General features: G+C 39.1%; 2 protein-coding genes across 2 annotated transcripts; one reads left to right on the forward strand and one right to left on the reverse strand.

Moving 5' to 3' along the window:
* Positions 1-23,071: 23,071 nt before the first annotated feature.
* Positions 23,072-49,819, forward strand: LOC126234446 (transmembrane protein 256 homolog). The gene is made up of 4 exons (XM_049943140.1): positions 23,072-23,242; positions 23,324-23,495; positions 23,686-23,804; positions 49,504-49,819. Exons 1-4 carry the CDS (start codon positions 23,162-23,164, stop codon positions 49,645-49,647), a joined length of 516 nt encoding a protein of 171 aa, XP_049799097.1. The 5' UTR covers positions 23,072-23,161; the 3' UTR covers positions 49,648-49,819.
* Positions 49,820-54,444: 4,625 nt separating this feature from the next.
* LOC126235107 (follicle cell protein 3C-1) lies at positions 54,445-57,904 on the reverse strand. Its single transcript, XM_049943842.1, has 3 exons — positions 57,650-57,904; positions 54,836-54,907; positions 54,445-54,558 (listed from the first exon to the last, which is right to left on the reverse strand). Exons 1-3 carry the CDS (start codon positions 57,902-57,904, stop codon positions 54,445-54,447), a joined length of 441 nt encoding a protein of 146 aa, XP_049799799.1.
* Positions 57,905-72,089: the final 14,185 nt, after the last annotated feature.

Below are 72,089 nucleotides of genomic sequence, written 5' to 3' on the forward strand. Positions count from 1 at the left end.
TTACTTTTTTAAAAGAGTATCACTAAATAACTCCTCCTGCTAAATGTGCACAAATACCTTTCATTATTAACTTCAAGATTTAGAGTTAAAAACTAATTATCCACCTCACATACAGATTTACAACGAATACTTTTAGTGTCTAAATCGTGAGCATCATTGATACGAGTATTTGCCTATATAGCAGATTCAGGCATTTCATTTGCAACATCATTTTTGTTTCTACCTATCTCTGTCAACTTCATGAATAGTATATACTCCCTTTCCTACTCATCTAGCAAATAATCCTTAAATCCAAAAAAGGCATCCACATTTTCGTTTTCATTGCCACTAATTCCTTTCCTCATCAACAACATCACAAACATTAGTTGCATCTTCATCTGCCATATGTTTCTCACTCTGCACATATTCTGCTACTTCTTACAACGATACTGAGTACTACACATTAAAGTTTGAATAGCTTGGCTCGAGCCCCATGTGTTATGGCACGAAAATATATATATTTGTTACGCTCAGCTGAATTGAGTGGCCCAGAAATTAGGCTGGTATCAACGTTTAGCTACGTTTTCCGTCATAGGGTGCAAGCTCACACCTGTCATAAACTCAATTTCTTTTTAAACTGAAACAAAATATAACAAAACAATGCAGGCAGGTATTGTGGTGAAACTTAAAATATTGAGTCACTCACGTTGATTTATAATTTAAACAAGTAGTTTATTTTCCTTCAGTATATTCACTAAACATTTAAAATGTGGTCTGAGGGGGTCTTACACAAGGGCGGCTGTTAATGACTGATGCTACAACACTTCACTGTAAAATTCATATGTCACGATGATGGCACTTGACAGTCTGTTCACAATTCACAAAATACACTATTGTCTGCTGTCCTAAACCACTATATTGTGCTCCACTTGAACGTTTTCAAATGTCACTAAATACATACTTGTCGCTGAACGTGGCTACCAACCCACTACTACCCCCAGATATGTGGCACGTCCGACTCTTCAAAAGCAACTCCTCCCCCCAGACAGGCAGCACATCTGGTTCTTAGCCTCGCTTAAACTCAACTCTCCTTTTATCAAAGATGGCCGCCCTATCCACCCTCGAAACGACTGCCTAACTCAAAACAATGTTTGACAAAAATTACAAGTATTCTTAAACTAAAAACAAAAACGTTTGTGATATATTGCAAAATACATAAATTTTCCAGGCAGTAACAATCTAAAATCCAATTTTTTTGTATCTGGCACCGTTTTTTCACAAATAATGTTCTTGTGGTGGGTACCGCTATTCCCTGATTTTTGATAATAAACATAAATAAACAAATAAAAATACATTCTTAATCACTCATATACCTCATTAAACCTTAGAATACTGCCGCTAGTTTCGTTTCTTTAAATTTATTTATTACCAAAAACATAGTTTCCCTCAGACGAATCCCATGTTCCTAATTCTCATTAAAAATGGTACATATTCAGCTATGATTGCTCTATGCAGTTCTACTAGCTGCATCCATAAAGACTTTGTTCATATTGATCAGCCAAAGCATTGCCGAGATATTAGCTTTTGAGCTTACAATTTTTAAGATGACCTTAACCTTTAAACTATTATACATTTTTTGGTGTTTCTACATAATTTAGTTTTACATATTTATCTGTCCATGAGTGCCAACTCGCACCTTCGTGTCGCTCTTAGGTCTGTTTTTATCAATTTTTGTCTCGAATATAAATTCCTCCAAGCGTGCAAACACAGCCAAATGCGCCCTTTCCTAGCTCCACTTTGGTTTTTCCAAGGCCACGTAGACGCTAGCCACAAGCCACAGCCACGTAGCAACCGCCAGCCACATGCTCTGTGGCAGGAAACTGCCGCTCTAATCTCCCGCCATAGCTTGCATGCTCACATTCTTCACATTCACAAAAGATCTCATAGATTTTTAAGCTGTCATCAGCAGTCTCATTCAGATATTTTCCCACTCAATACTGTAAAAGTTTTCTACATTGCTCTCCTGCAACTGATAATTCACATTTTTAGCTTCCATTGTGTTTTGTTCTTTAACTCTGTATGGCCAGAAATCACCCCAGCACTCTTGTTCTACTATTACATTATTAGCTTGGTTCTATTGTGTAATTATCCCATGGTTGCAGCAATCATTTGGCACAGTAAATATATTACACTTATTGATTGTGTACTCAAATCATTAACCTATGCTCTCATGCTGAAGACTTCCAACAGAGCGACCTTCAGTTTAACTGTTCACTGATTTCAGCACCCTCAGGGGAAATGTTGAAGTGGATATTGATTACAATTGCTGGTTTTGCTACTTCATTTGTATTCCCTATTGTAGTGTCTTTCTCTGTGATGAAAATCACTTGGTGGCTCCCTTTCTGAACTTCTGTGATTAGCATCATCATCCTTCCTGTGAGCATTATTATTTCTCCAATTTCCATTACCCCTTGTCAATTATTTGAACCAAAACCCTTTGTATTATTCGTTTCAAACTCTCTGTTCAACTTATCTACGTATTTAAGTAACTGTCAAACTGATTTGTTATGCCCATACATTAATCCCCTTTGTATATTCTTAGGTAACCTCTATCTTAAAAAATCAAATTGTCTCAGTTCATAGAAAGTTTGGTTTCAATGAACAAGTTTCTCGAACTTATTCTTACTCAACTCTTTCATCCTCCATTGTGTCCTCTGTAACTTGGCCCATTGAGAAATGCGATTCGAATTCCAGCTTGATCTAACTCTAATAAAATCAAGAAAACTCTTTTCATACTAATCATAAGATAAATATTGTGTACAAATTCGATTTGCCCCAGATAGAGATTCACCATCCAAACATCTTTTGTGAAATTAATTTTAAGGTTATCAGTTATCAGTCTTTAAACATGGAAACAGAAAAGAGTGTAACAGCTACAGAGGTATCTCTTTAACCAGCGTTGTGGGTAAAATCTTCTCAGATATTGTTGAAAGGAAAGTGCGAGTATTAGTTAAGGACTAACTGGATGAAAATCAGTGTGGGTTTAGGCCTCTTAGAGGTTTTCAGGACCACACCTTAAGCTTACGGCAAATAATGGAGAAGTGTTACGACTGGAACAGGCAATTGTATCTATGTTTATAGATCTAGAAAAGGCAAATGACCGGCTTCCTAGGAGGAAGTTATTGTCTGTTCTACGTGATTATTCAATAGGAGGCAAACTTTTGCAAGAAATTAAAGGTCTTTACATAGATAGTCACGCAGCAGTTAGAGGTGACAGTAAATTGAGTTCATGGTTCAGAGTAGTTTCAGGGGTAGGACAAGGCTGCAACCTGTCTCCACTCTTGTTCATATTATTTACGGATCATATGTTGAAAACAATAGACTGGCTGGGTGACATTAAGATGTGTGAACACAAAGTAAGCAGTCTTGCACATGCAGATGACTTAGTTGTGATGGCAGATTCGATTAAAAGTTTGCAAAGTAATATTTCAGAGCTAGATCAGAAATGTAAGGACTATGGTATGAAGATTAGCATCTCCAAAACGAAAGTAATGTCAGTGGGAAAGAGATATAAACGGATTGAGTGCCAAATATGAAGAACAAAGTTAGAACAGGTGGACGGTTTCAAGTATTTAGGATGCATATTCTCACAGGATGGCAACATAGTGAAAGAACTGGAAGCGAGGTGTAGCAAAGCTATTGCAGTGAACGCTCAGCTATGATCTACTCTCTTCTGCAAGAAGGAAGTCAGTACCAAGACTAAATTATCTGTGCACCGTTTAATCTTTCGACCAACTTTGTTGTATGGGAGCGAAAGCTGTGGGGATTCAGATTACCTTATCAATAAGGCTGAGGTTACGGATATGAAAGTAGCTAGGATGATTACAGGTACTGGTAGATAGGAACAATGGCAGGAGGAAATCGATGCAAAACTGGAGACGAACTCTATAGATGTAGGAGTCAGGGCGAACAGGCTTTGATGGTGGGGTCATGTTAGATGCATGGGAGAATCAAGGTTACCCAAGAGACTCATGGGTTCAGCAGTAGAGGGTACGAAGAGTCTGGGTAGACCAAGGAGAAGGTACCTCGATTCAGTTAAGAATGATTTTGAAGTAATAGGCTTAACATCAGAAGAGGCACCAACGTTAGCACTGAATACGGGATCATGGAGGAATCTTATAAGGGGGACTATGCTCCAGACTGAACGCTGACAGGCATAGTCGGTCTTCAATGATGATGATGATGATGATGAGTTAAGTTTGGACTGAAACTGTCTTTACAGTCTTGTAAGAAATCGAAAGATTGCGAGCTAACAGCTCCAGGAAAACTTTATACTGGCATACTAGGTCTATTACAGCTTGTTTTAAAAAACGTTTTTGTTAACCCACCTTCCTGTAAACTACTTAATTGTTTTTGACCATCAAGCAAATTATTCGCTAAACACATTTTTTTATATTCGTTATTTTTCTCTGAAATCATCTTTCCAATGCTACAAAATTTTGTTTCACAAGTATTGTAAACAGATTCGACTTCATTATTGAAATTATCTTCTCCTTCTGTAATTTCACCTCACAGATTTATTTCCAGACGAGTTACTTTCTAATTAACAATCTTAACACTGGGTGTTTGTGACTCTGCCATTTAATTCTGTGATTTTTGGATTCGCAATTTCAACACAGTCTAAGACAAACACTCACAAAACTCTGTAGGGTAAAAACTTCAACCTTTCGACAGCTAGCACTCCAAGCAGCAAGCTTGTAGTAACACAAGAATGGCATGATGCAAACAGAGAATTTATTTTTGATGCTGTTACTTCCATATTTCCTAGTCACTAAGCATGGTAGTGAACATTACAAAATGAGTAGGGAATGTAATTAAAACAATACCCCAACTTCTGTTAATAACAATCTACAATAGTAAGATATTAGCGCAATGTACTATATACAGTTCCAAGTAGTAGAATCGTAATCGTATTGCCGAAAATTGTGTAAAACGAGACATGCCTTGTAACCAGATGTGTTTAAGTTAAAAAAGAAGTGATTGTGATTATATATGCATGCTTGGCATATACTTTTTGATGCCTTGGCCTGTCGTATGTCATTTCACGAGTTTTTAGCAGGTTTCGGACTCGTTTAATACATACAGGACTAGACACGATTTTTACATTCTTAGAGATTGGATGCTACTTCTTATAAATGTCCTTTTCACCTAGTTGTTGCTTCTATTCCCTGTGTGTATCCTTCCTGCTTCCCAGATATTACAGTATCCACCTGTGAGGCTTCCTTCTTACGTGTGTGCATATCTTAAACTACAGCTAGCACGTGTCCATTACGTTTAGCATGGGACACAGCTCATGTTCACTTTTAGCTACCACTGTCTCACAATCAGTTAATTATTTTGTTATAACTTCCTGTCCTTGATAAACAATAATAGCCATTCACTTGCCTCATTCCTTTTTCAAAGCAAAAAATAAATATCAGTGGTGACAATGAACATCCTTATGTTAGACAATTCACGGATTTGTTTTGGCTTCGAACATGCTATTAAAAATCGCTTTGAAGAAAGAGAGTGAGTTAGTTATCTGTCTCCCTGTGTTATCGATTCTATAATCCCTAAATAAGAAAAAACATTTTATTTCATCTCAAATTGCAAAACATCTTTCAATATTTACAGAAATAATATTTGTTTCCTGAGATTTCCTCTGTAACTTGTCACTGTAGCAAAACTCTTTGTTTATACTGACATAATGTAGCTTAATGCAATCCAGAACTTTTCCTTGCTTTCGTGAATTTCTCATGACATGTTAATTTTAACAGTTTTTAACCGCTTATATATTATCATTGTAGTTACTTGCAAGTATGTGTTTCCTTACTCAATACAACAGGTGGCTGCAAAAAATAATGGCATGTGTATTTTTGGTGAAATTGCAGTATGAGACACGGTAGGCCCTATTGAAGAGGTTGTCTATTGTTCATCGCCAACTGGGAAACGTCCAGACGTTTTTGTACAATAGTAACATTATGAAACGGTGGGTAAGATTTTGCAGTTCTCTTTAACAGCCAAATTTCTGAAGACACTATGAGTGAACGGAAATGCTAAATATTTTCTCACATGCTGAAAGGTATAACCAGCCATACCAAAAATAAACATATGTGATTCATAACATTATTGACTTACCTCTCATCATCTATTGGAATCGAAAAAGAGATATTTCCAGATTATTTTTTGATTGGTATTACAATTCATAGCGCCGCAGTAAACGCCGAAATATGACTGCTTTTTTATGTGCTTCTCCCCTCCATACACACATACACAATCGTTTCACAGTATGTTATGTTTATACAGGCCAGTCGCTTGACGGTGCTGCAATAGCGAGATTGCAGTAAATCACTAGGAATTTCATGACTTGTATATTACACTCTGGTTTCAGTTTGTCTATTTAATACATCTATGAGTGCTAGAATTTGGTTTCTTACCTCCATTTTAACAGCAGTCTTATTTCCTAACTAGATTTTCAAAGATTCACGGTTATTGCAAAATTTGTTTCTCTCAGAAATTCTCTTGTTCAAAGTTGCACTGGTATCAAGAATTTGCTTGTTCAGAGATTCATGGTATCAAAATTTTGTTTGCATAAAATGTCATTGTTTTGTGCTAAAAACTTTGTAGTCATTTCTCTAATAAACAGTTGTTTCCTGAATCTTCATAGCTCTGATTCTGAAATCCTAACACTGAATCGTTTTCATCACAAATGTCCTGAACTGAGCCACATCTCTCTTTCCTTAGCGCCTTTTTGAAAGTTTGACTAATAAAGTACATTAGCAAAATTACATCAAACACTAAAGATACTAATGTCACAAGTAAGAACCTCTCTATTACTGTCTTTTCTCTAACAATACAACTAAAAAAGACTGGAATCATATTCGTAACTTCTGTTGCTATGTGTCTTACATGTCTTGTTTATTCTCCAGTCCCATTGTTCACAGATCTTACCTGTTCTTCCATTTCATTTCCATTTTATTGGCTTTTGCATTGGTAGTACATTTTAGTTTTTCTATGTTTAGCTTTCTGAAAAATAAGTCTACTGAACATTTCTTAATACAATCTAATTATACTGCACAATGATCCCAAATGAAATTGGCCCTCCAGTACTGCCTGTGCAGTTCCTTATCTTCAAACAAGATGTTGTCCATTATTTTGTAGTTAGTTTGTATTGAGTCCCACACCAACTCTACACTTCTGCATTCCTATTTTGTCTTGTGTGTTTGTTGTTCGCTTTTTGTTTTCCATGGAGTATGTTGTTGGTCCTAAGTCGTTGTCCTTGTACCAAGAAACATTAAAAGGTCAAAGGATTGTTATTCAGATAACTTCTGATGGTTATTAGAATAAATACAGTTTCTGAACTTTGAAATACACTCCTGGAAATGGAAAAAAGAACACATTGACACCGGTGTGTCAGACCCACCATACTTGCTCCGGACACTGCGAGAGGGCTGTACAAGCAATGATGACACGCATGGCACAGCAGACACACCAGGAACCGCGGTGTTGGCCGTCGAATGGCGCTAGCTGCGCAGCATTTGTGCACCGCCGCCGTCAGTGTCAGCCAGTTTGCCGTGGCATACGGAGCTCCATCGCAGTCTTTAACACTGGTAGCATGCCGCGACAGCGTGGACGTGAACCGTATGTGCAGTTGACGGACTTTGAGCAAGGGCGTATAGTGGGCATGCGGGAGGCCGGGTGGACGTACCGCCGAATTGCTCAACACGTGGGGCGTGAGGTCTCCACAGTACATCGATGTTGTCGCCAGTGGTCGGCGGAAGGTGCACGTGCCCGTCAACCTGGGACCGGACCGCAGCGACGCACGGATGCTCGCCAAGACCGTAGGATCCTACGCAGTGCCGTAGGGGACCCCACCGCCACTTCCCAGCAAATTAGGGACACTGTTGCTCCTGGGGTATCGGCGAGGACCATTCGCAACCGTCTCCATGAAGCTGGGCTATGGTCCCGCACACCGTTAGGCCGTCTTCCGCTCACGCCCCAACATCGTGCAGCCCGCCTCCAGTGGTGTCGCGACAGGCGTGAATGGAGGGACGAATGGAGACGTGTCGTCTTCAGCGATGAGAGTCGCTTCTGCCTTGGTGCCAATGATGGTCGTATGCGTGTTTGGCGCCGTGCAGGTGAGCGCCACAATCAGGACTGCATACGACCGAGGCACACAGGGCCAACACCCGGCCTCATGGTGTGGGGAGCGATCTCCTACACTGGCCGTACACCACTGGTGATCGTAGAGGGGACACTGAATAGTGCACGGTACATCCAAACCGTCATCGAACCCATCGTTCTACCATTCCTAGACCGGCAAGGGAACTTGCTGTTCCAACAGGACAATGCACGTCCGCATGTATCCCGTGCCACCCAACGTGCTCTAGAAGGTGTAAGTCAACTACCCTGGCCAGCAAGATCTCCGGATCTGTCCCCCATTGAGCATGTTTGGGACTGGATGAAGCGTTGTCTCACGCGGTCTGCACGTCCAGCACGAATGCTGGTCCAACTGAGGCGCCAGGTGGAAATGGCATGGCAAGCCGTTCCACAGGACTACATCCAGCATCTCTATGATTGTCTCCATGGGAGAATAGCAGCCTGCATTGCTGCGAAAGGTGGATATACACTGTACTAGTGCCGATATTGTGTATGCTCTGTTGCCTGTGTCTATGTGCCTGTGGTTCTGTCAGTGTGATCATGTGATGTATCTGACCCCAGGAATGTGTCAATAAAGTTTCCCCTTCCTGGGACAATGAATTCACGGTGTTCTTATTTCAATTTCCAGGAGTGTATATCTCGCCTGTTTAGCTTACACACAAAAATACACAATAAAACAAATAGAATTACTAAAAGAAACTGCTGAAAAAGCAGGCTTGCAAATTTCATTTGAAAAGACAGAAATCATTACAAATATCAAAAATCCACCAAAGAAAATAACTACGAAATACGGGAAAATACAGGTATCTAAACATTTTAAATATCTTGGTGAACTAATTCAGCCTGTGGCAAAAGGTCATCCAGCCTGCAGGGCTAGAATACAAAAACTAGAGACAGCAACTCACTACTGCAGACAAATGTATTCAAAAAAATGTATATCCAAAAACATTAAACTCAGACACTACCAGACTGTCATTAGACCGCAGATACTATATGCATCAGAAACACTGGCAAATTTTACATACGCAGAACCGATAGAAAATCGTGAAAGAAGAATTGTGAGGACAATTCTTGGACACAGGAAAATAACAGATGATCAAGGCGAATCTGTATACAGACTAAAAAGCAACAAATAAGTGTATACGAAGTGCAGCAAAATTACAGACGAAATTAGAAAAAGAAGATGCTCCTTTTATGCTCACATCATGAGGATGAAACCGAATAGGCTTACAAAACAAATATTTTCGTACATCGCAAATCTAAAAAATAAAAATCTATGGTTTATCAACACAGAAAGAGATCTAAAAGAAGTGGACATAGATCAGGAAACAATATTTAACAGAAACCTTTTTAGAAAAAAACTGAATTCATTCACGGGTTTCGGTGTGAAAATTAAGAAGACTTGTGGAACTAAATGGTCTGAAGAGAGAAAAGCCGCCTTCAGCACAAGAATGAAAGAAGTGTGGACTGAGAGAAAGAAGACTTCCCAGAAGCGCAAGAAATAACTGTTTTCACGGTCTTTAACGGCCAAATTTGTATAATAATAAAAAATTATATATATATATATATATATATATATATATATATATATATACTTCAGTATTTCCACACTCAGCAGTAGTAATATGTAATACCTCTGCCTTCAGTAGTACTACCAAACGATAGGAAGATCCTTTGAAACACCTCTTGTATGAAGAGTTTCAATTCCACAACAAATTCTGACCAAGTCTCTGTACCTCGCTTTCAGTGTACAAGAACAGCGATCTCGCACAGAGGTCGAAGATTTTATATCACTATCGATAATAATAGCCAGCAGAGTTTCAACAAAATATTTAATAAAATGGGTTTATGTGACTTCGAGTGAAATACTCCAACATTAATTTTAGTGTGCAGCATATAAATATTTTAGTACGGAATTACTCGTTCTTATGATCGTGTATATATCGTAATTACTCTTATCAAACTGAACAGATCAATACCCACTGGCATTGTACGTTTCTTACTGTATTATTTGCTTAACTGAATCACATCGTCAATCACTATTTCCTTGGTTTTGACAGTCAAATATTTTCAAAGGGCTTAGAGGTGATTTGTGAAGCGGTGCTTGGCATATATTTAGTACTACAAAGGATTTGTTACAAAATTCTACTTCTGTCACACATGCTCCTCCAAACAGAATTTCGTAATCTCTGTTTTCTTAAATTTTTGGTAATTCCTGGTGCATGTCAAGGCTCCTTCTTTCTACAAATCTGCTCTTTAGAGCTGAGATGTTAACCTAAATCCAGTAATATGCAACATACCTGTAACAGTACTCACTTGGTACTCATAAAGGCAGATCACATCAACTGGGTTTGATGACTCTAGTTTATCACTCTAAAGAAGTAGTTTTAATTTTACTCTTCAGCCAGTATCTTTTAGTATGAATATTAAAATTCTTAGCGAATGTAGAATGAAAATGTCTATGAACATCAGATATAGAAAAGGAAATACTACAAGGTGAAAGTCACATGAAGTTCTTCGCCCATGTGGTGCAATCTTTGTCATGAGCAACAAGTTTACAAAAGTGTTGTTAAGGATTCGATCACAGCTAAATATTTTTGTCAAATATGACTATAAATATGATTGCTGCTCGTTTCATTTGCAGCAATTTCTGTTGTGCTCTTAGATTCCTACATGTTCACAGCGTCGAAAATCGCAACATATTCCGAATAAGAACAAAGAATTGGTGAGAAGCAAGGCTATAATCACGATTCCATTTGTTTTCCCCCAGTTGTTAACTACATATATATATGATGCTCATTTTACTCGTCACCGTTTAAGCTGTACTCTTAGATTTATGCCTAATCACACCCTCAGAAATTGCTATACATTCGGAAGGAACCGTTAAATATTTGTTACAAGGAGGAATATAAATGTCATTGATGATTGTTTCACTCACATCAATTTCATTTTTCGTTGTTTAATCAGACTGAAGTCACAAAATAGATGGAGCTCATTACAGAGTGTATTAATAACATCAAACTCTGCAGTACATACTTCTGTTGCATGAATAATAAACTCCTAGCATGAATTACAAATGTGAAGATGAAAAAATTCCCCAGTTTCAAACCTACTTTCTCATGTTCCACAACAGCACGTCTGTAACTACACGACCACAGGAGACACACATGAAGTACTTTTTAGATACTGTTCATAGCAAATTTTCTTATGTCTCTTACAGGCGACACTTAGGCTAATTGAAATAAATCGCAGCTAGAGTGAGACATCTTCATTTCACCTTCACATTAAAGCCATATACTGTCATAATATGCAAGTTAAGATGCAGGAACAACTGAAATGGGATGAATCAAATATGGTGTTCCAAAAGTAGCAAGTGAGGAGCATCACACGACCGATTTCAGCCTAGTGCCAGATATTTTTCCTAGTTTTACTCACTTGTGTATCGACCAAAAAACGATAAAAAGAGTTCAGTATACGTTAGCTCCAAAATGTGTATCGTAAGAGCTGAGAGTACTACTTCATCTTCGATACTGTGAAATAAATGTCTTCTGCTCCAAGCTCTTTGTTTTTCATATTTCGAGAGGTAGTAGTATGGACAAAAAAAAGAAGAAAATTCCAATGAAAAAGGGCTCTAAAGTGCATACCTTAAGAGTTACGAGCACTAGTGGATGCTCATCTACTGTACAAGTGCTCACAGTTTTTGAGTCGAGAAAAAATAGAAGAAATTTGTTTCAGTGACGAAAATGAAGTGCTCACAGCTCTTAAGGTGTGCATTTTAGAGACCATGTTTACTAGCCATCTTTTCTTGTTTTGGTCCATACTACCACCTCTAAATCATTGGAATTCTGGTTCATCCTAATTGTGCTATGGGACATGACTTTTGAATCACACTATATATATTTGTTTCAGTGGCGAAAATGAAGTGCTCACAGCTCTTAAGGTGTGCATTTTAGAGACCATGTTTACTAGCCATCTTTTCTTGTTTTGGTCCATACTACCACCTCTAAATCATTGGAATTCTGGTTCATCCTAATTGTGCTATGGGACATGACTTTTGAATCACACTATATATATATATATATATATATATATGTGTGTGTGTGTGTGTGTGTGTGTGTGTGTGTGTGTGTGTGTATATGTATATATATGCTGTTTTCGGTATGAACAGACTCTTACAGTGTATATATCTGTGGGCTGTTTTGTGTGTTTCAAGCAAATTAGAATAAAGCTGAACATAAATTGTTAGTATTTTTTTTATTTTTAATACAATGTCTTAATGAATCATTACTACTGGCTCCAAAAATATATCTGATGAGATGTCTTGCCACACAAGATTATTTTTGTTCGAGAAGAATCCCCCATAACAGAATGTTATGGGGGACAAAAAACAGTATGAATTGAGCAGGAGTGTATCACTGACTCACTGACACAGGACCTAAATTTACTTGATAAATATGTAAAACATGTTAAGTTGGTATACGGATATTGATTATTACTTTTCCACTTTAATTTTTAGTCAAAATGAATTCCAGGAAGTTTATCAGAAGGAGATCCATTGTCATCATCTTTACCACATAAATTAAAAAGAATATTTTTGGTTTTTTGTAATTAAAATCTAGTTGATTGATTTCAAATCATATGTGGGCCACTCTGAGACGATCTCAATTTTAATACCTTAATAGTGATAAGTCTTATCCAGCTGTAACAAAAGTCATGTCTACTTCGTATAATGTGGACTTGTAGAACATGATACTAGGCAAGTCATTTATGTAAGTTATGAATAGTAAACCTCCATACACAGGCCCTTGTAGCACATCCCCATATGAACCCAAAACATTTGATCTGCTTCCTATCAGTGGTGTATTATCTAATTAAAGAGATTTCTGAGCTTCTAAATTCATAGTAGTAAATAATTTTAACAGAATCATTTGACTGACAGCTTTTTTTACTAAGATTCACAAACACAGCATTAGCAGATAATCTAGATTTAAATGAATATATTACAACTGGGAGAATATCCTCATCTGCTTTCACTGTTGACAACCTAAACAGCATCAAGTAAACTCTTCAAATTATATCCGTAGACAAATGTTAACAGATTTGGAGCTGCATGCATTATGTTGGACCTTGCAGAAACTTCTAGTGAGAAACTTCTTGAGAAAATTATGAAATTAAGTTTGGTAATATCTGAGACATCATTATTGTATTGCATCATTTATGCATGCATTTTATTTATGAGAGACTCCAAGTATGATGCTGGGCAGATACTTGCAAGCTGCCACCAAGATTTTTGTTGCAATAGCTGTTCTTAGTACGACTGAGAATATTCCCTATCTCCGGAAAAATTTGTTATTTGCATCTCTTACTGACCCTTACTCACTGCATGCAACGCCCGAAATCGCTGATAGATGCTGTACAAAAGTCACAGTAAGCAGTTTAAGGCTGATATTGCTGTCGAAGTTGAGCAATATATCTTTTTTCGGTTGTTTTTGTGAAACCGAAACTTTGTCAAAGTATATTACAAGTCTGCTGTTCTCAGCTTGCTGTAAGTGCATTTCACTCAAGACTTCATCCTTGCTGTTGCAATCTCTCTGTATTCCCAAATGAAGAAGACAAATGAAGGAGGTCTCTGAGCTAAAATCATTACTTTTCTCATGGAGACCATTTTGTAGTTTTTTAACTGTTGGATATTCTCATATGTCATAATAACGAAATACAGTCCCACACACAAGCTCGTTGTTGAAATCGTTAAATTCTGTAGATTTCCGTTCTCATTTATATCTTTTCCTGGAGAATCGAAAACATCTGCTGATGTTACTGATATACTATAGTGCGCGTCATTTACGACGACGGCCGAGTTTAGGTTCGTTCTGCGCATCTGACATCACAAAACACAGTCAGCCAATGAACAGAGAACAATGTTGCCAGAGCTCGACTGCAGTGCAGAGCACAGACGAGTGGCTTCTGTTTTAGAAACGTTCAGTCATAAATAAAGTAATTGAACAAAAGCAATGTCTTGATAGCAGACTTTCTTATATATAAAGTTTGGAAAAAGCATTCTTTATACCAATTGCTTCATATTCTATTAATTAATTAAACCAAACAAGCAATAAGCCTCCTAATTCAGGCGATAGCAAGAAAAGGTGTTTGTATCATTCACACGAACCGCTTTTTCGCAATAAAAAACAGCGGTAATTGTTTATTTCCCATTGTACTTCGACGAAACGTGAATAATTCATAGTCATACCAACAGTGTTTGTCGGTATTTTGCCTGATGTTTTAATGTCTTCCAGATGTTAATTAGAATGATGAGCTACGTTAGCGTAATGGTTAAGGTGTTGGGCTGCTAAGTGAAAGGTTCTGAGTATGAACCTTGTCTGGTGCTTAATATTTTCTTTATTTAAAAACAATATCGAAGTGTGTTACTTCATGAATTTTATTCGTTTGAATGTAATTTTTTGAAATTTCTAGTTCTTTGTCTCTTCATTATAGTCATAATAAGTTTTCGGTTTTTCTAATTTTGTCCTCCAATATTTCTTTTCACAGCAAATGAAAAGGCACACATGCAATATTCATGTCATCTTTTTTGTTTGTATATCTTCTCTTCTGGAGTCGCTATTCATATTGAGATATATTCTTTGCGACAGTATTAAAAGTATTATTTAGAGCAGAATTTCGGCTTGTACATTGCCGAGCTACTTGATTGTCTGACGCAGTTCTTTGCTTCGCTGCTTTGGCAACATCATCATATTCAATGTTTTCATCAACTGATCTATGTTTTGGCAAGTATTTACTGTCCATTGTGACAAACACAAATTTTTTACGCACTGCGCCTCACTGACAATATATTTTAGTTTCTGTGTTTTATTACGTCCACAATTCATTTTGTGTACTTCGCCAATTTTGTTTTAATCAAAACTTTTTAGAAAAAAGCGAAATGACTTTGGTACGAATAAAACTTTTATTACAGTCGCGAAAGATGGAATATTTCTCAATATTACATACAACACCTATCTGGTACTTAAATTAAATGAGATATTGTTATACAGTAAATTTTATATGAAATTTAGGTATCTTTTCCACATTTCATTCTCAACATTGTGGCAACAAAAATCGACCATACGGGAAGTATACGCTATGGACTTTTACCTCTGCAAACTCTTCAAAATTTCATGCAATAGTTTACTATATTTAATACAGCACAATAATTGCGTTGAACGTCGAAACAAAATTAAGTCATTTATGGGGGGAAGGTCTCAGTCAAGAAGACGTGTAAATATCAAATTTTTGGGCCAAATAGGTTTCGTGAAATCGAATGATAAGTGTGTCAAAGCAGTCGGAAGATCATGTGTCAGCACAGGCGAGCAGTGCAGTGATGACAAAATCACGCACAGCGCGGAATGCGGGGATCATGTCTCTGTAGCAGTGAAAGGGTTAATTATGTCCGTGGTGGTTTTACTTCATAAACTGCGCGCTCCCCCCTAAACGTAAGTTTGCGAACTATACTATACTATGGCGCTGCTTCTATAGGTGCATGCGTCGTTTGCAGCTGGCAACGCAGTAGTCTCCCGCGTTTGGGCGGGCATGCGCGAGCCGCCAAGATAAAAGAATTCAACTATAATACAGCCTACAGTCGACTTCAAAATACCACCTATATTTGCTGTCCGTTTACAAATTTCCACAAAATTCACACTATTCCTGGCTTCTTCAGTATTGGCCGGATCATTACAAAACTTCGGTACATTCTATACAATGTCTTTTCGCCCTTTACACACACCAACCAGAGTAGCACTACATGTTGGTCCTTGCTCCTGCATTTCGCTTCCTACGAAACACATGTCAATGCACCATGCCACAAAAGATTGAAAACACATGTCAACAAACCATATCGCTCAGAAACACTGAACATTCAGTTAATGCTCACCTAATGCACTGTTGACAGTGTACAGGGTTATTACAAATGATTGAAGCGATTTCACAACTCTACAATAACTTTATTATTTGAGATATTTTCACAATGCTTTGCACACACATACAAAAACTCAAAAAGTTCTTTTAGGCATTCACAAATGTTCGATATGTGCCCCTTTAGTGATTCGGCAGACATCAAGCCGATAATCAAGTTCCTCCCACACTCGGCGCAGCATGTCCCCATCAATGAGTTCGAAAGCATCGTTGATGCGAGCTCGCAGTTCTGGCATGTTTCTTAGTAGAGGAGGTTTAAACACTGAATCTTTCACATAACCCCACAGAAATAAATCGCATGGGGTTAAGTCGGGAGAGCGTGGAGGCCATGACATGAATTGCTGATCATGATCTCCACCACGACCGATTCATCGGTTTTCCAATCTCCTGTTTAAGAAATGCCGAACATCATGATGGAAGTGCGGTGGAGCACCATACTGTTGAAAGATGAAGTCGGCGCTGTCGGTCTCCAGTTGTGGCATGAGCCAATTTTCCAGCATGTCCTGATACACGTGTCCTATAATGTTTTTTTCGCAGAAGAAAAAGGGGCCGTAAACTTCAAACCGTGAGATTGCACAAAACACGTTAACTTTTGGTGAATTGCGAATTTGCTGCACGAATGCGTGAGGATTCTCTACCGCCCAGATTCGCACATTGTGTCTGTTCACTTCACCATTAAGAAAAAATGTTGCTTCATAACTGAAAACAAGTTTCGCACTGAACGCATCCTCTTCCATGAGCTGTTGCAACCGCGCCGAAAATTCAAAGCGTTTGACTTTGTCATCGGGTGTCAGGGCTTGTAGCAATTGTAAACGGTAAGGCTTCTGCTTTAGCCTTTTCCGTAAGATTTTCCAAACCGTCGGCTGTGGTACGTTTAGCTCCCTGCTTGCTTTATTCGTCGACTTCCGTGGGCTACGCGTGAAACTTTCCCGCACGCGTTCAACCGTTTCTTCGCTCACTGCAGGCCGACCCGTTGATATCCCCTTACAGAGGCATCCAGAAGCTTTAAACTGCGCATACCATCGCCGAATGGAGATAGCAGTTGGTGGATCTTTGTTGAACTTCGTCCTGAAGTGTCGTTGCACTGTTATGACTGGTGTGAGTGCATTTCAAGCACGACATACGCTTCCTCGGTTCCTGTCGCCATTTTGTCTCACTGCGCTCTCGAGCGCTCTGGCGGCAGAAACCTGAAGTGCGGCAACAGCCGAACAAAACTTTATGAGTTTTTCTACGTATCTGTAGTGTGTCGTGACCATATGTCAATGAATGGAGCTACAGTGAATTTATGAAATCGCTTCAATCATTTGTAATAGTCCTGTACATGTGGCAACAAAGCTGTGAGTTCGGCGAACCACAACACTTACCACCAGCGGATAGTGGGGAGTGGGTGGCATCTTGAGTTCTCTAATTTCGTAATGGCCACTCTACATAAATAATATTTTAGTTTACAACGATGCTATCACATTAGGTATTCATACTTAGCATTCCCCAAATAGAGGTGGCCATGACAGGGAGCATTGGTACCACAGCAGCTGTTACACAAGCCAGAGTCATGAGAAGTGGCATCACTATGAAGATGGCCTTCTAGCGACGGTAAGGGAAATATAAATTGTAAATATTTTGACTTTGATTGGTGTGAGATGCGCGATCTCTGATAAACAGTTTCCCTAGATGTTCAAAGGCCGATGAACTGTCTGTAAAAGCAAGTTTTCTTTCTGATTTGTTATTAATGACACATTATTCAAAGATAGCATGAGATTGTGAAGCCACATGATGTACTGCATACATGTACTATGTTAACAAAAAGTGGTGTGTTGTTCAGCAAAAAGGAAATGTGCGATATTAAGTAAGATCCTTGACAAATACCATGTCACGGAATGTGTAAGCAGTGGCCATTAGACTGGAAATTAGAGCTAAGCATGGTACTCCTATTTCTGAATGAGACAGACACACACAAAGCAATTCTGGGGAAAGGCTGGATAATTTCCAAAACATCTATGATCTATGCAAAGCATTTTGAAGAAGAAGGCATAAAAACAACTGAGAAACTAAAATATTTGCCTAGAAATGAAGAGTAGTGTCAGTGAGCTCAAACAAAGTAACTTGAAAGTGTAATGCCATGGATTTTTCCCAATCTGCCACAGTACATAACTAAATGGACTAAATTTGAGTCTGGAAAAGATCCAAATGAAATAATACTGATGCACCAAGAAGATATTTATAATGAAAACAAAGAGTGACTAGCAGAAAATCTGCTTAAAAGCTTTACAGATGTGCATGAAAATGTAGATCGAATTATAATAAATAACAAATGGTACCATGCTGCATTATGTTTCTCCAGATTATCACTGAAAGAAATTTTAAAAACTTCAAATTAGTCTAAAGATTGACTGTTAAAAACTTGTTGCTACCTTGCATATTTCAGCTGAAGAAAAGACAAATAAACCTATATCCAAGTAATTTCACAATCAGTTCTCTTACATACATACATCTCATCTTAGTTTTTATCGGTAGGTTTGCTGATTAAGAAACTGTGGTGATAAAACAGAATAAAGTATTTAAAGTATGCATGTGGTATCTTTAGCTAGATGACCCCTTCTGAGGTCTTCGGACATCTGGTACAAGTCTTTTTATCTGAAGCCACTTCAAACACTTAATGATGAAATTATGATGATGATAACATATACATCCAGTGATTGAAGGGGCACTGGAGAGAAAGCCCACCATTAAACTGAACAACACTACCATACAGAGAAAAATTACAACAAGAAGCTTCAATATATACCTTGATAAATGATTAACATTCATATTTATTTTTTTTATTTATTTATTTATTGTTCCGTGGGACCACATTTAGGAGAAGTCTCCATGGTCATGGAACGAGTCTTATGATTGAAAAAGCGACAAGATTAATGCACAAATTTGGCATGCAAAACTCAGCTCACTACAGACTACCACTGCAGACACTACAAATGTATCAAACAGCCCTCTTTCAGTCTATTATGTGCTTCGCAGCAAGTGCCTGGGCACGTCAACTGTCACTCATGACCCACAAAATCGCTGTGAAGAATGGACAGAGAGATGTATCGCTAAAATGTCATCTTCATTTGGCACCAGTTTGTGGAATCCTTGTGTGTTGCACTTACAAAATACCCCATTGTCATAACCATTAGACACAGAGCAGCAGCATATTGGCTCAAATGGGGAAGACTGGACGAGGTACATGAGGCAACAGAGGAGCATATTACAGAAAAACGTCAATTAAATCTTTGAAAAGTTGAGACATGACAAAAAGAATGAAAAATATCTTACTGGGGTCGTCAGGTGTTCTTCTTCTCCCTGAACATAAGGAAACATCTGAGGCTCAGACATGTTGAGCTGTGTCAGAGTATAGTACATTTCCTGATGGGCCATGGCCGTTACCCTACAAACCCGCACCACATTGGCGTTAAGCAAAGTAATATATGAGAATATAGGGAATGTGCATCCCCCAAAACATAACACTAAAATGCAGTGCTCTCTTATACATAAGACTGATGACAGAGATTGAAGATATAAGACAAGCTTTAAGAGACCCAGATAAATGGAGTATGCTTAACTGGATTGCTGATGAAATATCAAGAGCACTGCACAAGACATACAAGCAGCAACGACCATATTACAAGATCACAACCAGGCACCACTCCTACACCACAACATGATATGTGGGACAACAGAGATTCAAACAATGACATGGAAACATATGATGACATTAACAGGCTGGTATCGCCAGATACAGAAATATATTTGGCACAGTAGCGGATCACGCAACTGCAACAATGCTACAAGTAAAATATACATGGAATCTAGAAATAATTCAGTAATAAGAAATAAAATAACTAATTTTCCTGTTTTTAGTTGTGTAATATGTAAACTTTATAAGGTGCAAAATGTGAAACTGTGAATTTTATAATATTGTACATAAACATATGTATGAAGTATAGTAAGACTTAACTGCAGAAACGCAAGTTCACAACATAGATAAGAAGTGTCTTTCAGGGAGACAAGACACGAGGCCACCGTTCCATGGCTCCTCTCCCACTTATGGCACAGCCAAAGGGAGGAAGTAATTGTAGCGATAAAGAGTACTCTTAAACCTCATACACAAACCATGTAGAGTTAATCTCATGACAGACATACATATCGAAGTAACCATAGTAGAATAAAATATGCTAATTTCAGGTTGGAAAGGCTCAAAGTGTTTACTGAAGCCCTCCCATTTGAAATAGCGACGTAAAGGATCCTCTTTTATTATTTACATCTTTCCTTTTTCGTATTATTTCTTCTTAAGAATTTAGTAAAAATTTTTCTTAATTAACAATGTAACTATGTAAAAGATAAGAAGAAGAATAACACCATTGAGAGAAACTGTAGAAAAAGACGAATAATCTGTCTCTGGTGCTTGTTAGAATTTTTAGTAGCAAATTATCCACTATAGCTACCACTGCAGTGGGTCACTCTGTAATGTTAATAAATAAATAATAAAACCCAATCTCAAACAGAGGAAAACCTCGACTAGCGTCGGAATCGAGCGCAGGGCTCCTGGATAAAGAGTAGGCAATGCTAACCACAAGATCACGAGCTGATGGCAGAATGAAGTGTAGCATATATCGATTTCAAACAACGCTATGCAAAACACTGTAACAAAACTTTTAAAAACGTTACTTAAGGATAAGCTGTGTTCACATTACGCTATTCTTCCTGAGCTCATGGGGAGCGCTTTGTCTGTCAAACCAGATATGGTACCTTCCTGTGTCTTACTGTTTATAATGACCAAACTGCTTACGAAATTCCTATGAATCTAGTGACTGTTTAATAACGTAGCATATTACATTTGACACATAATACCAAGTTTTCATCGTCTTTTACATTTGTTGGGGTTGAAAAATTGTTTTTAATTTGTTGTGCATGTGGATACATACTTTCTACCCTGTATTTAACAGCTGCCCAACTATTTTATCATGTATCAAAATATATGGCATTTGTTAAAATTCAATGCTTGACTGTATAAATGTGGGTATTACTGCTCTTTTTTTGATGTGCATATGAGTTAATTGTAACATTGCGATTAATTATGAGCAGATGGCACGTCCTCCCATGTACTTGACTTCTCAACAATGTCTCGTTTTCCTATCCAATAAATTTCGACCTCATTCAAATTCCTTTTCTTACTATGTAAATGCGAAAAATCAGTGATTCATTCTTGTGTGTATTAAACACATAAATAGATGCATTAGAGAGTAAAATGGCATTGTTTTGAGTGTGTATCTAGATGTCTATTCTGAAAGTTCGCCGGTTATTTGACAACTCCGCGTCATATTGACGGCTCTGGCTTGTACAGAGTATCAATGATTGTACTGTCACAGCCGACTTCACACAAGCCGGATTCTTCAATGGGTTAACATCGCACAGCTGCCAAATAGATGGCAGATTATCAGAAATTACGTCCTGTTGTCCTGTTGCACGTTAAAAACAAAACTGTATTACTTTACTTTTTAATTTGTAGTACCTGCAATTTTACGATTGTAGCACCCACACAAGAACGAATCACTTTTACGATTTAAATGGAAACGAATGGAATTTTAACAAGTGTCGAAAATTATGAAAAGCAAACGTAATGCAGAAGCCATTGATGTTTTATGAGATTTAGTATGCATATTCATTGGCACAGTTCTACGATTAAGAGTAGGCTATGGTACTAACATCGTAGATCCATGGTGAAAACGCCCGGTCCACACGCAACGATCTGTCTGCGCAGACATCGGTGCAGATGTCTGTACATGCAAAAGATCGCTGCAAATGTGGTGTGTTCACACGACACAAACCCCAATCTACTACTCGCCCGCCATCTGTAGGTGTAGAAAAGAAATATCAGTGGCAAGCGACTACGCTCCCCGTAAACGTCAAACATTTAATTCAGTTATTTTGAAATATAGAAATGGAGGAAGTTCTGTTGTGGTCTGTGTTCGCAACTTGTGTTGCAAAAAACATTCAGACCAACCGCAGGAAACAGAGAAAGCTGGCAAAATGGTGTAGACAGTGGCTGCTAAAGCGAAAGCAGTTTTCTCACGTAAATTTACTGAGAGAGTTGCAGGACGAACCTAACGACTGGCGAAATTATTTGCGGATGGATGTCGAAACTTATAATTATCTCTTAAAGCTTGTAACCCTTCATATTATGAGAAAAAATACTTGTATGAAAAGGGCAATTTCTCCTCATGAACGGCTGGCGGTAACATTGACACTCCAATTTCATCTTCAATTGTACTCCTGCTTGGTGTTGGTGTTTCTTGATCACTAAGAAAGCCAAGCAGATCAAAATACCGTAACGTTGGCTGGTATACTTGATCTACTCCTACACCAGATCTAGATTTCTGAACTTTGGATAACTCAATTAGAGCATTGTATGCTGCAGTCTTTTTGTCTTGGTCACTACGTTCTTTACTTTTAATCTTCCACAAACATGGGTGGTTTCTACATATTTCAATGAATTCACTTACAAATTCTGGAGAACACTGACGAGTATCAGCCAATTTAATGCCCTGTGCACACAAACACTAGACTGAGCAAACAGCTGTTTCGCGCCAGATTTGCGGCGATCTCCTGTCCACACGCTCCAACTTGTTTGCGCAGATGTGGTTTGAACCCACAGATTTGAGAGGTTTCGCTCAAACCTCCAACTTCCAGTTTTGCACACACCTGAGGTTGGTGCAAATCTTCTGTCCACAGGCAACGATCTGTCTGCGCAGATGTGATGTGCGCAGAAATTTGCGCAGACATATCGTAACGTGTGGACGGGCCTTAAGTTAAGGTGGTTAGATTTGTGTACAATATCTTTTGTGTTGTTGTTGTTTTGTTCTTTGCTACGAAATGGGTTTTCTTTGAGTATTTGATCAGTTTCTTTGATGATCGGCGAATTGTGTTTGTAGATGTCACAGTGACATTGTTAAAATGAGTTGTTAATTGAGAGATAAAAACAATGACGTTCTCTGATACAGTGAATTACGTGTTCTTCACCAATCCAGTCGTGAAAACAACAACGGAATATGTGAAATATTTTGTACGTTATCCTTGAAATAATCCGTGCTAATCTTCTAAAGGAAACTTAATGGATGTAATTAAGCGTTCTTTTTTATTTCAGTCGTCCGCAACGATTTCATCACTTTCTGGTAGCCCAAAACCGCCACCTGTTCCTAAACCAAGTATGTGCGACCTACCTATTTGGAAACATACCTATGGTGGTAGTTCTTTCGTGAGGATCGCAGGCTTGTGCGGTGCTGCAGCCGTTGCACTTGGTGCATACGGCGCTCATAGTATGTATTTTGCGTTTGTATTTTATAGTCTCATAACATAAATTTTACAGATCGTCTGATCGTATTGTACAGGAAACTCTCGAATTTTCTGCTTATTATGTACGTAGTTACATAACTAACTAACACTAATTTTACAGACACTAGATATGAAATGAGCTTATAGAGGTGTAACGTTTTTGGTCTGTTTTAGCTATTTATCCCAAGGAACATAATGAGGATCTGAAGAGGATTTTTGAAACGGCAAATCGGTATCATTTTCTGCACACGCTTGCGTTATTCGGTGTACCCCTTAGCCGGTGGCCGAAGACTGTAAGTTTTGGTTTGAATACGTTTTCATTGTTAGCTCTACTTCTTACTATCGAATTTATGAAATTTTCCGTATGATTCGTGTAGCATGAATGTGAAACAGTGTTTGAGGAAGGAGTGAGTTGCATATGTCCCTGATGTTAGTTAGTCAGTATACCTTGAGCGGGCAGTAAAGGAAACAAAAGGAAAAATTTGGAGTGGGAATTAAAGTTCAAGGAGAAGGAATAAAAGTTTTGAGGTTTGCTGCTGATACAAAAGACAGCAGAGGGCTTCAAAGAGCAGTTGAATGGAATGGGCAGTGTCTTCAGAGGGGGACATGAGGTAGCCTATGGAAATGATACATGGACAGTAATTAGACCAGACAAGAAGTACACAGAAGGAGAAGGTTACACGGATAAGTAATGTGACTAAATGAGGACGTAGCCTACTGAATAGATTTAGGACAAAAGAAATTTCTCGTACAAGTTTACTAAAAGAAGGGGTCAGTTGAAAGGACAAATTCTGAGATCTCAAGGGATCGCCAAGTTAGTAGTAGAGAGAAGTGTGATGAGTAAAAATTTTACAGGAATACCACGAGATGAATACAGTAAGCAGATTCAAAAAACTATAGGTTGCAGTAGTTATTCAGAGATGAGGCTCTCAAAGGGTGGAGTAGCATGGAGAGCTGCCTCAAACCGGTCTTCAGATGAATACCACAGTAACATTTTAATATATTTCAGGCATTTTTCTGATAAAAATGTTTGTCTGGCATACATCTTCCTAGAAATAGAACACTGAAAAGGAGCTGAACATAAATACACCTATGCCCTAAGAACTTTTGTGTTATGCTGAGTATTGTGTGTTTGAAACTCTGTTGGAAAGAGGGATGCTACACTTACCCTCATGTGAAAGATGTTTGCTGTTGACATGTCCAACAACTGGTTTGATCCAGCTCTACACATTAGGCCTACTTTATCCTGTGCAAGCCGCCCAAATAAGTAGCATACTGCAATCTTTAACCATTTGAAGCTGCTTTGTGTATTCACTCTCCTGTCTCCATTTACTGTTCCGTCCCCCTCCCTCCCACTCTACTTTCCAAAACTAAGCAGATGATTCCATGATGTCTCGAATGTGCCCTATCAACTGGTCCTTACTTTAATCAAATTATGCCACAAATTTCTTTTCTGCTCAGTTCTATTCAGTACTTTATCAGGTATGCGATCTATCTATCTAGTCATCAGCTTTCTTATGTAGCACCACATTTCAGAAGTTTCCATTTCTTTTTGTCTACACTGCTTGTTGTTGATGTTTCATTTTCGTACACGGCTATGCTGCAGACAAGTGCCTCCAGAAAAGTCTTTGTAGTTCTTAAATTTATAATCAGTGTTAACAAATTTCTCTTGTACAGAAACACTTTTCTTGTCATTAAGTCTACATTTTATACCCTCTCTAATTCTGCCATCATCAGTTATTTTACTGCCCAAATACCAAAACTCATTTACTACTTATAGCATCTAACTGCCTAATCTAATGCTGTGTGCCACTGATTTAATTAATCTACATTCCATTACCCTTACTGCCAATTATGTAATCTTCTCTTCCAAGTCCTTGTGTCACGTTGCAGAATTAAAGTTGTTGTTGTTGTGGTCTTCAGTCCTGAGACTGGTTTGATGCAGCTCTCCATGCTATTCTATTCTGTGCGAGCTTCTTCATCTCCCAGTACCTACTGCAATCTACATCCTTCTGAATCTGCTTAGTGTATTCATCTCTTGGTCTCCCCCTACGATTTTTACCCTCCACGCTGCCCTCCAATACTAAATTGGTGATCCCTTGATGCCTCAGAACATGTCCTACCAACCGATCCCTTCTTCTGGTCAAGTTGTGCCACAAACTCCTCTTCTCCCCAATCCTATTCAGTACCTCCTCATTAGTTATGTGATCTACCCATCTAATCTTCAGCATTCTTCTGTAGCACCACATTTCGAAAGCTTCTATTCTCTTCTTGTCCAAACTATTTACCGTCCATGTTTCACTTCCATACATGGCTACACTCCATACAAATACTTTCAGAAATGACTTCCTGACACTTAAATCTATACTCGATGTTAACAAATTTCTCTTCTTCAGAAACGCTTTCCTTGCCATTGCCAGTCTACATTTTATATCCTCTCTACTTCGACCATCATCAGTTATTTTGCTCCCCAAATAGCAAAACTCCTTTACTACTTTAAGTGTCTCATTTCCTAATCTAATACCCTCAACATCACCCGACTTAATTAGACTACATTCCATTATCCTCGTTTTTCTTTTGTTGATGTTCATCTTATATCCTCCCTTCAAGACACCATCCATTCCGTTCAACTGCTCTTCCAAGTCCTTTGCTGTCTCTGACAGAATTACAATGTCATCGGCGAACCTCAAAGTTTTTATTTCTTCTCCATGGATTTTAATACCTACTCCGAATTTTTCTTTTGTTTCCTTTACTGCTTGCTCAATATACAGATTGAATAACATCGGGGAGAGGCTACAACCCTGTCTTACTCCCTTCCCAACCACTGCTTCCCTTTCATGTCCCTCAACTCTTATAACTGCCATCTGGTTTCTGTACAAATTGTAAATAGCCTTTTGTTCCCTGTATTTTACCCCTGCCACTTTTAGAATTTGAAAGAGAGTATTCCAGTCAACATTGTCAAAAGCTTTCTCTAAGTCTACAAATGCTAGAAATGTAGGTTTGCCTTTCCTTAATCTTTCTTCTAAGATAAGTCGTAAGGTCAGTATTGCCTCACGTGTTCCAGTATTTCTACGGAATCCAAACTGATCTTCCCCGAGGTCGGCTTCTACTAGTTTTTCCATTCGTCTGTAAAGAATTCGTGTTAGTGTTTTGCAGCTGTGGCTTATTAAACTGATTGTTCGGTAATTCTCACATCTGTCAACACCTGCTTTCTTTGGGATTGGAATTATTATATTCTTCTCGAAGTCTGAGGGTATTTCGCCTGTTTCATACATCTTGCTCACCAGATGGTAGAGTTTTGTCAGGACTGGCTCTCCCAAGGCCGTCAGTAGTTCCAATGGAATGTTGTCTACTCCGGGGGCCTTGTTTCGACTCAGGTCTTTCAGTGCTCTTTCAAACTCTTCACGCAGTATCGTATCTCCCATTTCATCTTCATCTACATCCTCTTCCATTTCCATAATATTGTCCTCAAGTACATCGCCCTTGTATAGACCCTCTATATACTCCTTCCACCTTTCTGCCTTCCCTTCTTTGCTTAGAACTGGGTTGCCATCCGAGCTCTTGATATTCATACAAGTGGTTCTCTTCTCTCCAAAGGTCTCTTTAATTTTCCTGTAGGCAGTATCTATCTTACCCCTAGTGAGACAAGCCTCTACATCCTTACATTTGTCCTCTAGCCATTCCTGCTTAGCCATTTTGCACTTCCTGTCGATCTCATTTCTGAGACGTTTGTATTCCTTTTTGCCTGCTTCATTTACTGCATTTTTATATTTTCTCCTTTCATCAATTAAATTCAATATTTCTTCTGTTACCCAAGGATTTCTACTAGCCCTCGTCTTTTTACCTACTTGATCCTCTGCTGCCTTCACTACTTCATCCCTCAAAGCTACCCATTCTTCTTCTACTGTATTTCTTTCCCCCATTCCTGTCAATTGTTCCCTTATGCTCTTCCTGAAACTCTGTACAACCTTTGGTTCTTTCAGTTTATCCAGGTCCCATCTCCTTAAATTCCCACCTTTTTGCAGTTTCTTCAGTGTTAGTGTCAATGTTAAAGTGTCATTGACAAACCTCAGTTTTTATTTCTTCTCCCTGAACTCAATTTCTTCTCCAAATTGTTCTTCAGTTTCTTGTAATGCTTGCTCAGTGTGTAGATTTAATATTGTTGGGATTAGTGGGAACTGTGTCTCACTGTCTTCTTAACATGTGCTTCAATTGCTGTATCTGGCTTCTATACAAGTTGTGTATAACCTTTCACTCCCCGTGCTTTACCTCTGCTACTGTCAGAATTTCAAAGTGTGTATTCCAATCAGTGTTATCACAAGTTTTCTCTCTCTTCAAATGCTATGTTCTGAGATAAGTTATTGGGTCAGTATTGCATCATTAGACCATACATCTGGGCAGATCTTCCCCTTATTGGTTTCTACCACTTCTTTTGTAAATAATTTGTGGCAGTGTTTTATAAGTATATTTTATTACACTGATTGCTTTTTAATATATACACCTGGCAGTACCTGCCTTCTGCGGAATCGGAATTATTAGAGTTTTCTTGAAGTCTGAAGGTATTTTGCCTGTCTTGTACATCTTCATCTACCTTGTCTTCCCTTTTTACAGCATCACCTTCAGGTTCGTTTCCCTTGTATAGTCTACCAATATATTCCTTCCTTGTTATAGTTTGTCCTCTGTGTAGTACTGGTTTCCCATTGGAGCTGTTGATGTTCATATACTTTTTATGTAAAGGCCTCTTTAATTTTCCTATAGGTGGTATCTATCTTTCCCCTAGTTACACAGGTTTCTGTAGCCAAGGTGGCTTGTGTTCTCTTGCCATTTCTGCTTTGCCGTTTTGCACTTTTCGGTCTCATGTTTTGGACATTTGTACTGTTTTCTGTCTGTTTCATTTGATGCATTTTTATAGTTTCTTCTTTCATCAGTTAAATTCACTGTCACCTGTGATACACAAGGGTTTCTAACCGACCTTATTTTTTTATTTAGTGGATCCTCTACTTCCTTTACTGCCTCCTGCCTCAAAGCTGTCCATTCAATTTCTAACTGTATTCCTCTTCTCTGTAACAGTACATTTATCTTGGCTGATTTAATTTGTAGGATAGAAGGCCATTCCATGTCAAGTGGCGTAAGGGTCCCTAGTTCACATTCTCTAATCGTTAATGAATTTTTTTCAGGATATTTGTTTGGGTCTTACATGAAACCATGCCAAGTTGCAGATAGACAGGGTGTTCAGTGAGACCATCATCTATGCTTTTGAGAAGGCCATTTTTTCCATATTTTGACAAACGAGTTTTCATCGTTGTTGGTTACGATCTAAAGGAACTTCCATACTGAAACTGGATGATTATGCTCAACTTTTTAGATAAAACATTCTAGTTGTTTGTACATGTGCTCAGTGTACACCAAATTTATCATAGTTTGCTGTCCAAGTAGATCATGAATTTCGTCATGACAAATTTGGATAATGTTTGGACTTCTTGTACCTTATGATAGAATGACACTTTTATGCTAATTTTTTCCTCATTTCAGCTACCCTACATATCATAAGATTGTTGGGTGTGATGAGGTGTTCCAGTTACGCAAAACATCGTTTTTTCCATAGCTGACAGACCTTACATCCAACAATTTTAACTGCAAACACGAAAGACACAAGAGCTGCAAATCCAAATGATGAATACATACCATAAGGTTCAGCAAGTGGCATCTTGATGAGTCAAATAATTACTGAGTTATCCAACATTAAAGTTGACCCGAAAAATTTGTCAATTTTGTTGGATATCCAGACGACTGTATCTCAGATTAAAGTTTTATTTTATTCTTGTGAAAATCCAGTTCAAAGATAATAAAGAAGTTAAAAAACATGCTTTGACTACTATTACAGGTGAAAAATGTGTCGACTACTTGAATATGCACATTTGATAATCAGTCTATGACTTTGATATTTTCATCTGTTAGTTTGCTTCCGTGTTATTTTGGAATTCACCACACTTTCCACCATCTAAGTGCAGTGCAGCTTTGATTTTTGGAGGTAATTCTCTATGCCATCTTACAACATTTGCATCTCAAAAAAAGAAATAAGTGTATTTTTAGTACAAGAGCAGCAGTTACAAAATCAGAGAATTGAATAATAATGCCTTGCTGATAATGCCTAAATATACTTTCATCACAAAACATTATATTTGGATAACTAAGAACTTATGAAAAAATTCTATTTGTGATACTTTTTGTATAAGAATCGTTCTATTAAAAGAGGTGTATGGGATATGAACATTGGAAACAGATGAAATGTGCCCCAATGTATCAAAAACATTCCTGGCAGATTAAAACTGTATGCCAGATCAAGTCTCGAATTCGGGACAGCCATTGAATAAAACAGCCAGATGCATGGATATCATTCCAGTATGGTGGATGGGGCATAAACAAATTATACCCTACTGATCCACTGATGTGGCAAAAATATATGAAATACTTTTAAGACCCCATTTTCAGCTAGCTTAAAACACCAAGGAGTAGTTGCAGTAAAATGGAGGGAAATTCTAAGTAAGCTGGACAAAATGCATCGACTAAATAGCTGTTGACAGAAAAGTTGAACCTGAAAAACACATTTACTGCCCCTCCAGTCTATATGCATTTGCAGAATGTGATGCTTGTGCATGCGCTGATGATGAACTGACACAACCGAATGATTGTTGGTCTTTTGAGGTAATGCATGAATGGTAAACGAGAACAAGGAATATAGGGATAACAAATACAAATACTTTTTGAAAAACAAGACATAGAACATAAGTTACAATTGATTATTTTCAGTAATAATGCCCGTAAGTTCTGGTACCCTAAAAGAAATTCTTGAACTGTGGGCATTTACCGTCTTACAAGAGGACCATCGGCTGCATATATTATGGAAAAGGGACAGATCTGCTGACAGTGCCCCCTAAAGGCCTAAATAAACCTTACAACTTTGAAAAACTTTAAAATTGCGAAGTTATTGTTTTGTAAAAATGTTCAAAGTATTGTTTTATTATTATTATTATTATTATCATCATCATCATTGTTCACATATGGGCCCAATAGGACCATGAAAGGTGCAAGCAATCAATGTTGCTTTTAATGGTTAGCTATCCTTTGTGTCCAAATTTGTTTCATCCATTCAGAATGAAGTCTGTTTAATGAAGTCTCTTTCTTTCGTCAGACCATGATGTTCCAGTCCATTTTCTAATTTCCCTCTGACCAACTTTCCAATTACATATCTTTTGTCTGAATCCTTTATTATACCGCTACATTAAGATCGTCCTTAATCTCAGCGATCCATTTAATTAGCTCAGTTTTGGCCTTCCTTCTGTTGTTTTAGAATTTGCTATTTGTTTTGTCAGTGTGGTGGGTGCCATTCTTTTAATGTACCCATAAAATTTTAAGTCTTCATTTTCTCATGTCACCATGTATGTTTGTGTATTCTTCTATTTCCTTAACTTCTCAGCATATAAGTTTCTCCATCAGTAATTTTGGGGCCAAATATTTTCCCCATAATCTTTCTTTGTTTTGAATTTTTTTTCAATATCCCTCTTTCTGTTTAAAATTAAAGACATTCAGGTTTGACTACGATGCATTTTTGACAGCGAACTTCATTTGAAGTTTTTTCTAGACTGATTTCCTGTATGATTTCCCGCAAGTATTTAAATTGAGAAACCCTTCTTATTTTTCCATATTTCGTGCTTAGAAACTTTGGTGCTTGTATGTTACATGTCATATATTCCATTTTTCTGAATGATTACTTTTTCTACAATTCTTTAAGAATTGCAGTTGGTTTTTGAGCTGTGGTAATATCCCTAGTTAAAATTGCCAGATCATTTGCAAAGGTGAGTCAATCTACCGTAATATTACTTCTACCTAATCTGGTTGACTGATTTATATTTTGACTCGGCTTTTGCTCTCGCCATTCTGTAATTACGTTTCCCAAAACATAGTTAAACAATAGTGGGGAGAGTCCATCTCGCTGTCTAACACCAGTCTTTATATCAAATGAATCAGAAATTCCTCCCAGGAATTTAACTTTAGATCTAGTATCAGTTAAAGTTCACTTAATCACTGTTAGTTCTATAATCTAGCCCTTGTTCCTTTAAAATTTGGAAAAGAAATTCACAATCAACTTAGTCATAGGCCTTCTTAAAATCCACAAATGTACATACAATATTGTTACTAGATATCCTTTGGTGCCTAAGGATTAGTTTCAATTTAAGAATTTTTTTCCATACAGGATTTCTGTGGTCTAAACCTGCTTGGTACTCACCAATTTTAGGTTATAATTGTTCTTGGTCTCGGTCAAGTAAACACTGCGAGATAATTTCGTACGTGACCTGCAGAAGAGAGATTCTTTGGTAATTATTAACATTGGTTCTACCCCCTTTTTAATGCAGTAGGTGAATTAGGGCAGTTTTCCAGCCCTCAGGTATTTTCTCAGTTTGCCAGGTATGTCCTATTAGCTGAGTTATGTCTTATAGTGTCAAGTCCAGCTGATTTTAGTAGTTATGCAATTATACTGTTTTCTCCAGATGCTTCATTGTTTTTAAGTATCATAATTTGTTTAGTTATCTCAATTTCTTTAGAGTTAAGGTTGGTGTTATTAGTTTGCTGTTTGGTCCCTTAGGAATTAACAAACATTTGAATTTGGTTCTGGACAGTTTATTAGTTTTTCAAAATAATTTGCAAGTATCTTTCAATTTTCCTGGTTGCTAAGAGCCAAAGTGCCATTTTCATTTTTGAAGCAAAGACTTTGAGGTTGGTAACTTGTTAATTTTGTTTTGAGTGTTTCAGAAAAGTTTCTTGTATTGTTCCTTTGGAAGTGTTTTGATTTCTAAATGTTGAGCATTTTCGTAGTTTCTTTTAATCTGCCGGAGTAATTTAGATCCCCCCCCCCCCCCCCCCCCCCCCGTTAGGAAAGTGTTGTATGTATTTTCAGTTTTGTTACTATTCCAATTTTTGAATGCCTTGCGCCTTCACAATCTGCAATCCTCTAAGAATATTTTTGTTTCTTTCAAAGTGGAATTAAATTTTGTGCTGTTTTGATGAACTTTTCTTTTAGACTTTGCCAATTGTTGGATTGTTTTTCAATTTCGCTTGTTAGAGGTGGGGTTATTGTAGCACTATCAAATTTGGGGATAACATTTTCTGTTTTGAAGAGTTTTTGAGGTTGAACTCTTATTTTTATTCACATTAAATAGTGGCCAGAATCAGTATTAGTTCCTTTTCTAACTGGGACATTTAAAATTTCTTTGTAATTAGGGTATGAAATTACTACTTGATCGATTTTAAATACCCCAATAAATGTGTTGGGTGCCCACAAAGTTTTTTTGTTTAGAAACTTTTTTTTTTACATGACTTTTAAGGTTAAAATTTTTGCATGTTTCAACAAATCTTTGGCCATATTTGTTTGTCCATTTACGTGCAGGAAATCCACCTACTGTTTTCTTATACTTTTTCTCTGTACCAAATTGAGCATTAAAATCATCCATTAAAACTTTAACATGGTTTGAGGGAATTTTCGAGACGATGCTTTCAAACATTTCCCAAGCTTTATTAATTTCTTCAGGTGTTTTATGGTTATCCTCATTGACTGGCATATGGGCATTAATGAAAGTGTATGCTCTATTCACGCTTGTAACAGAAATTGTCATAAGTCTTATCATTAATGGGTTTTACATCTGTTATTGAATTTAAAATATATTTGGACACTGCAAAAGCAACTCCCAGAGTGGTGTATTATTGAGCATTCTTTTATCAATTTTACTCTTAAAAAGATGAGAATTGCCTAAATCTTTGGTGTTATTGACCATCAGTTATGTTTCTTGAAGTGCCAAAATGTGAATCTTCTGTTCTTTTAATGTATTTTCCAACTTATAAAGGTTACTTGGTTGCAAAAGTGTTTGTATGTTAAGTGTTGCAAAAAATGTATTTGTTTTGGTTTTAAGTTGGCCGGAGGACCCCAACTTCCTCTGATTAATTGCCTTGCATTCTAGCCTGGCTGTCCCAGAATCTGAAAGACCAGTTGCTTCAGTAATACTCATGGTGGATTGACCACCTGGGGTAATATTTGATTATCGAAATGCTCCATGATGATTGTATCTGGAATCAGGTGGGATTGAGTAGAGTCATTTAGTGAACTCATAGTGTTAAGATGGGAAAGGTTAGTTCCAGAATATAAATTTAAAATGTGCCACTGGTGAACAGATGCTGACCACTTTGTCACTTGCTACAAGACAGACGCAAAGTGGATTTGATTTTGTTTTGCCTTGGTCTGGAACTGCTTATTCTGTACTTGCAGCTGTCCACCATATATAATGGAACATTCACTAACTGCCATCTGTGACCTGTCCAATACCCTGGGCAAGGTCAGCTTCTTAGACTTTTAGTTACAAAGTCTTGAAGCTGTTTTACTTTTGAAAACTTTATGCAATTAAAAGAATCAAAGACTGTAGTGCATACTGGTGCTTTTTTAAGGAAACTTGAGAATTTTTTAAAATTGTATTTGCAATGAATATGTACAAAAAACTAGGATAATTATGGTGGGACATAGAATGTGGGGAGGGGAGGAAAAGGGAGAAGCCCAGGAGGAAGGGGCTATGTAAAAGAACAACAGAGTATTACATCATCTAACATAGGCAGTCAAAATGTGGTGCTATAACTGTCTGTCAATTTAGGATTTGGTGTTGAAAATACTAACGGATCGCCTAATTTCAAAATCTAGTAAAATTTTTAAAGTGTGACCCCTGTTTTCTTTAAGTAAAATGTTTTACGTTACTAGGGAGATTGGTTATGGAATCTTTCTGCTCCCAGAAGTGAGTACTGAAGCCAGGCTTTGAGCTAGAAACCCCAAAATGTTCTGTAAATGTGGCACTAAAGCTCCTGCCAATTTGTCCATTGCACCATGTGGGTCAGTCATAGCAAATGATACAATGCACCTCAGTTGTATTATATTTGGAACGAGTGGCGTACTCTGTGTGTCTTTACTTTGTACCAACATTGGCGGTAATGAAGAATGCCTGTTCAATATTTTTGGAGCACAACTATATTGCGATCATTCCTGAAATATTGTCAAAATGCCGCGTTTTATGATATGTGGTACCAGTGGTCTTCGGACTATCAGCATTGATAAGCAAGCTAGCCATTGGGTTATCTTTCTTTATCTCTCTGTGGATACCTTTATTAATACTATTGACAATCTGTCATGACCAGTTTTATAGGCAGTGTACTGTGTAATTTTGCACTCTGTTGAAGGCTTCCTTTGACAACGAGACATTATGGAGCCTGTGTAGAAGCAACATGAAGGCTGAAGCCTAGTACTTATTAGAGTGATCAGAAGAGCTGTGAATCAGTATGTCAGTGGTGATTGCCTTCTGTAAATATCAAGTCCAATTTAAATTAATATTAAGATCCTGGTATCGTGATGATTTCACATACTCTACCCTCCCCCTCCCCGCAATTCTGCTGAGCAGTAAATTGAATTCTCATTGTGTAACAATTCAACTCTCTCACAAACTGACATTTCTTGTGTTACCCGTTGAAAAGAACAGGAATGTCAGCTATGTATCTATACTGAGGTATGATCTTGCTAGCATATGTTGGAAAGTAAATTATGGCATTAGACTCGGAAGCTGTCATGAATATATTGGCAAGAAAGTGTGATAAGGGGGATACCATTGCAAGACATAAAAAGAGAGAGACCAGATTAGTTCCTGGAGGTATGAAAGTTTATTAACTAACCATCCAATGTTGCAAATGTTCGAGCAAATCAGGTGGCGATATAGCTGTTGAGGTACTCTGCGATCCCAACCCCGTACAGGCATTAACAATTGGACAAACTGGAAAATCAACTTAATGGACTTAGTCAAAGCCTGGAGTCTTGGTCCTGCCAGTTTCATAGGAGCAGTGTTCTTCTTACTGAATGGATTTCGAAATGTATTGGTTGTATTAAGAATCTCTTTAAAACTGGTCAAATATCTATTCATAGGATCTAGATTAGACTTAATAATTCCAAAATCTGTTAAGAAGCATTGCACTGTATTCACATAATGATTTTCACATAAAATAATGTCTGTTTTCCCTTGTCTGACTGGGCAATTAGTGCTTGATGCTTATAGAGTTTTTTTGTTGATACTATCCAAAATAGCCCCTTTACTGTAAGTTGTTCCTTGACTAAAACAGAACCATTGTATTACGTACAACCTCTCTCAGTTACGTTACTTAGGCTAACAGCTGCTTCATTACTTTCACCTGTGGCTATATTGACACCATCAAGTGAGGAGACAATGTGGGAGATCAACGAACTGATCTGTTGTTGATTGGTCACATTATTAAAGTGTTGAAATTATTAATGTTGTAGGACATTCCTTTTTCTAAAAATATTGTTTCTTTCTCACTGAAATTAATATCAGAAAGACTGCACACCCTAAGATACAAATCAGAACCACACTCAGTGACATCCTGGCTTAACAATCTGGTGCCCCTTATTAAGTAACCTACTTAGTTTATCGATATGTATAGCATTCATACAGTCTTTAAACTGTACCACTGCATCTTCAATGTGTTCATGGGCCCAGTGATATACTCAAGCTCTTGGACTTGGTTCTTAGGTTGAGTTGTGGTAGATTTGGGGTACCAAAGTCGGATTTGTTATTTGCAGAAAGGTAATCACCACTGACATAGTGATTCACAACTCCTCCAACCGCTCTATCAAGCACAAGACATTAGCCTTCAGGTCATTTATATGCAGGCTCCGTAGGGTCCCATTGTCAGAGGAAGCGTCTGTTAACATGTTCTTATTATAAAGTAGATAGCCCATAAAAATGGTTATAACAGTGAGTTCATGAATGGTATTATCGGGGTATTCTCCGAAAGATAAGGAAGCTAATCCAGTGGCTAGCACCCTCATCAATGCTGCTGGTACCATGTATCATTAAATTCCAAATTTTGGCAATGTTTCAAAAAAGATCAGAAGGCAGTTGCACTCCAAAGATATTGAATCAGCTTACCTCTATGCTGGTAAAGTTGTTACAAAGCATAGGCTCAGAGAATACTCTACTTGTTCCAAATACAATGCAACCAGGTTGTATTGTACCACTTGCAATCATTGTTTCATGCTGGCAGGAACTTTAGTACCATGTTTAAAGAACAGCTCAGATTTTCTAGCTCAAAATCCACCTTAAGTACTCAGTTTCATGAGCATAGGCATTTCATCACCAATCTTCCAAGTAACTTAAAAATTGTACATTGAGAAAACAGAGATGACACTGTAAACATCTTACAGGAGGTTGAAATTATGTGATCTATTATTTGCTTTCCACATTAAACCCTTATTCAACAAACAAAGTTACAGTACCTTAGAATTTTGGCGTGGCAAATTTCGACTACCTAAGTTAGATGTCAAATATTAACTATAATTTTAAAAAGTATCAAAATTCAATACAGTCTTGGATTCTTTTAATGTGTAAGGTTTTTAAAAAAATCTGAGTTGTGTGGTTTACGTAGAGGACACTGTAAGCAGATCTGCTCCTTTGCCGTAACACAAGGGCTGTCCATAAAGTAAAGAAAGATTGTGCGCCATGCCCGGTGGTGAGCCCCCACCCCACCCCACCTCACCCTCTGCCCACACAAACGCAGTCACAAATGTCTTTACAGCTCCTCACCCTGTCTCAGTGTGACCCAAGTTTTGTTGCCAACCGTTGGAAAATTCTGCCATGTGTGTGGTGTCATTCGGCTTTTGAATGCACAAAATATTTGGCCTATCAAATTTTATAGGCAAATAAGGAATGTATGTGGTAATAGTGCAATGAACAGGTCTTCACCGAGGAAATTGAGCATTATGTTTAATTGGGGAAGAAATAGTGTGCACAATGAAGATCTGTGTGGGAGCCCAACAGTCATTAAATCATCAGCATAAACACAGCAAGAACTTCATTGTGCAAGTGATCTCACTTTTTCGTGAAACTAAAGGAATTTTTGGGTGGCAAAGAGTTTGCAAGCAATGGAGACCTCAAACAAGCAGCGACTTTTGCAGTAAAGGAGTAAAACATGGAAATAAAAAAAAATTGTCCCAAGTTGCAATAAGTGCCTTGACAGCTGTGATGACTACTTATAGAGTAAGTGACTATAATGACTATAACTTTATTTACAAAGCTTGCTTATATCTTCTGTTTTTATTTAGTTACGTCAAAATGTTCTTTACTTTCTGGACAACCCTCATATACACATCCAGTGGTCTTCTTGCAGGTCGTTAAAACACCCTTGGTTCAAGAGTTTCTTTCCAGTTAGCATAACTTATGGGCATTACTAATGAAAATAAGTTTCAACTGTCATTGTTATATTCTATGTATCATTTTTCAAAATGTTTTTGTAATTATTACCCCGATATGTGCTCCCTGCCGCTGTTGGATAAGCAGCTGCAGCAGCAAGTCGTATACTCCTAGCTCACTCATTTGTTACATAGTTTAATTCTTAATTTCTTTGCGTGTTTTTGGTACCTGCATTGTTTAATTCATAAATTTTGGGCGTATTATAGTATTTGAGAGTTGTAGCATCGCGTTTTAGTACCTGAATAGTGTAAAATCGCGTAGTCTCCTTCCACCGCCGAGCAGTGTGTCAGCAGTGCGCAAGTAGCAGCATTACTGCATTTACTAGGCAATCTTGTATTTTAATAACCGTTTAAATTTTGTGTAGATTTGTTTGCACTCTCTATTGATTAGTTCAGACGTTCTTTGCACAACAGTTTTTAGCATGGATAGGGACTGAAACTGCTGTGTTCGGATGCAGGCTGAGTTGGCATCCCTTCGCTCCCAGCTTCAGGCAGTGTTGGCTTCGGTCACACAGCTTGAGGCTGTTGCCAATGGGCATCACTGTGGGGGTCCGGATGGGGGTTTGTCGGGGACGGCCAGCTCGTCCCACGCATCCCCCGATCGGACTACGAATGTGCTTGCCCGGGATACTGCCCGCATTGAGACTGATCCCTCATCTGTGGTAGAGTGGGAGGTCGTCTCGGGGTGTGGCAAGGGGTGAAAGATATTCCGGAGGGTTGAACGGAAGGCCTCTCCAGTTTGTCTGACGAACCGGTTTCAGGCTCTGTCTCAGGCTGATACTGATCTTCGGCCTGACATGGCTGCTTGTCCTGTTCCAGAGGTTGCCCCTCAGTCTGCAAGATCCGGGCGGTCACAGAGGGTGGGCTTACTGGTAGTTGGGAGCTCCAACGTCAGGCGCATAATGGGGCCCCTTAGGGAAATGGCAGCAAGAGAGGGGAAGAAAACCAATGTGCACTCCGTATGCATACCGGGGGGAGTCATTCCAGATGTGGATAGGGTCCTTCCGGATGCCATGAAGGGTACAGGGTGCACCCATCTGCAGGTGGTCGCTCATGTCGGCACCAATGATATGTGTCGCTATGGATCGGAGGAAATCCTCTCTGGCTTCCGGCGGCTATCTGATTTGGTGAAGACTGCCAGTCTCGCTAGCAGGATGAAAGCAGAGCTCACCATCTGCAGCATTGTCGACAGGACTAACTGCGGACCTTTGGTACAGAGCCGAGTGGAGGGTCTGAATCAGAGGCTGAGACGGTTCTGCGACCATGTGGGCTGCAGATTCCTCGACTTGCGCCATAGGGTGGTGGGGTTTCGGGTTCCACTGGATAGGTCAGGACTCCACTACACGCAGCAAGCGGCTACACGGGTAGCAGGGGTTGTGTGGCGTGGGCTGGGCAGTTTTTTAGGTTAGATGGCCTTGGGCAAGTACAGAAAGGGCAACAGCCTCAACTGGTGCGGGTCAAAGTCAGGACATGCGGGGACCAAGCAGCAATCGGTATTGTAATTGTAAACTGTCGAAGCTGCGTTGGTAAAGTACCGGAACTTCAAGCGCTGATAGAAAGCACCGAAGCTGAAATCGTTAAGGTACAGAAAGCTGGCTGAAGCCAGAGATAAATTCTGCCGAATTTTTTACAAAGGTACAGACGGTATTTAGAAAGGATAGATTGCATGCAACCGGTGGTGGAGTGTTCGTCGCTGTTAGTAGTAGTTTATCCTGTAGAGAAGTAGAAGTGGATAGTTCCTGTGAATTATTATGGGTGGAGGTTACACTCAACAACCGAGCTAGGTTAATAATTGGCTCCTTTTACCGACCTCCCGACTCAGCAGCATTAGTGGCAGAACAACTGAGAGAAAATTTGGAATACATTTCACATAAATTTTCTCAGCATGTTATAGTCTTAGGTGGAGATTTCAATTTACCAGATATAGACTGGGACACTCAGATGTTTAGGACGGGTGGTAGGGACAGAGCATCAAGTGACATTATTCTGAGTGCACTATCCGAAAGTTACCTCGAGCAATTAAACAGAGAACCGACTCGTGGAGATAACATCTTGGACCTACTAATAACAAACAGACCCGAACTTTTCGACTCTGTATGTGCAGAACAGGGAATCAGTGATCATAAGGCTGTTGCAGCATCCCTGAATATGGAAGTTAATAGGAATATAAAAAAAGGGAGGAAGGTTTATCTGTTTAGCAAGAGTAATAGAAGGCAGATATCAGACTACCTAACAGATCAAAATGAAAATTTCTGTTCCGACACTGACAATGTTGAGTGTTTATGGAAAAAGTTCAAGGCAATCGTAAAATGCGTTTTAGACAGGTACGTGCCGAGTAAAACTGTGAGGGACGGGAAAAACCCACCGTGGTACAACAACAAAGTTAGGAAACTACTGCGAAAGCAAAGAGAGCTTCACTCCAAGTTTAAACGCAGCCAAAATCTGTCAGACAAACAGAAGCTAAACGATGTCAAAGTTAGCGTAAGGAGGGCTATGCGTGAAGCGTTCAGTGAATTCGAAAGTAAAATTCTATGTACCAACTTGACAGAAAATCCTAGGAAGTTTTGGTCTTACGTTAAATCAGTAAGTGGCTCGAAACAGCATATCCAGACACTCCGGGATGATGATGGCATTGAAACAGAGGATGACACGCGTAAAGCTGAAATACTAAACACCTTTTTCCAAAGCTGTTTCGCAGAGAAAGACTGCACTGCAGTTCCTTCTCTAAATCCTCGCACAAACGAAAAAATGGCTGACATCGAAATAAGTGTCCAAGGAATAGAAAAGCAATTGGAATCACTGAACAGAGCAAAGTTCACTGGACCTGACGGGATACCAATTTGATTCTATACAGAGTACGCGAAAGAACTTGCCCCCCTTCTAACAGCCGTGTACCGCAAGTCTCTAGAGGAACGGAGGGTTCCAAATGATTGGAAAAGAGCACAGGTAGTCCCAGTCTTCAAGAAGGGTCGTCGAGCAGATGCGCAAAACTATAGACCTATATCTCTGACGTCGATCTGTTGTAGAATTTTAGAACATGTTTTTTGCTCGAGTATCATGTCATTTTTGGAAACCCAGAATCTACTATGTAGGAATCAACATGGATTCCGGAAACAGTGATCTTGTGAGACCCAACTCGCTTTATTTGTTCATGAGACTCAGAAAATATTAGATACAGGCTCCCAGGTAGATGCTATTTTTCTTGACTTCCAGAATGCGTTCAATACAGTTCCGCACTGTCGCCTGATAAACAAAGTAAGAGCCTACGGAATATCAGACCAGCTGTGTGGCTGGATTGAAGAGTTTTTAGCAAACAGAACACAGCATGTTGTTATCAATGGAGAGTTAAGGTAACCTCTGGCGTGCCACAGGGGAGTGTTATGGGACCATTGCTTTTCACAATATATATAAATGACCTAGTAGATAGTGTCAGAAGTTGCATGTGGCTTTTCGCAGATGATGCTGTAGTATACAGAGAAGTTGCAGCATTAGAAAATTGTAGCGAAATGCAGGAAGATCTGCAGCGGATAGGCACTTGGTGCAGGGAGTGGCAACTGTCCCTTAACATAGACAAATGTAATGTATTGCGAATACGTAGAAAGAAGGATCCTTTATTGTATGATTATATGATAGCGGAACAAACACTGGTAGCAGTTACTTCTGTAAAATATCTGGGAGTATGCGTGCGGAACGATTTGAAGTGGAATGATCATATAAAATTAATTGTTGGTAAGGCGGGTACCAGGTTGAGATTCATTGGGAGAGTGCTTAGAAAATGTAGTCCATCAACAAAGGAGGTGGCTTACAAAACACTCGTTCGACCTATACTTGAGTATTGCTCATCAGTGTGGGATCCGTACCAGATCGGCTTGACGGAGGAGATAGAGAAGATCCAAAGAAGAGCGGTGCGTTTCGTCACAGGGTTATTTGGTAACCATGATAGCGTTACGGAGATGTTTAATAAACTCAAGTGGCAGACTCTGCAAGAGAGGCGCTCTGCATTGCGGTGTAGCTTGGTGTCCAGGTTTCGAGAGGGTGCGTTTCTGGATGAGGTATCGAATATATTGCTTCCCCCTACTTATACCTCCCGAGGAGATCACGAATGTAAAATTAGGGAGATTAGAGCGCGCATGGAGGCTTTCAGACAGTCGTTCTTCCCGCAAACCATACGTGACTGGAACAGGAAAGGGAGGTAATGACAGTGGCACGTAAAGTGCCCTCCGCCAAACACCGTTGGGTGGCTTGCGGAGTATAAATGTAGATGTAGATATTCTTGTTTTCATTCAGCATTCATACTTTCCCCCCGAAAGACCACCGATCACTCGATTGTGCCCACCCATCATCAGCTCATGCGCATGCCATCTTCGGGCTAGCTGTTTACTTTCTGGCTATCAATAAGAGACAACATCCAGTCACATTTCGTGATTGTTTTTGCCTTCAAACATGGGTCTCCTCATTTGTTTTGGTATTCTTCTCTCCCATTTTTACATGTTCTTGCCATTTTACCCTGTTATTCTCTAATTCAGCTTTTCTATTCCAGGTTTGTTTCCAATATCTTCATTTCTCAGTCTCTCTCCTTATTGTCCCTAACATGGAATTTCATTTCACTGGCTTGGATTCTACTCTCCTCTCTTATTGTCATTGTCCAGGTCTCTGATACATATGACAGCATGGGTATGTCATGTACCGTACTTCCTTACACTTCAGTGGCACCTCCCTTCCCCAGACTAAGCCCTTCACATGCTGGTGAAATGCAGTGCTCTGTTGTATCCCTTGTTAACTTCTTCCTCCATTCTTGCATTCTCCATTAGCACACTTCTTAGATATTTAAAATTATTCACATTTTCCACATCCTGTCATTTAATATTAGTTTGTTCCTCGCCTTCTTTCTCTCCTCTGGTTACCACCATAGTCTTACTTTGCTCGACAGTTTTTCGTTCCGTGCATTTAAGATGCCTATTCTTTCATTACATCCTTATTGGTGGTTCCCCACACTTGCAAGTAGGAATTTCTTTGTCTTCCTTTCTCTATGAGCTTCATTTGCCTCTCTAACAATTTCAACCATCACCATTATAAATAATAATGCTGGCACCATGCTTGTCTCAACCCAGTGACATTCTTAAACTGGTCTGTTCTTCCAACTTGTGTCTGGCCCTAGCTGATGCTTTTATCATACATTGCTTGAAGTATTCAGCTATTCATTTTCCAACTCCCTTTCTCTTCAATCTCTTACCTGAGGACACTATTGTAAGTCTGCACTTAAGTAAAGAAAAGTCATCACCAGGTCTTTCCCATACCTCCAGTGCCTTTTCATCAACTAACTCATACTGAAGTTATGGTCTGCTCTAGATGTGCCCATATTGAAAGCCATACCATTCTTCTTCCAACCAACATTCCACATTTTCCCTCAATCATCTTTCCAGTATGCTATCCATTATTTTTGGTATTTGTGGTGTGAGTGTAATCCCTCAATAGTTATGTCACATACTTTGCCATCTCCCTTCTTGAACACTGGAATTATTCCCTTCCCCATTCTTCAGGAACACATTTGAGTCCATATGCATGTTAGCATTCTGTACAACCATTGTAACCCAGTAGGTCCATCTGCCTTAATAATTTCCACACTTATTTCATCTACTCCAGGGTCTTTCCTGTTCTCATTCCTCTAGCTTCTAATTTTGCTTCTAACATTGTAATATCTTTCACTTCTTGCAAGCCTAGGTCTCCCTGCCATACCTCTACTCCTGTTTCACATTTAATACTTTGTCAAAGTACTCTTTTCATCTTTTCCATAGCTCCTCTGGTTCCATTACTAGCCATACTTTTCAGTTTTTCACCAGCTTTTGATAAGTGCTTTCCATTATCTTATTCCTGGTACTTATACTGTTGATAACATTGTTTCCAATTTTCATATGAATTCCTCCCAACTTTTCCTCTAGTCTCCTGCTACCTCTTTCGTAAACTTCTTTTTACTTACCAGGTATTTCCTTTTACTCTTTCTGGCGCTGCAGTCCGGAACCGCGGGACTGCTACGGTCGCAGGTTCGAATCCTGCCTCGGGCATGGGTGTGTGTGATGTCCTTAGGTTAGTTAGGTTTAAGTAGTTCTAAGTTCTAGGGGACTTATGACCTAAGATGTTGAGTCCCATAGTGCTCAGAGCCATTTGAACCTTTTACTTTCTTCCTTTTTATCTCTGATCCATTCATGCTCGGCTTCCTTCTTTTCTTTTACTGCTTCCTTCAGCTGTTCATTCCACTGTGGTGTCTCCTTATCTTTCGCCCTTAGATATTCTGCCACAGGTGTTCTCTGCAGTGTTTACAAATGCCTATTTGAATTACCGCAATTCCTCTTCCACACTTGACCATTCAGTGCTTGGGATTTTAAGCTCACTGAACTTTGCTTGTACCTTCATATCATTTTAGTTTCTACTCTTCCATTTCTTCCCCCCTTTCTACCTTTCATTTTACCCATTCTTATCTTTGTCACCACTACCCAATGGTCTCCACCAAAAGCTTCTCCTGCGAATGCGATTAAATCCTTCAACTGTCAGTGATGTTGTGCTTCCACCAGAAAGTAAATTGCTGTGTTTGTCCTTTTCTGCCCCCTCCCATTCTTGTCATCCTTTGATTATTTTTCTTCCTGAGACACTGTTTCCCACAATCACACCATTCATTTCCTTTGCAAAAATCAGCCAATTTCTCTCTTTCCACACTTTTTCCCATACTAGTCTTCCCATTGCAACTTGTGCAGTTATGTTGCCCGTTACCATCACTTCCGCATCCTTAATTCCATATGCTAATTTCACTAGGAATTCCTCAGTGTTCTGGTCTTTTATTTTCTGTCTGTGGTGCATATACAGAGTGACAATTATTGAACTGTATGAAATAAAATAGTCTCTGAACAGTTCGCGTTAGGACTTTCAATCTGCTCAGTTGGCCGCAATGTGTGAAGAGAATTACTGTGGTTTGGTTTAGCGATGAAGCCCATGTTAATTTGGATGTGTTCGTCAATAAGCAAAATTGGCGCATTTGGAGGACTAAGAATTGGCATTTTGTTATTGAGAAGTTTCTTCACCCTCAATGGATGACTGTCCGGTGTGCAATATCCAGTCACGGAATAATCAGTCAATACTCCTTGATGACACTGACTACCGAATGATACATGAAGGTTTTGGAAGTTGTTTTCACCTTCATTATCCAAAGTTACCCTGATTTTAACAAGAAGTGGTTCATGCAAGATGGAGCTTGATGCTATCGAAGTAGGAGAGTGTTTGATATCCTGGAGGACCACTTTGAGGACCGCATTCTGGCTCTGGGGTACCCAGAGGTCACTGGCATGGGCCTTGATTGGCCACCACATTCTCCAGATCTGAACACATGCCACTCCTTTTTGAAGGGCAACATTAAAGATAAGGTGTACAACAATAACCCCAAAACCTTTGCTGAGCTGAAAACAGCCATTCAAGAGGCCATCAACAGTATCTGTGTTCCGACAGTTCAGTGAGTTGTGCAGAGTTTTGCTATTCCTCTGTGCCACATCACCGGCCGCTGTGGGCGCGCAGTTCTAGGCACTTCACTCCGGACCACACTGCTGCTACGGTCGCAAGTTCTAATCTTGCCTCGGGCATGGATGTGTGTGATGTCCTTAGGTTAGTTAGGTTTAAGTAGTTCTAAGTCAAGGGGGCTGATGACATCAGATGTTAAGTCCCAGAGTGCTCAGAGCCATTTGAACCATTTGTGCCACATATCGAACATCTCATAACCTAAATCCGATTATCTGTAGTAACGTTTACATGTTGAATGAAGTGTGTGCATGCCATAGTTTGTAACTTAATTTATGTGGTTTTTTTCATATAGTTCAGTAATTGTCACCCTGTACTTGGATGAAGCTTTTCATTCCATTACTTGTCATCAGGCAAATCGTCATCATCCTGTCACTTATGTATTCTTCTAGGGTTGGTTTTTCTATTATACCCACTCCATTTTTTGGCCTGTTGTCTGCTACTCCAATAAAATGTGTATCCTTCCCTCACTTTCTTCCTTCATTAAGCCCCAATATTTCTACATTCCATGTATCTGTGAAATCTATTGGCTCTTCTTCCTCCTGAGTCAGTGTCATCACATTAGTGATGCCCACCTTCGATGTGTCTCTGAGTTGTCGCACACTTCTCACAGTTCCCCCAGCACCCCAAGAATTGTGCAATGCATGCATGGTGTGCCGTAACCTTTGTTGGGGCTGGTTTTGAAGTACTGTTACATATATGGGTTGTTATAACGAGGTAGCCATTCCCTGAGGCATTTTAGAGCTACTGCCAGCATACGTTTGGGCCGCTCCTGAAATGGAGAACAGATGCATTTCATATCCACTCATTTTGAGTACAGGTGCTATAGGAAATAAGATACAAAGACAGTTCTTATGCTTTTTCTATCTTTGAAACTTTTGTATTCTCTTCCACTTTCAAAACGGTTGACTGTCTTCACAGGGTGTATACGCTCAGAGACAACCAGGAAATCTGAAAAAAGCCCGGGAATTTTTTCACCCTGGAGAAAACTGGGAAAAACATGGGAATTTTTTAGAATTCCTGTAATTTGTCGTGTCATTCTTCAGTTAAATTTTTGTAATTTTGACTTGTAAGAACTGATAAACAGCTAAATGTGTCAAAGGACAAAGACAGTGGAATACTTCATAATATTAAACACCTGCCGACGAGCGTGACGTCACAACTGTTTACATTATGTTCATTTGAGCAGTTGAGTTGCGTATGGGCAGTACTTTCTCCCTCTTTGGGCTACTTGAAGTGTGGTCTTTAGCTGTATCAGCAATAGCAACAAGCAGTCAGATGCTACTGGGAAAAATTTTTCTGGCGCGCCCAAGCTGCCAAATTCGCGCATGCACATAGTAGTCTGAGTTGTAGTGTGGAGTGGGCTAGTCTCCATGTAAGCTGCGTTTATATTTAGTGATTTTGCTGTTTTCCTTTTCATTTACACTTCTCACTGGACCGAGCGAGGTGGCGCAGTGGTTAGACACTGGACTCGCATTCGGGAGGACGACTGTTCAATCCCGCATCCGGCCATCCTGATTCAGGTTTTCCGTGATTTCCCGAAATCGCTCCAGGCAAATGCCGGGATGGTTCCTTTCAAAGGGCACAGCCGACTTCCTTCCCTGTCCTTGCCTAATCCGATGAGACCGATGACCTCGCTGTCTGGTCTTCTTTCCCAAAACACACCAACCCAATACTTCTCACATCAAATTAAAACACAACAAATTTATGTGGTTGGAAGCTATCAAGTGAATTAAAATACATTCACATAATAGCGGAAGGCTAACATAGTTATTGGTTTGTTTCCTGATTTTATTTCCACATTTTTGGCAGTCAGTCGGCTTGCACAACAATGAAATTATTTTTGTTGTTTTGCTAATCTTTTCCTCAGAGGCAATCAGTGTATTAGAAGCGAAGTGTTTCATTCCACACCATACCATTGGCTAATTTCAACAGTTCGCTGAATTTCAAGTGCAAGTTTTCATCATCTGGTACGTATGATGATATTCCATAACTAAGAACCAAACATGAGAATACAGTAGTGGTACTCCAAGAAAATATGCATCCCGAAAACGCACTGAAAAGCTTAATGTTAGGTTGGGGCCTACTTCATTGTGACTCTGGGCATATGAATTTGCACTTTAAGCCGAATTATGCATTTTAGTATGGTTTATGAAATTTCAGTGCTCTGGGAATATCCTCTTTCTTTTATGATGTCATTTAAGATCTCTTAATACTATCTGGCACTCTCTGGCAACTGCTGAATGAAGGTATTTGTAACAGGTCGCAGGAAAATATTGCGAATGGTGCTTCGAAAAACGTTAGTTTCAAAGTAAATTTCCTTTTACGCAAGATGGAATTATGTTAAGTATGCGAATGTGCAATAAATTTCTTAAATCACAGAGCCTTTGACTCTCATTCAAAACTTAAGACCTTGAGGACTAGCCACTTAGAAGAATTTCTAGCCCAGAACACCAGACCTGGCAGATTTGTGTGATGTACCTGAAAGTGTAACACACACAAAAGAAGACCATTATTATATATGGAAACTTAGCTTTTCATGTAGCTTACTAGTCTTAAAGACCAACACTACCATATATGTGAAAGCTTAACTTTTCTTGTACCTACACCACATACTTAAATTTAAACAATTTACTTTTCCCATTTGTGTGTTCACGCTACTTAAGTGATGTTGCTGTTGGCTGTCTACGTCATGTGTCCTGTGCTCTGAATATCTGCCGTCATTGGCCTGTGAGATCACGTGACATGAGCTATGATTGACTTAACAAAAGTGTATGTTAATCTCGATTTCAGTGCTTCGGAAACTAATGTGCTGTTTCGAATCTATACTGCCGCAATATGAATAGAAAAATATGCAGCGTAAATGTTGCTGCACATCACAATCAAAACTTTTTATGCCAAGTTTTTTGTTCTCTGAAGTTCCATGCTTTTAAAACCTTTACCATTCAGAGAATTAATACTTTTATAGCTCCAAGGGAAAGTATATTGCCTCTTACTGTGGAAAAATGTGTGTTTTTCACCTTGGAAGAAGTGTATTTTCATGTGGGGGGAAAAGTGCATTTTTAAGTGGGAAATCTGGGATTCTTTTTTTTCCCCTCCATGTATCCACCCAGCTTCAGTTAACTGATAGCAAATATTGAGTAACAGTAAAAAAGTCAAGACCAGGCACAATCTTGCATTGCAACGATAGCAATGTACGAATTTCAGGATCATAGGAAGTAGCAACATTCAGTTTCTATGTATGTTTGGTTTCATCATATCCATAATTCATTGCATTGCCCTTCAGTTTGCTAATTGAATTAACGTTAGTTTAATTGGAATAGTGTGGTACCAGAACATGTGTCATGCTGTTATCGCTTCTGGACAGTGTTGACATGCGTAAACTCCAGATTGCTTCCAAATGCATTTTTGCAGCAGTCTTGATCTGTTGGCTGTTTCGGAAAAGAAAGGTGACCATTCTATGAATCATCGTGATTCTAATCCTGCTTGGCTTTTATGTTCTTGCTGCACTTCCAATAACCCTAATATACCCAATTCAAGTTTAACTCCTCTTCTAATCTCTTTTTTTTTGGGGGGGGGGGCGGGTCGGTGGCAAAAGTTTTGCAATTTATTGTTTCTAAAGAAAATATAGACACAATGGTGCTTCCGCACTGGAAAAATGTACCAGCAAATGAACAAACATTAAATTCTGCAACCTCCCCCCCCCCCTAATTTTTTGAGATAATTAAAACTTCTTGGCTATCACTCATAGGGTTGTAGTTCACCCAGTATATTCAAAGATACAGTAGTCAGCTATTTTATGCCACAACCCTCATTTTTCCCCTCTTCTTTTGGAAGAATTTTTCTTCGGAAATTTCTTATATTGTTCATTACACTTGGTTTCGGGCACTGCAGTTACGAAGAGTGATATTTTTTTACTGCGTTATATTAAACTTTCTTTGAATTTCTTTCTGTTATATAGTTTTACAAGGGAGCAAAGAGATATCCTCATGGAGAATTAAATAAGAATTTTATGTATTTTGGTGTCGTTGTTTTGGCTTAAAATGTATGTTTGTGGTGTATTAATCTTTGGATTTTTGCATTTGTAGAGTGGCAGTTTGCTCTTAACCGGCATGCTGTTGTTCTGCGGAACATGCTACTACCATGCGTTAACTGGTAAAGATGAATTGCGAAGACTTACACCCATTGGAGGATCGCTCCTTATTGCTGGTTGGCTTGCCATGGTGTTATAGGCAAAGGACATGGAGAAAAAGGACAAACAATGTGAATGGTTTGCAGCCAACATTTTAATGTTTTCAGACCTTTTGTTTTGTTACTCTTCAGTACAATAATTCTCACTACAGGAGTGTAATCTGTTTAATTACTGACTATTGTTAATAAAGTTATTGTTTTGATATTTTATAATTGTTAACATATTTATCTTCTCCCAGCTGTATTTGATGTAAACACAACTTCAGTAATTGAAATAGATATTTTCATGTTAATAGTGAATGTCGAAATTTCCTGACTCATTGGCATATTGCTGTAGCTCTTAAATATTACGGTAGGCAGTGAGGATCATTGATACCATATACCAGGCTACAGACTTTGTACTCCAGTGTTTTACTTGTGTTTGTTGAGCATTTCATACTCCACCACAGTATACATAGATTTCACTTACAATGCTATGAAAATATTTTGTATGTATCCTTCCTATATGGTTAAATATTTGTAACAATAAAATGAAAAGACTAACCAAGAAGCCTTTGCTACATTGTTTAACTTTTGTACTGCCCATTTTACAAATTAAGTAAAGTGTTCCAATGTGTTCATAATTTTGATTTAGTGGTACATGTTTTTGTAATGACACTTTTCGCAGAGATCAAGCAGATGCTTCATTCTCATGTATATCTTTCCAGTGCCCTTAGTCGTTCTACACAAGCTGTTCTGATCAGTTCTGTTTTTGTAGCCTGCCTATATGTGTGTTCCCTGGCACTGCATTACTTGTGTTATTCCTGATTCATGTCAGGAATAATAGATGGGAATTGAGAGAGCTAACAAAGAGCAATCAATGGATACATTGGTGAACATCTTCCTTTAAAGACCATGGCAATGGAGGTACCATGTATATTTTCTACAGGTAAAGAACACTAAGGAAGGATGTTTTTAAAGAATGCTCTTTACAGGAAATGGCAGTGGGGAAAAATGAAAAACAGTGACTTGATAGCAGCAGTTCAGTAGATCAAACAGAAATCACAAAATATCTTACATTTGTTTCGCCGTGAGTGTAACTGTATACAATTGTGCAGACAAAAGTAGGCTTTTCCGAGTATGAAGTAGAAACTTCATCCTGCACTCAACATAAAGGGAAATCATTTGGAAAAGGCTAATAATTTTTTGTATAATTATTTTTGCACTATGCCAGTCAAAGAAATCCCAGATAACCCAGAGATTTCTTCTGCTTGAAGAGGAGAGGAGGTTGTAGTATTTTGTTTCTTAGTTAATCTGTTTGCCTACTGATGCTTGTGTGATAACTTTTGTTTTAAAATTTATGTGCCTAAAAACACACACACTGGGTCCACGAAACCAGTTCATCATGATCAGAAAACTGCTTAGTAACAAGAGTCATAAGATTGTGATAAATGCTGCTTTTATCATTTTGTAACAATACTATCTGGTACCCACGGCTGCACTCACCTATCAGTAGCTTTGTTATGATGATTTATGGTTACTAAGCAAGTAAGTATGTGGAATAGTGTCAATTGCCTGCCCTCAGATGTCGGCCTTTTAGGTAAGCGTAGTTCATGATGTGTGCACTGCTCTAACCCCTCCCAAGCTCTCCCAACATATGATGCATCGGCACAGATCGTTCCACAAGTCTCTTGAGTATAGTGTGCCAAAGTGTGTACAGGAAGTTACTTTGTTATTACTCAAAGAAACAGCAAGGGAAAGTCAGTGACAAATGCCAAAGAACTTCCTATCATATGAAAAGATGAGTCACAAAAAGCACTTAGGAAAAGCAGGGGCAAAAATAGAAAATAAAATGAACTGCAATATTTTGCACCGAGTTAGAGTGGATTTTGCAGTAAATGAGTACAATAGCACCAAAATGCCTGTAACATACTGATAGCAACACTCATGCAAATTACTGTGTGTTTCCTGTATTTTCAGTCGACTACAGAGGATTTTAATTTTTTAAGGTGGAATTTCATTAGTGGGAATAGCAGCACTTAGTTATGTAAAACAATAAATAAAAAATTGGTGGGAGTTTTAAGTGTGTTTTAAAATGCTGCTGATGTTTCATTTCAATTACAGAATAAGAAAAAGTTATGATGTATCATTTCTTTTCTGTAAATGGTACTGCTCGTACTCTACAGCTATGCCATTGTCATTCGTTAGTTTATGGTACAACAAGCTGATTTATAAAATAGAAAGATTGATACATACATCCTGTTCACTGTAAAACTGCTGCACATGGAAAATGTGCTTCACTCTGAGTGGCCAAGTGCCTGATGTAAGAGTTTAAATGTATGCAGAGTTAATAATTTGTCATCTTAGAACAATGTACTGCACTTCATATGGATGTACCAGAAAACACATGTTTTTCAAGTCTTGAAGTTCCTGACTTCCAAGCCAAGAAATCTAAGTTTGTTTATAAGAGTCATGATTTTCTGACAGTTGTCATCACCAGCTATACTCTGTTCATCATAAGAATGAACCTGATGTAAACATTACGCCATGTATTCTTCAGAGTTTGCCTGAATATCATTGGATTTCGTTTCACTTGAAGCGGAAGCCAAGTTGTGACCAGTACAGTCAAGTACAATCATAAGGATACGTTTTATGCTATGTTACACACACACACATAGACTGAGTGATAATGTGCGGGACAACAGCTTTACTGGCACTTTAAACTTGGACAGCACATGCTCATAGTCTCTCCAATTAGCCTGCAATGATGTGAGCAGTGCAGTTCAGACATAGAGAGACAGGCAAAGAAACAATATAGCTTCGAATGTCACTTAATTTTTAAAGAGAATGAAATAATATTCGGAAAGACTTTAAGCACTACTGCGTGCTTCTTAGGTGACCAGACGGAAAGCATAAAATGTCCTTGTTCTCACCTTTCATAGTATTCTAATTATAAACAAGAGTGGCGAAAATTCCGAACTTAAACACAGGGTAATTATTCTGAGCGAGCTATGTGTGATGCAAAACAATACTGCAGTGATTTCACCATACTATTGAATACTGTAGCCACAGAAGATATTAATTCCAGTCAGTCATCTGGTAATCTCTTACCTTCATCCTTATCCGAATCCGAGAAATACATTTCAGAACTGGAACTGTCATCTGCAACGTTGATAAAGTCGAACAACAGAAGCCACTTGGGCGTGGCATTTTCTCTTTACTTATGACGTGCCATTCTATATATTGCTGCCTACATTCGATAGTGAAATATGAAAAAGCTGCATGTGGTGGTTCCAGTACTTCCGGCAGCTTAACAGTCTTGTTATTTCTCGGGCCAAATCCCTTAATGTGGCTCCAGATCAGTTCTGTTGGGTTCGTATTGTAATGGCACAGTGGCAAATGTAAAAATACAACATTTGTGTGGTGTGCTCGATGCTGTGAAAATGATTGTTTTTCATGCTTCTGCAACACATATCTACTTCTGTGGTGTAAAACAATGGACACAGTCCAAATGAAGAGTATTTAGTGTTTCATTTTTGCCTCCATAATTGTTATTTTCTGTTAGTTTAAGCAACCTTTATTAACAGTCTTTCATAAAATATCTATAATTGAGAATTTTTTTTGAAATGAAAACAAGAATTTCACGTGCAATATTTAATTAAAAACAATATGATGTGCATTATTTATATAAAATGACGATGAATTTTACGGTTACAAGGTGTAGGTAATTCAAATTGAAAAAGTCAAAAAACTGACTCGGGTGAGACTAACCAGCGAGGCATTTAGGTCGATGAGTCACAAAGCTATTACTCCACCGCCTCCACTGTACACTACTATACACTGGTGTTTCATCTGTACTAATACAATCCCTTGTAAAACTTCAAAGCCAATTGTGTCTGTAAATCTGTGACAAACATTAAGAACAACTTATTTCTCAGCACGTTTTAAATGTTTCCTACATGGGAATGAGAAGCAGCCTCGGCCACTATCATACTGCATATTAACAGGGCGACAATCAAAGCACAACAGTGCAGAGGCTGTGACTATACACCATTTTTAAAATAAAAACTACAGTGTGATTTAAAAAAAAAGAAAAAAGTTGATGGCTTCTAATACATTTGAATATCTTAAAGTTTCATTTAACGTAACTTAGTGGTAATATATCTAATACATAAGTAGGACCTACTTCCAAGAGCGCAACAACACCAGTACATGTGTGCTACGGCTTCTGATCAGTCATTGCGTTTCTGTTTGTTTACATCGGTTTTATTCTTATGATGAACGGAGTATAGTTCCTGACTTAGTGATGTTCAGGCATAGTTACTCAGTGATTTAGGCTTGTTATTTGTTTCAGAATCGGTTTTATAAAATCTCAAGGTTATAAACGTTTGACAGTAAATTTCTAAACAGAACAACACTCTAAAGAATATTTTACTGAAAACCTATAGCTGACTGAACTGCTTGGTATGGTAGTAGTCAGTATTTATGTCCAGGAAAATTTGAGGGGACAGATTTTTTAAGTATGCCAGTCAGTGGCATGCAAGAATAATAGCATTTTTCTTCCACCGTATTATCAGTCAGTTTTCTTCTGTTGATATCAAATGTAAGTATCAGTGGAAATATCCTTTTACTGTTTTTGCATCCAGTTATTGTTATTTTTGCCTTAACAAAAGATTATTTTGAATTATGCTGGTTCCCAAGCCACATGAAAATGTTCTTTTTTTCTACTGTCTCGCATTTTACACAATGAAGGTGTAAAGTGATTGAGACAACTGTTTTATTTCTGTGTAGGAATAGTAATTAGTACAATATTGATAATTTAAATGTTTAAATAAAGGATGGTAGTTACAAAATGTAGATTATGACATGATAGGACACTTATAAGGGACACCATCTTTACAACAGTATTCCCTTCCAGCAGATAGATTTGTGTTGACCCATTTATCACTGCAGTTCTTCACAAATAAATATGCCTGTAAAAGACAAAAAGAGCTAAAGCATATTATGCATAGTCGTTACGTGATATATTTTTTGGATAAAGTGCTAATTAAGTATCAGATATTGGTATACTTGTCAGCGGAAAATATAACTTGATTCACAAATGTTAACTTTCCTGTTGATTAACTGTAGTTCTAAAGTAAGGGATTATCATCTACAGAAAATGTTCCATCTTTGTTTTATTAGTATCACTTACTGTGAGAGTACAATTAAATAATTAATATTTCATCTCTTAATTAATATATCACTTACCCTCTCCTTGTAGCAATCACGATCAATAGAGCCACACAAAATAGCTGGGCTATTAGGTAGATGTTTCACAATCTAAAGAAAGAGAAATAATTTTCACATTAAAGGGGACTATTTACACTTGTCTATACCAGTATTTATATCCATTGACATTTTCTTTTAGTTATTGAAATACCATCCAATCTTTAACATTTAACTGGTAAAAACTAAAATACTTTAGTGTTTTTAAAATGCTTGATTAACAAACTGTTGCTTTATTTTAACAATTTATACTAAATTTATGTGAAGAACATTAAAGAGGTACTGTAACATGTTGTAATGTAAATGAAACAAAATAAAAGTGCAAAGGTGATTTTGTGTTTTTGTAGTTCTAAGAGATTTTACTGAGGCATGCAACACTTTGACTTGGAAGCATTGTCGTCGATATTTCAATCTGGCTTCACGCATTCTGTGTTACATTTCACAAAAAAAAAGCGCTGTGCCATTCGATGCTTGTTGTTTATAGAATTCATGCTTTAACAATATTTCTGCATCCAAAATAATTTAACCAGCTCGTTTACCAATCCTGAGGGTTATTTAAGACAACCCAGTGGCAAGCCTTTGACTTAAGTGACAGTAACTTAACATCATGCACAAAAATTTTCACGTCACTTTGAGATCTTGTTATTCAGTTTATTTCTACACCACACGGTTCAGAGTTTTTAACCATCTGCACTGAAAACATAGTTTTAGGTATTTTGTTCATTCCTCTCTTAAGGGTAAAAAAAGTTCAGTATGCACTAATGTGCAGTTACCATTCTCCTCACTATATTGCTGGGCATTTGTCTGTGGAAAGTAATGGAAACCAGTAATAGGTTATTATGGTTACCCAGTATTATGTTCCCATACTGGCATTACAAAGTTTTGGTCATTTGGATGTGCATTCTATTATACTTTTAGTTTCTTATGACTTGCTTCATTTCAATCTTTGTGTAATTTGAATGACAGTTCTTTTCTGTTCAACCCTCTTTCATCCTATGTACCCAGTCTCTGTTGGTACAATGTCATTTGTATTATCTTCCTTTTTCTCAGTTTGTTCTCTCATCCTATTCTTTTTGTTTGTTTTTTCTGTGTTTACCACTTTCTTGTTGAGGCTGGCAAGGAAAACTGCACCACAATGAGATAATCAAAACACAAGATACTTATTTCACATGTAACAAAACAGCATAAAAGGAAGTAGTCAGTGATCACTGTGGTTACATCATTGCCGTACAGTTAATTTCATGGATGCATCTCAAGCTGCAGTATGAAGTTGGGTTACTGTCTGCCTGATTTGGTTTCTGGGTTTTCATTGATTATGTTGTTTCACATGCTGTGATTGTTCTTTTAAAAATGGCTTGGTCATTTTTTTGTGCCTTCTCACTGTGTGTTTAATCTGAAATGACCTCTATCTTGGACGAATTACCTCAGATGTTAAGTCCCATAGTGCTCAGAGCCATGTGAACCTCTATCCAGATTCCAGAAGGATAGTCCAGAACTATTTTTTTTATGTCTAATTGGCAACAAATAGAGGAGAGTAGTTTCAAGGAAAACTGCGTATGCTGCATCCATTAATTGTTTTGTGTCATTTTCAGTCATAGTGGAGAAAGTGGGTTGCAATCTGGCTTCAAACAACAGCAGAGTTTTGAATAGTTAGTACTATTTGCCCAAAATCAGATAATTCTGTTGATTTGGGGACATGAAGCTGAGTGCTAAAACAGTGTGTGGGAAATGGGTCAATCTTAAAGGGAGTAGTATAGTATCTGTTTTTCCCAAACTTAACTATTTCTTAACAGTCCAATGGAATGTTAACTTCACACAAAAGGACAGAGAAAAATAATCAAAAACATGATAATTTATTTGGTCCCTTTCTCACCAAACTAATCAACCATGCTCATGCAAAATTGTTGAGTGAACTGCTGTATCAGTGTCTTTAAACTCATTTTCTGGAAGTAAACATTTATGGCTACAATCATTTCATGCTACTTGCCATTTATCATTGAAAAGGCCTCTAAGTACTGAATGTGTTGCGATTTTGACATCTTTATCTTCTTGCTCATAATTGGACAGAATAATTTATAAACATAGTTGATTAACTGTTAGTTTGTAAATCTGCATATTATTCATTGAATGCACTGCCTCACTAAAAATCTTTGATCAGTTTGCCACTAGTTTCTCCTTGATCATGCCATATTTCATCCACAGCTCTCTCATCCAGCTGTGGAAGTATTATCCCTGAGAGAAAATGACTTATTTTAATGAAATATATTGCTTTCTGTCGTGGATGACAGCAAGATAAAGCCTTATGTCTGTATGTAAAAAATGCTGAGATGGATGAATCCCAGTTTGCTGTCGTATTTATATCTTTCCCAGATATAAATAAAACTAAGATAAGATAAAAAGTGCAATACCATTCTGAAAATTCTTATAACTGAGTGTGTGTTTATTTTGCTATCTTTTCAGTAAATATTTGGTTTTTTTATCCTAACTTTCCTCTCGGTACTGGCTTTACTGAATGTAAAAGCATTGCATGTACCATTAGAGAACAATATAGAATGTGTACAGTGATGACATACTGTGGAACTATCTGTACTATGGTTCAATTGAAATTTCATTTCTTTTCTGGAACACTCTCAGTGCATCAGAAGTTTTGTGATGTACTGTTGAATAAAGTTAATTTCATTCAAATGACGTAACCACATGAAACCTATTCTTAAGAAAAAGAAGAGTAAATCTGATATATATTTTCTGAATTTCAAATGTGTTGAAAGATATATAATATAATCGTGAATGACTTACGGTATCAAGACAGCGATTGATACACTGTTTGAGGCCAACAGGTGTGCATGGAAAGGGCACCATCAGTTCATGGAGCAGAGCTGCATTTCCTCGTGGTTGAGCATCACTGCCTTTCACAAATTGTCCACTGAGGAAAACACCACACGTGCACGGAATGTCTTTTGGGTTGGTTGGTGGTGCTGGAGCTGGTGCAATAGGAGTTGTAGAGGGAACTGTTGATACTACTGTACTGCTGGTGCTGGTAGTGCCTACCATGCTTTCAGCCCAACTAAACAGTATTGACAGAGGAAAAACTAAATTAATGAAATTAAAATATAGTTATTTATACTCCAGCTATATATTTTAATTTTTCTACAAATAAATTCATATGTGTCACATATTTTATGGAAAATATTATGAGACTTGTATATTATTATGAATCTTAATATTTCAATTCATTTATATTTAAGACATCAGTATAGTCAAGGGTGTTTAGTATGTTCCTGTACCAGTTGTTGATGTTGACTTTTTGTTAAATTGGAGCCACTACTTCACTTTCAAGTAACTCTCCAGTTGTCCTCATGATTCCAAGAGCACTTCCCCTTCCAAGGAGAAGTCCTTAAGCCTAGTGGGAATTGAACCTAGTTCATCCGTGTGACAGTGACAGTGACATGATGACCACTCAGAGAGGCAGCCTTAATTTAAGACCACTGGTTCAGGTTTTGGTACTTGATTGAATTTTTTGTTTGTTTGTTGTAAATTGATCTTATGTAAATAACAAAAATGCCATTTGAACAAAATCTTCGGTTCAGGCTTTGGATCTAATGAAATCTTTGTTAGTCTACTGGGGAAAATGAAAAATAATATGGCAACAAAAGCATTCTATTTGCATGGGCAAAGTAGCATCTTAACAACAGAGGATGGAGAATACATTAATAAATGGTACTGTAGGATTAAAACCACTGTAAATTTCTGTGGAAATATTAAAGATGGAATCCCAGAAGATTCTTTATTTGGCGTAGTGATTTACCGCAGACAATGAGGATTTATAATAAAAAAAACTCTTACACTTACAGATGGAGATATACTGAAGGAGGGCCCAAACACTTACATACTACACACAGTGGGAAGAACAATGAGGCAGGCCTACCCATAATCATACAAAAACTCATGCTGATGAAATTCCTAGGCATTATCCTATTGCACATCACTGCATTAAACAGGTGGCAGAAGCACTATAAGTATTTGCTTAAAATGTGTAATTCCTCACTTAAAACCACCACTGTGTTGACCAGCAGACAGAATTGCTAATAGTCTTGGCTTACTTCCACTTAATCCTGTGACATAATCTACTTGGTAGCTAAGGACAGAGAAATGGTTATTCAACAGAAGTATGCAGTGAGAAAATTTTGTTAAGATAGTTACTAAACTCTTGAACGATCTTGTGCTTATTAGACTTACATGCAATATGTTTACTTCCAAATGATATTTATAGTTAATACTTAAACTAATAGCATATCATGCACTGAGGATAACGACAGTATTGAAAGTAATTTCCATACAGACTGCATGTTCCTGTCTATGGTTCAGAAAGGAGTTTAGTATTGCAGTTTCAAAAGTTTGTAACATGTTGGTGGTAGACACAGACAGGATATTGGGGATCCTCAGATACAAAAATAAATAAATAAAAGAATACCTCATTAGCCGGTCCTTCTACGATTCGTAATGGTATTTATATTAACACTAGTATTAATAATAAATAGGCTTTTAACTTTGCCAATACAAAGATAGCTGATAGCAGTCTCTGGAAAAAAAAAAAAAAGTTTGTATGAAGGTGCAGATGAAAATAGCTGCTAAGTAATGCAGTACAAAGTATTGTACCTTTTTACTGAAATAGATGCTTTTTTCTATATATAAAAATTAATTCCCATAATTATGAATCTAAGTAGATTAGCATTAGTTACTATTTGGTGTTAGTGTACTGTACACAAGTTGCCTGCAATGGCTGCTTCAGCCAGTTAATGTATAACTTACTCTTTTCATATCCTTGAGATTTTTGTTCATGGAGGAGTTTACAGAACATGTGTTTCTGAATGAATGAACAAAGAAAGTATGAAAACAAATTACTGTTATTGACACCTACTGCTGCTGCTGCTGCTGCTGCTGCTACTACTACTACTACTACTACTACTACTACTACTACATTGCATTTTCTGTGCTGTTTATGAAGAATAACCATAATCTTTCCAACTGAATCACTTTAGTTAGATAAAAGATATTTACATACCACTGTGCACACCATAGGCACCAAAACAGAAGCCACAGTGTATTCATCCTGAAACAGAGGACAGAAGTTCATAAACAGCAATTGTTTGTTTTTCATGGTAAAAATTTTTGAAATAATAATTTCGGCTTTTGTTTATATTATGCAGATACACTGTCTAAGTGAAGCATCCAGAATGGGAAGAGAAAATGAAATGGAAGCTTCACAGGTTGAAAGGATATGTTATTACAGAAGCGAGTCAAATTTACGAAGAACTTCGCATCATGAGGCCACTGATCAGTGTGATGCTGCACAGCCTCTGGCCAGGATGCATGTACTGATTAAATTGATAGGAGTGTCATAAAGCTGTTGTATCCTCTCCTGAGGCATACTGGCCCACGAATGTAACTGGTCACTGATATTCTTGATACTGACAGTAGGATGCAGTAGATGTCGCATGTTCTATCAGAGACAGATCTGTGGATTTTGTTGGCCATGGGAGCAGCTCAACGTAATGCACTTTTTCATAGAGGCAAGTCCTATGTGTGGATGAGCAGTGTCCTGTTGAAAACTGGCACAACAATAATGTCACATGAGAGGTAACACATGAGAACATAGGGTATCTGTAATGTACCGATGTGCTATCAGAATTCCTGAATCACTACCAGCCATGACTGAATTCAGCCCTATGACTCTGCACTCCATGATACCACGAGGAATGCCGCTATGCCTTTCCAAAACATCGGTAGAATGGTACCTCTTTCCAGCTTGTCGCCATATTCACTGACAGTGGTCATCTAGGATAACACAGAACTATGATTCGTCACTGGATGCAGTGCAATGCCACTTATCAGCAGTCGATGCTTCCTGGTGGTGGCACCACTCTAGACATGGCCATTTATGTTGTGGTGTCAAAGGCAGCCATGCATGGGACGGTAATTCCATAGTCTGACTGCTGCTAACCTCTGATCAATGGTGGAAGATAATACACAATGTTATAGGGAGTCCATTACTTGTTCTCAGATGGTAGGTGCACTGGTTCGGGGCTGTGATGTGCTTAGTGCACTATACAGTAATCTTCCCTCATGGTAGTTGGCCAGAAACAAGGCAATGTGCATGCCGTTGTATGCATGCCAGCCATGGATCTATGATATTTCCGAAGGGGGCAATTTTAAAAAATTCATTTTTCAAAAATATGTTCATTTTGTAGCGCACATATTTCTGGAGAGTTTGATACTTAACGTGTGTGTTCGAGGAAATGTAACACATGTTATTTGGTCTTAACTATGCAAAAGTGCAGTGCCACACATTTTCACATCAGTGCATTTCACTCTGTGGAATTCTTACGTGTATGTTTAGTAATGAAAGCCATCAAATCTACACTCATGCTCATAAATTAAGGATAATTGCAGAATATGGTGCCACACAACGTGGCACTACGCAAAACTGGTGCTAATAGCATAAGCACATAGGGAACACACTCAACACAGCTCTGTATGTCCATGGTATTGGTGATAAGTTGAGAAAACCGTTCCGAAACACATGCTATGAAATGCCACTTTTTCCTGCGTATGTACCCCGACATCAGTATGGAATATGATCACAATGCACACGTACACATGCCGCACAACGGGTTGGTATACCCTTGATCAGGTGGTCAAGCAGCTACTGTGGTATAGCCTCCCATTCTTGCACCAGTGCTTGTCAGAGCTCCTGAAGTGTCCTAGGGGTTTGAAGATGTGCAGCGATACGTCGACCGAGAGCATCCCAGACATGCTCGATGGGGTTTAGGTCTGGAGAACAGGCAGGCCATTCCATTCCCCTGGTATCTTCCGTTTCAAGGTACTCCTCCACAATGGCAGCTCGGTGGGGCCATGCGTTATCATCCATCAGGAGGAAGGTGGGATCCACTGCACCCCTGAAAAGGCAGACATACTGGTGCAAAATGACGTCCCAATACACCTGACCTGTTACAGTTCCTCTGTCAAAGACGTGCAGGGGTGTATGTACACCAATCATAATCCCACCCCACACCATCAAACCACGGCCTCCATACAGGTCCCTTTCAAGGACCTTAAGGGGCTGGTATCTGGTTCCTGGTTCACGCCAGATGAAAACCCAGCGAGAATCACTGTTCAGACTGTACCTGGACTTGTCCGTCAACATAATTTGGAACCACTGTTCCAATGACCATGTGCTGTGTTATTGACAACAGGCTTTATGGACTCTCCTGTGACCAGGGGTCAGTGGAATGCACCTTGCGAATAAACCATGTCTGTTTAGTTGTCTGTAGACTTTGTGCCTGGAGACAACTGTTCCAGTGGCTGCCGTAAGGTCCCGAGCAAGGCTACCTGCAGTACTCCATATCCGTCTGCGGGCACTGATGGTGAGATATCGGTCTTTTTGTGGTGTTTAACACTGTGGATGTCCCATACTGTAGCGCCTGGACGCGTTTCTTGTCTGCTGGAATCGTTGCCATAATCTTGAGATACACTTTGTGGCACACGGAGGGCCCATGCTATGACCTGCTGTGTTTGACAAGCCTCCAGTCACCCTAGTATCAGCACACTTACTCGCTGCATCGTACTCTGACATGCACCAACACACCTCTGCATATGTGGACTGCTGCCAGCGCCACCGTGCGACGACTGCAGGTCAAATGCACTGCATGGTCATACCTCGAGGTGATTTAAACCCGCAAACCGCCCACCAGAGCGTTGTTTCACCATGTATCAGCATTATCCTTAATTTATGAGCATGAGTGTATATTCAGAATAGTGGAACTTAAGATGTCCTGTGGTGCCTCTCCTACTCCCAGTCGGCCGGTTTGACATCCTATCCCCATTTTTCCTTTTTTTTTTAAGAAAAAAAAACACAATTAATATTGGGCGAAAGAATCTATTACCTCATCAAAGTTTATCAAACGTTTTGCTACATGAAAAATCAAAATGTCGTTGTCTGATAGTGAAAAAGCTGTTAATGCAAACAGTACCCAGGAGTAGTGTGGTTTTTCGATTTGATTATGTCCATTTTGCCACTGTCAGCTAGATAAAACGAAATAGGACTTTCTAATATTTCAGCAATTGTAACACACACCAAATAGCGAGACTGTTTGGCACAAACGGTCATTTTTACTACCTCATTTACTTAAATAACACGATAGAATTCAATTCACCAATACCTAATAGGCCTACTACTTGCAAAAAATCTTACATTAGGAAATAGCTTCACATTTCATGACACGCACCAGTTTCTCATAGCATGAGACCGAAAAGTAGTAGTAGTACGAATTTTTTATATAAATTTGGAATCGTCTCATTCTTCCATATAATTCGTGCGTTGTCCTCGTTTCTTCTCCTTCCTAGTTCTAACGAACAATCTGGTCATCAATAATTCTGTTACTATTCTTGCCATTGTCAAAACATATTCGCCTGTTAACTTCATTTCTGTCAAAATTTCATTCCCTTGGATACACCAAGAAGATAATATGTAATCTCCCTTATTTGTTATTCGTGTTAGTGTGTATTTCCACCTTGTTAGTACGAATCTCCGGATTTCGCAAATATTTATAACAACGCGTATCATGTGCACAATCAACCACATTAACAAATATTGATTGGGATTCACCCGTTTTGGTTTATTCGGCCCAGCTCTTATAGCCCCATCCCCTTACGTCTATGAAAAGTTTATTTCGTGATGCGACGGCGATCCCACTGGCAGAGACATCACGTATTCTATGAACGCATTCAAAAATCAACTTATGATTCGTTCAGAAATCAACTTAGAATATCTCCAAAAACCAACAGAGATACATTTTCTGGATATTCCGTGAATTGACCAGCTAGCAAATGGAGACCCAAATTGAGGCCTCTCAGATCTGTCAGGTGCTGTTAATGGTTTGTCACATGAGTACATGGCATCTCAGTGTCCTTTATAGTGATTACTCAGTATCTGACACTGTTAATGGCCCGTATACACCGCACAGGCCTGGTAAACACACCAAATACCAATGCACTCCGATGAGTGCTCTGCCTGCCACAGAGAATTGCAAAATGAATTTCATGCACTTGCTGATGGTGTGTACTTGCGCAGAATTACATTGACATCTGACCACATTTTTTGGGTGCTTCGCTTCTTTTGTCAGGCAGTGTAAATGAATAACAGAAAAAAAGCCCTAATGGTTAATGGGACTAACTTTCATGCCTTATAATTTAATTTTTTTTAGACAGTACGGTTCTACAGAAGACTCCTTAAGGATTTTGCAAATAATCAGATAACGCTGAGGACAAACGTGTCATTTTGCCATACTACAGCTGCCTAGTCTCATAACATGCATCAGTGAATTATGGCGGCAGACATTTCTGACAACAGTACATAGAAATATAAGTGAACTATGCAATAATTTCCATCTTTGGGCAGCCTCAGCTCTTTCTCTTTTTGTCATCAAGTGATCACTGTAGATTGCGTGTAGTTGCGAACTTTTAAGCTATATGAGAGGAAGTTTTCGCTAAATAAATGATTATGAGGGAAAATTATGGCAGAACGTGTCTAAAAGAAGTAAGCAGTTGATAAGAACATCCTGAGATATCAAAGACTCTGTCAATTTGGTAATGGATGGAAGAGCAGGGCATAAAGAGTGGTAGAAAGAGCCCATGGCGTGGCAGTAGTGAGTAGGTTCAAATGGGTATTGGTGTAAGTATGCAGAGATGAAGAGGCTTGCCGAGGATAGTATAACATGGAGAGCGAGAGCTACTTACAGACACTTTCATGTCAATATGTTTAGCAGCAGTGGACAAACATGTAGTATGATGATTAGCAGCTAAGGTTTCAGGCATTATAATTCTTCAGAAAGATGTAAAATGCGACGTACTCCCTTCGCCCTAGGAGTTTCGGGACAGGTTTTTCATATTTCTGAATTTGCCATACTAAAAAGGAACAAATGTTTTTTTTTTTTTTTATGCTACCTGGTATATGTGCATCCTTGAAATGATCTTGGCCATGTTTGCGTGCAAACTCACTATGTGGCGGGGTCGTGCTTGCACCGTAGCAACACAATGTTTGGGTTCTTGGCGCTTTAGTTAAGGTGACAAAAGGGACGCTGATTGTGAGCAAAGGGTGAACATTAAGTTGTGCGTCAGGCTCGGGGTAACCCCTAGTGGAACGTGGACGATGATTAAGAAAGCATATGCAGGCAAGGCACTTTCGTGAATTTGTGTTTTGGAGTGGCACAGAAGGTTTCGTGAAGGCAGAGATCCAGAGCCAGATGATCCCAGCTATGGTCGTTGGTCTACTGCACAAAACAATGCAAACGCTCAGCGTGGAAGGCAGTTATTCGAAGAAGACCGTCACGTAACTGTGCATACGATATCAGAAGAACTTAATTTGAATTGTGTTGTGTGTTGAAAGATTTTATCCGAAGATTTAGGGAAACGGAAACTTAATGCAAAACTCCTCCATCTGCTACCGAGTATCTGGCTAGACATTCTGTTATTGCCATCCCACATCCGTCATATTCGCCTGACCTCTCACCTTGCGATTTTTTCTACTTTCCACGAGTGGAAAGGCGACTGAAAAGACACCTTCGTCAAGATATTGCAGAGATCCAATGAGCTGTGACAAATCAGCTTACAAGCATCGCAGTTAAAAATTTCCCTGCTTGCTTCCAAGGCCTCCAGAAACGTTGGCCACTGTGTACAGATGGTCAAGTGGTCTACTTCGATAGGAGCTAAGATCATTACTTGGTAAATGCAATTTTCGAGTGTTAAAAAAACCTCTCTTGGAACTTTTTACGCCAAGCAGAGTATACTGAATAGAATCAATGGATACAACAGTATAACAACAGTTTTTTAAGAAGTTCTGGAAGCTGGATTCAAAAGGAAAGGATAAAGTGTGCATGTAAGTGCTGTAAAATAAAAAAAAGTTTAGTGATACCAGTACATCAAAGCTATTGGTAACTGAAATCTTTATAATTCAGTACAGTCATGGTTTTATCCAATCCCTCTAAGCCTGTATGTGTAATTTGTAGTGTAAATAACTCTCATGTTAATCACGATTTACGAACATCCTATGCCAGGAAAATTGTACTCCGAAGAGGAAGGCCTCAGACACAGCCAACCGATTTGCTCATATTTGGTACGTTGCTTGCGTACATCCTAAAATGAAAGACCAAGATATTTCGGCTCAATACCCTCCACCCTTATTTTCGAGAAGACCACCTCTAAAGATCATGACGTGAATCGACTCAAAATTGACGAGTTCGATAAATAATTGAAAACTGAGATATTCCAGCAATGAGCTGCAGGCGTAGTACTTCAGTATACTATATGTACAACACGTTTTTTTATGTTTTTGCGCCATTATCTCGGGCAAGGAGTTTCAAATCAGACCACAGATTTGTCAACGCCTCGCTACGAAATACATCTGAAGACGTAGAAAATACAGAAGGTGTGCCGAAAAGGCCAGCACGCAGACGGCGCCACGTGTTACAGGTTTTGATTGTATTGCGCGATCAACACCGACCTAACAGAATGCAAGTATCGCTAGAACATTCAACACACGTTATAGCAAAGGGGGGAAAAATGAGCCATTGTTGTATCATATACTATCCTTGGTAGTATATACAAAATAACGCGTTTGTACGCGGCACAATATTCCATCACAGCTTCTGCAAAATTGCCTAAGTTTTCCTATGCTTACAAGAAACTGACGATAAATTTGCTCCTCTGGTTATACACTGTCTAGTCATATTAACGGTCTACCCGACGGGAGGCCCTCGTCACACTACATTTCATTTCAATGTGACCACTTGTCAAAAGCCTGAATAACCACTTTTGCAGTGCGGCCCATTGTGAGACGTGCAGTAAAATATTCAGTGAGGTTCTGGAAGATACTGACAGGGGGACGTGGGGGCATGTCGACTCCAGTGCCACAGCCATATGTACTAGATTTCTCGGTTGAGGATCCATGGCGCGGACATTCCCGATCGAGGTGGTCTCTCAGATTCTCGATTGGGTTTGAATCCAGGGAGTTTGATGGCTATCGGAGAACGGTAAACTCATCGTGGTGCTCTTTGAACCATTTATGTACACTGTGAGCTGTGTGACATGTTGCTCTGTCCTACTAATAGATGCCATCATGCCTTAGACAAACAAACTGCATGCAGGAGTGGGCATGGTCCCCAAGGGTAGATGCACATTTGTGTTAATCCATTGCGCCTTCCAGAATGAAGTAATTACCCACGGAATACCACGAAAACATACTCCAGAGCATAACTTACCCTCCTGAGTTTGCTTTCAGACGTTTCACACTGCACACACCAACGGTCATCTGTCTGATGGCGCATAAAACGTGATTCCTGTGAAAAGGCCACCCGTTACCGCTCAGTGGACGTCTCGTTGTGGTACTGGTATGCAAATTTCAGCCTTCGTCGCAGATTAACAGCAGTCAGCGTGGGTGCATGAACCAGGCGCCCGCTGCAGAGGCCCATACGCAGCTCTGTTCGCTGAACGGTCATTGAGGAGACGCTGTTGGTAGCCGCTTGGTTCATCTCGGCTGTTAGTTGCTCAACAGTTGCACGTCTGTTCACCTGTACACATCTCCACATCGTTGTTCACCCCTGCTATCTATTGCCCGTGGTGCGCCACCGCTGCCTCGGCGCCAGTTTCAGATAGTGCCACTTTGCCATGCACAGTATACTTTAACGACTGCAGCACACGAACAGTTTACGAACTTTGCTGTTCCAGAAAAAAAAAGAATGTTCAAATGTGTGTGAAATCTTATGGGACTTAACTGCTAAGGTCATCAGTGCCTAAGCTGACACACTATTTAACCGAAATTATCCTAAGAACAAACACACACACCCATGCCCGAGGGAGGACTCTAACCTCCGCCGGGACCAGCCGCACAGTCCATGACTGCAGCGCCTTGACCGCTCGGCTAATCCCGCGTGGTACTGTTCCAGAAATGCTTCCACCCTTGGCCCAAAAGTTAATGTTCATGCTCTTTTGGAGGTCATATAAATTGCTCCATTTCCACATTACGACCATGACTCCACTGATTTCTGCGTCCCTCCCCCAAATCGCTTTATATACTCTTAACTGCTGGTGCTGCCACCAGCCATCTGTGAGTGGTTATTGCATGTCACCGGTCACATCAGTGTGACTGGTCCGCGTAGGAGAGGACAATCATTTACATGACTCTTTAAAAATGTTTAAGACAGTTCCTTCAAACCTGGGAAATTTTCAAACTCAGTTTACAAAACATGTCCTGAGAACGTTTTAAAACCATGTGTTGCTGATAAGTTTTGTCTGACATTAGAGTCCAGGGGTGGACAGAATAATGTCCTCATGTACGATAGGGGAAGGTCGGGTAGCCCCGGATAGCAGGTAACTACGAAACCAACCTCACCGTTTAGGTAAAACTATTTTATGTGTTCTCTATACATTAAAAACATATGCCAGTCCGTTAGGTTGTAAACATTGAGCGAATTACTTGCAAGTGTGAGTTTTGTTCACAGCAAAAGTTCTTCGTCACTCCTGAAAAAGTCCAACTGAAGTTGGAACGATTTGAACCGACATTTTCAGGGAACTCTTCTAAACAGCTTAATGAAATCATTAAAGAACTTGATAGTTGTCTGATGCCATTGGGAAGGAAGGAGTTTTTGAGATTAGCATTTGGTCTAGCAGAAGGTCTCAATATCTCTCTGAGACGTAATAATGTAAGGGAACTGCACGAAGAAACTTCTTTTACGGTTTTAGAAAAGAATATACTGATATTGTTGTAAGATTTCTTGAGCTGCCTTGCACTGTTTGGGTTCAGTAAACCACAAGCTGATCGTTTCTTTGACGAGCTTAATGACCTTCAAGAGAAATATAGATTTCCTCCCTCGTATTTACGATGCCGATGAAATTAGGGTATCAAATGTGGATAAAAATGGTAAGTCAAAACAAGTGAAAACAAGCTGGCAAATTAACATGAGAGTGGGTGGGTGAACGACGACGTGCTTGCAATGGTTGCAGTATTTTAAACAGTATGTTCAGCCAACAGAAATCAGTCCTGTCCTCTTAATTGTGGCTAGTCACGTAGCTGAGTGGTCAGCGCGACAGAATGTCAATCCTTAGGGCCCGGGTTCGATTGCCGGCTGGGTCGGAGATTTTCTCCGCTCAGGGACTGGGTGTTGTGTTGTCCTAATCATCATCATCATCATCATCATCATCATCATCCCCATCGACGCGCAAGTCTCCGAAGTGACGTCAAATCAAAAGACTTGCACCCGGCGAACGGTCTACCCAACGGGAGGACCTAGTCACACGACGCGACGACAAGCTAGTCATGAAGAGCTGACAGTTATAGAATAGGCAGGTAAAAACGACATTTATATACTGAGCACATCACTGCACGCAACTCGGTTAAGTTACAGCCTTTGGAAAGGACACGTTTCAAACCTTTTAAGGATACATATGTTGCTGCAGTTGTGGATGAAGCCTTTAGCACAGCAGCTAGGCTTAACATCGCACAAAACGGGTTGAAATGCATAGGAATTTATCGTTTAAACGCAGAAATCTTTGCCGTCATTGACCTTTTTCTTTCACTGATGACTTGGTGCTAGACGTTTTCTCTTTATGCAAATGATGTATCATCGGTTTTATCTTACTGCATATACCACATGTACGCTGACGACCTCCAGTTTTATCTAAGTACAAAACCAATGAACATCAAGACACCTATTGAGAATCTGAGAACTGACCTGTGTGCACTATCAAAATGGGTGCAGGATATAAGGTTAAAGCTCAACCCACCCAAATCCAAGCGGTACTGGTTGGCCATTCTAGTCTAATTAACCCGAAATATCGGGACTTCCTACTATCTTTAACCCTAAATGGGACAAATATCAACTTCCCTCCTTCAGCATAGAGTCTAGGAGTAATAACAGATGAAAATATAAACTGGACTGAGCAGGTAATGCTATGTGCAAAAAGGCATCAGTCCTCACTACGGTCCTAATTCTCCTCATGCGATTTCCATACTTGTGGAGTCCTGAAGAAAGACATTCGTGCCCCTCGATTTGCTTCAGACGAAACGATGGGCACCTGGGTGCAAACATGGTTCCATAGGCAACTACAAACATTTTGCCATGGAGGCATTGACCACCTTGTCTCACAGTGGGATAAATGTATTAACAGTTATGGCGACTACTTTTGAAATAATAAACAGTTTAATTATTTTTTATACATTGATTTCTTTTTTATCTTTCTGCTCCTTATAGAACATGTATAAAGTATGTAAAAAAACTGAGCTTTTTTTTGCAATCTCTAACAACAATATGAAAAGGATAGATTGCTACTCAACATACAGAATAGGCATTGAGCTGCAGACAGGCGTATTGAAAAGGCTGCAATTCCTTTAAGCTTTGAGACAAAAGTCCCATTATCCAGAGAAATACGTTTTTAGCAGAAGTGTTGTGGCAGCCGTGCGGGAAAAATGCGTGAACAAACTAGAGCCGCTCACGGCCGGTACAAAACAGCTGCGTCAGTATCCGTGGCGAGCATGCTTACCGATGGTCAAAATTCTGGCAACGTGTGGCGCCGACGGGCGCGGGTCAGCAAGAAGCAACGGCAGTGCGAGCTGAACCACCGTCCAGTATAGAAGCGTTTTCTTGATTCTGTTTCTGCGATCCGCGGACCACGTGGGTCGAGCTTAACGCGAGCTCTCCACTCACGCGCACGGAAGTTTGTTTGGCGCCCTCCGCTTTCGCTTCGTCGAGTCTGCGAAATAGACGGCGCCCTGCGGTCGGGAGGGAAATTGCTTCCGGACACGCGTACGTTGTTCTCCGCGCTCACGCTGTCCGACGACGCGCTCTTCACCAAGGTGTGTACACCCTCCTGGATTGGTGTCCGCCGGCCGCGGTGGCCTAGCGGTTCTAGGCTCTTCAGTCTGGAGCCGCGTGACTGCTACGGTCGCAGGTTCGAATCCTGCCTCGGGCATGGATGTGTGTGATGTCTTTAGGTTAGTTAGTCCCATAGTGCTCAGATCCATTTGAACCATTTGATTGGTGTCCGAGTGGTACTGTTAAGCAAACACAATTATCGCGATTGCCGGTTAATAGACATTGCGATCTGACTTATCTGTGTCCCTTGTTCATTTGCTCTTTCTTGTAGAATAAATATATTTTCGGCAAACGTGTACTTATCAATTTGCGCCACATAGAATACATCCAGAAAACCAGCGATACCCACTTGTTCCCTCTTCAGTGTTTATATTTTTATGTATGAGATGTGTTGAAATTTAACGGAATATTTGTTTTTTGGAAATACTTTTATACAGGGTAATTATAATTAAAGTTAAACTTTCAAAACGCTGTAGAAATAACACCACTGGTCAGAATGACGTCAAATTGCAACGGAATATTATCAGACAAGGGGGAAAACGTATGGCAGAAGAAAAAAATAGTGTGAAATTTGATCAATAGATGGTGCTGTACGTGTCAGAATACGTAAATGAAAACACTTGTCATGCGCACGACCGGAAGCTCTTCTTATATTAGCTGTCACGTCACTCGGCTGAAGAGCGGCGTATTAAAGTTAGTATAAACACACCGGGTACACGGCTTTTCCTCCTTTCGCGTCTGAGACGTTCGCCATGACGGTCTCAATGCACGATCGCGCCTGCTTGTAAATCTGTATTACAAGAATGATGACAGTACACACGTCGCTCTGCAGAAATTCCGAAACTGAAGGGTTTGAAATAAGGCGTTGGGCCGATGACTGCCGTGGGTCTGGGAAAATGATTCGGAGATTAGAAAAGATAGTATCTTTTGGTGTGCAACCTGGTTGAGGGAGGAAACGAATTGATTCGACGTCAGTGGAAGCAGTGGCCACAGCAATGCAGGAGGAGACGAGTGGTGGTGTGCAAACGTGTAGTGCACGGAAAATTGCCCGAACATTGGACGTACCCGTGAGCACGGTGTGTAAAATCCTACGAAATATCCTTCTTTGCCATCCATTCAAAATTACGCATGTGCACGAGTTGCTTCCTGCTGACCTGCCAGCAAGAGAGACCTTGCTTTAGAATTTCTTGCTCGCATGGAAGTGGATAATGATTGGCCGTGGAAGATTTTGTGGACAGACAATGCCAACTTCCATCTGACAGGATATGTCAATACACAGAATTATCGAATATGGGCAACGGAAAATCCACACG

Source organism: Schistocerca nitens, chromosome 2, assembly GCF_023898315.1.
Source record: "Schistocerca nitens isolate TAMUIC-IGC-003100 chromosome 2, iqSchNite1.1, whole genome shotgun sequence".
NCBI classification, from domain to species: domain Eukaryota; kingdom Metazoa; phylum Arthropoda; class Insecta; order Orthoptera; family Acrididae; genus Schistocerca; species Schistocerca nitens.

Bases quoted from the DNA above. Each gene is read 5' to 3' on its own strand.
- LOC126234446 (XM_049943140.1), top strand. From the start codon at position 23,162: ATGACGTTCTCTGATACAGTGAATTACGTGTTCTTCACCAATCCAGTC. The intron at 23,496-23,685 runs GTATGTATTTTG...GGTCTGTTTTAG, and splicing joins TGGTGCATACGGCGCTCATA to CTATTTATCCCAAGGAACAT. The intron at 23,805-49,503 runs GTAAGTTTTGGT...TTGCATTTGTAG, and splicing joins TTAGCCGGTGGCCGAAGACT to AGTGGCAGTTTGCTCTTAAC.
- LOC126235107 (XM_049943842.1), bottom strand. From the start codon at position 57,904: ATGGTAGGCACTACCAGCACCAGCAGTACAGTAGTATCAACAGTTCCC. The intron at 54,908-57,649 runs GTAAGTCATTCA...CTCTTTCTTTAG, and splicing joins TCAATCGCTGTCTTGATACC to ATTGTGAAACATCTACCTAA. The intron at 54,559-54,835 runs GTAAGTGATATA...TGTCTTTTACAG, and splicing joins GTGATTGCTACAAGGAGAGG to GCATATTTATTTGTGAAGAA.